Source organism: Rhinolophus hipposideros, assembly GCF_964194185.1.
Source record: "Rhinolophus hipposideros genome assembly, chromosome: 9".
In the NCBI taxonomy this organism is placed as follows: Eukaryota; Metazoa; Chordata; class Mammalia; order Chiroptera; family Rhinolophidae; genus Rhinolophus; species Rhinolophus hipposideros.
The window spans coordinates 40785513-40857601 of NC_138055.1; the positions used below are offsets into that span (position 1 = coordinate 40785513).

Below are 72089 nucleotides of genomic sequence, written 5' to 3' on the forward strand. Positions count from 1 at the left end.
AGTCAATGGTAGCTCACAGTTCCTTGGGGAGAATTCATTTAACAAAAGACTAAAAGAAAGAAAGTGTAAGGGGGAGGATTTAGTAAATAGAAAAACTTAACTTTGTCTCCTCTATCTCCACCTCCAGTTCAGACAACTAAGTATCCGTAGCCTCGGGTACTACATAGTAATTATAGGGAATGTATTTCCACTTCTAGTCCCATCTACAAGATCTTCCCATTAAAGCTCTTGACACAAGGTCCACAGATGAGCTGTACAGATCTGTGGATCCCCACTCCGTCTCTTGTAAATGTAGCTAACATCTGTGCATGTGTACATTTTTCTGTAATGATATCTGGACTTTTTTTTTTTTACTAACGGCTTTTAGAAGAAATGTCTTCAAAAAGTTACTATATTGCTTCAGAATGAAAGATCTTGTCCATTCATTCTCATAAGCCTAAGAATACTTAATTTCCAGTTCATTGTCTTTACATTTAGGAAAATAGTATTTTATTTAAAATACTCTCCCAAAACATGACTACTATTATGACAGGATACCCTAGTTAATGGATCTCTCGTGTGACATCTTTAAAAATATAGAGACGCTCACAATATTTTAAATAAACATTGATTGTGTGCAGGAGTAAAGACGAAGCTAAAGACCCTAATGTAGTACAAAACATAATAGTTAAAAAAGGCCTCACTGAACTTGAGCAACAACCTTTTCTTTCTTTCTTTTTTTTAAAGGAGGGCGCAGGTCACAGTGGCCCATGCAGGGATCGAACCCACAACCTTGGTATTATTAGCACTGCGCTCTAACCAACTGAGCTAACCAGTTACCCCAACAACCATTCTTAAACCTCACATTTCCCCTCAATCATTTAATCATAGTTCTGCTTTTCTGTATACTTTTCAGTTTGTATTCTGGACAGAAAGCCATGAACTAATTTATTTAACTGGAATTCTAATATCCCTAGCCTGCCAAGTACCCATTAGGAGTTGAAAAGTTCTGTTAAATTGGGCATCACATTACATCCTTTATCTTGAGAACACCATATTAACATTTAACACCACGGAGAGCTTCAGGGTTTAACTGCAGAAGCCACACCCAACTCAAAAATATTAACTATAATAATTTAAAGCTCTTATACCATCCTCCTGAGATTATTTAACACCTCAGAGTGAGAGGAGAACTGAAACAACTTTCTGCCTTTGCAAAGGACATGCCTTGTTTGCATTGGAAGAATGGCCCTCTCCCTAACATATTCCAGAATACTGCAATCAAAATGCTAACTTTAAAAAAATATTCCTTAAGTAATTGAGAAATAAAATATTCATAAGTTCTCATTAATGAGAAATATATACAAGCTTAAATAGCAAAGTGTGAGAATACGTGTCTAGAATGGACACTAAATTCTGGCAGTGCCTGCTATACTTCGAAAGACAGGATACGCGCACACACAGAACCCTCAAGTTTTCAGAAGGAGAGCAAAACAATTACAGCACCTAACATTTATTAACCACTTGGATGCCAGGCACTGTTAAGTCTTTTAGATATAGTCTTAGTTGAACTTAACAACTGCTCTATGAGGTTTATCTTTCATCATTCCCATTTTACATTTAGGGAAATGGTCTTTTAAAAAACAAGGAGAGACCTCTGAGAGGTAAAGTAACTTTCCCAAGATCAGTCACTAAGTGGCAAAATCAGGACTCAAACACAGCATTGCCTGACCGTAGACCTAAGCTTTTTGATGACTAAACATTTTGCTATTCAAATTAAATTGTGAATCCACTAGAAAGCATCAGCATTACTTATGGTGGACCAGTGGTATCACCTAGGCATCTCCTATTTTACTTGTATTATTATACATGTGGTAGGTACTTAATAGCTAACTAGGACAGCAAGTATGTGATTGGGCCAATGGAAAACAGATGAAATCTTGATAAATGACATGTATAATAGTAACATTAGGTTGGTGCAAAAGTAACTGTGCTTTAAAAGGTTAAAAATAATTGCAAACACCGCAATTACTTTTGCACCAACCGAATGATAGAGAAAATGTGTAATAGAGAAAAGTAATTCTAAAAGGAGCTGTTACATATAAAAGGCTTTGTATTTTCACATCATAGTATGAACCCATAAATACCCTTATTCAAGAGTTATCGGTAACGAATACTAAAAATTAAATATTTTACTTCTCAACTAAATGTTTAATCAAATAAGAACAATGAAGGTGCATGTAACTTTTTTTATTGAGGCACAACAAGGCATTATAACTTGCCTGAACTTGAGGCAGTCAGTTTAGTAAGCTGAACATTACTACAGTTAAGGATTAAGTGCAAACAATATACATTCACAGCTTGACTAGCGAGGCTACATCACAATTTATAAAGTGCCAGATTAGTGCTAGTTGTCATCAGCTTGGAATTTTTCACCTTGGAGAGGAAAACAAAAAAGTAAGGACCTCCTCCTTCCTCTAGGAATGAAAACATTTTCCTAAACCAATCAGTCACAAGGTCCAGGACTACTTTTCCTTTAATCCCACTAGTTAGAACACCATCCTTCTGTTAATTCTGTACTGACTTTCAATCTTGATAAAGAAGATAGCCTGAAAACGTAGAATATTTCCAGCTACTTCCATAAATGGCTCCCCTGTGCAAACGTAACCATATCTGGTCTCCCTGGAAGAGCTGCAGAATTGCATGATTGCTGGCAGTTTCATGGTCTGGAGCTCCATCATTGGCATAGGCAGACACCAAGACCTCTTCATTCTTCATGAGGTTGACATACAGTGGCACATTTACTGCCAGCTTTAGCATATGAAAAATGAAAACGTAAGTGCCATTCACTGGACAATTAAATCTACCAAGCTGAAGATCAAAAGTTTCTCCCAGGTTGTTCAGAAGAAGATCAAACACGATAGGTTGGTCTAAAGTTCCAGGGGCGAGATTAGAGGTTCTGGCTGCTGAAAAGGCAACTCGCATCTGCTGAGGCAAGGGATAGACATGTACTGGCAGTATGGTGGCGGCTGGATTTGTCACTGGCACATCCACAGGGGTCATGCTACGGGAGTCTCCTTGTCCAGAGTCACCACTGTTAAAAGTTTCGTTGTCTCTTTCTGGGCTGCTCACCTGAGAAGAATCACTCCACCCTGCTGTTTTATTAGCAACAGTGAGTTTCTCATAATGAAGCAGTTAGCTTTGAACACAATATTTAACATTAGTTGGCTACTGAAACACACATAAAGATACATTTTATAGTAAATTCCAAAACAAAAGAAATAAAGTATAGCAATAGTACACTTTTCTAGATTTTTCTGGCAACAGGCTTTGATATCACTATTCTAGAGGCAGAAAGGACCTAAGATGACCTTATCTAGGAGCATCATTTTTTTTTAAGATTAAGAAAATAAGGCCCCCAAAAGATTGGATAACTTACCACTAGTTAAGATTAGTTAGCAGTCTAAATGCCAGGTTTGCACAATTTTTTTACTTTTTTTTCTTTTTCCCATAATTCTCACTCTGTTCCTAACTCCTCCGTGATAAACCTACTCAAAGTATAATATAGAAGGACTCCAGGAAACTGAGATTACATAAAAAAAACAACTTTTAGAACTACTAGGCATTCAAAGACATTTTGTCATGGTACTAAGCCCCATAATGAAGGCTTGTTCTTTATTTCCAAGTTAATGTGGTATCACGAAATGCTAATGCTTTAAGTACTGTACATAAAACACTGCTCAGATATGAGGCAAAGGACACGTGAACATTGGCTACTTTCTTAAAAGGAAAAGATTATTTTCCTGTGACAAAGTTAATCTTCAGTAATTCTCGATTTTCTGTTACAATGAATATTTTAATAGTACCTTCACATTTTTAAAAATATTACAAGTATCCTGCTTTTGTTTCAAGTTTGTTTCTTAATTGTAGCTTATCCCTATCTATCACTATAGTGATATTAGAGTATCTGGATGTGCCCATTATTACAAAACCCATCATCCTGAAACATCACATGAAACTATTTGAAGTCATCATTATGAATACATATATATGGTTAAATTATGCTCTGGTGTCAAGAGAACTGAATCAATTGAATCAATCTCTCTCTCTCTCTCTCTCTCTCTCTCTCTCTCTCTCTCTGATTGAAAACTGATTTCCACAGCCTTTCTAAGTAGTCTAATATCTTCCTCAGGTCTCAGAACTACAAATTAAGCAAACTGAAAACCTCAACAAGATAAATGCTTTGGGGAGAACTTGCAGAAGATGAAGAAAGACCTAGAGGTGTGTATTAGATAAATAACTTCTCAGTTCATTATTCTTACCTCTTGAATTTGCCCGAGGACCACCAGATGTGCCTCCTCGCTTGTAACACTGCTGGAAATTATCCTAAAATAAACACATAATATTTACCTCCATACCAAATATGTAAGACAATAATTAGTTATTACTCAGGATCATTGGCTGGTCAATCTGTAAGACTGAGGTCCTCTTAGCCCTTTATCTGGGCTTCTCCAGCAACCAGAGTCTCAGATGTCTCCAAACACCAAGAAAAACAAATCATACAAGTATCAACAGTAGTGATACTTGCTTCATCTGCTAATTAACCTGATCAATTAGATAGGTTAATACTTGCAAAAACAATCGGCACCTAGAGAACATTATGTAAAAGATACAATGCTAGGTAATGGGAGAAATTCAGAAATACGGCAGGGTCCTCTGTCCCACATCTCAATATAAAAGGAGATAATAAAGCAAGAACACAGACTATTTAAATCTTACTCTATTTATAAATCAAACTGTAAAGACCATTACAAACGATGCTAGGCTTTGTTTTGTCTTGACAAGGGAATTGCTGAGAACTACACTGTATGAATGTCTTATTGCCTGGAAATGTAATCTATTATCGTCAAGAAAAAAAAAATGTTCAAGAGGCGACATGTCAAACTGACTCTCAAGTCCAGTAAAAGTCCGCCTCCATACAACTCATGGAAAGAATAATTGGTGGTGTAATTAGATTAATGCACGTAATAAAAAATTTAAACAGTACAAGAAGGTATGAAAATGAAAATGATAAGTAAGTCTCCTAACCCAACTCCTGGTCCTCTTTCCAACAGCAGCCCTATTATCAGTATCTTACAGTCTTTGGTCAGACATAGTAAAGAAAATCTGTTGAGCTCTTCAAATCAGAAAAAACAAAAAATTAAACTTATAAAGAAAAAAAAAAAAACGGACTTTGTTTTCCTTGACATCTGGAAGTTAAATTGAAGGCAATATAGTCAAGTGAAGATCACTGGCTCCGGAGTTAAGCAACTTGCATTCTAATCTTGGTTCTAGCATTTACTTGCTGAGTGACCTTAGACGAGTTAGTTAACTTGTTTCTGAACCCATTTCTCTTATAGGGTGGAGGAGTAAATGAGTTAATGCAAACGGCGTGATTAATAATGTCCTTAAGACCTTCTAAGTTGTCATTTATCCTCCATGGATTATTAGAAAAGCTTCCAACTAACTCTCCACAGTACTGACAGGTAAAAACTAAGAGCGCCGTATAACAAATTATGACTCTGCTATAGTTTAACCACCAGCTTAACATCCAACTGTACTACTACTATTCAACTATGACAACTCTTCTTACCCTTTGGGAATAAGGTGTTCGGGATACTCTCTAGCTTGGAATTGTAGCTGGCTATAATTTCCATTGGAAATTGAAGGAGGTCCTCTATAAGTATCAAAACCTAGTAAATAAACAACTTACATAAAATTATAAGCAAAATTACACTAAACGTTTAAATAGCCTACTTCCATACCATTTTAAAATTTCAATTGATCCTATAATGCCATCATTAGATTTATGCCTTCTTTAAGCAAACTCTACTAATATTGTTCCCACAATAAAACACACATTTATAAAATATCTCTTACTTCAAATAAGCCAACTGTAGAAATGTACTATTGTTGGAATGCAGGTGGCATTGGGAAACGGTGGTAGAATAAGTAGGTAGTTAAGGTTTCTGTGTAGAGGTACTTTGCTAACACCAAGCAATGACTGGAATACTTGGAACCACTTTTAAAACAAAAGAGGCTATCACTATGATAGTCTCAAAGTTTATGATTTTATCTCCGGTATACTCTGGTACACAAATAACTAGAAAATGGGCATTGTCTAATTATGACACATTTTGAGCAGTCAAGTCAATTAATAAAAGAAATTTTATTCAAATATGAAAACCAAAATTCACCCCTCAGAAAAAAATGCTGCTCCACCTTCCACTTTGGTAATAACAGCATCAATCTGCTTTTCATACAAAAAGTTCCTCTGTTATACAGAATAAGTATGTTAGAAATACAGTATTTTGCAGAAATAAGAAATTCTCTACTACCTTATATATGGAAACTACCAAAAGGAACAAGGTAAAGTAAAACTAGTTTGAGTCAAAAAAAAAAGATAAAATAATTCAGTACAATTCAATTTGATCGAGCATACCTTTGTACCCACCAGGGGACCGGTACATATTGGTTAGCAATCTCCCACCACGAGTACATCCTCTAACGGACCCCCGGCTACTGACAAATGGTTGCGAGGGTCTGGGAAACACATTCATCTGTGCTGGGGAAAAGGCAAGGCTACCATTGCTTACTTGAACCGTTCCATCAGGATAACTTGCTGCTTAAGGAAATAGTTTTAGAGTCCAAGAGTTAAATGGTAATAATGATTCAAGATGCTTTATACTTAAAAAAATCACTGTATATCAAAACCTTTAACATAATTTCTCCTTAAAAATAAAGCAGGTGCTGTATATATGTATGTATATAGAGAGGTTACATATCTTTATTTAAGTAATGTACTTAAATAATAGAACATTACACAGCCTTAAAAAAATAAGGAAATTCTGACACATGCTGCAACATGGAGGAACCTTAGCGACATTATGCTAAGTGAAATAGGCCAGTCACAAAATATTGTATGATTCCACTTATATAAAGTAAGCACCTAAAGTGGTTCAATTCAAAGAGACAGAGCAGAATGGTGATTGCCAGGGTTTGGGAGGGAAGGGGAGTTAGTGTTAAAGGGCATAGGGTTTCACTTGGGGAAGATAAAAAGTTCTAGAGATGGATGATGGTGATGGCTGCACAACAATCTGGATGTACTTAATGCCACAGAACTGTATACTTAAAAACAGTTAAAAATGGTAAATTTTCTGCTATATATATTTTTTGCCACAATTAAAGGAGAAAAAACAGGCTAAGTAGTCCAGATCAAAGAGAAAATAAAATGAATTTCCATTAATACTGTAATTGAGAAGGCACATGACAAAAATATTCTTTAAGTAAATCACCTGCCCTATGTTTTCACAGAACAGGTGAGAAAAGAATGCAGTCACTGTGGCTAGGTCCAGGGATTTATATTTACTACCTGTTGTGATTAACCAAGTACCCAGAGTGCACAAATCATCTGCTCAGGCTTAAGTGTTAGAAGACTCAATAGGAGTCTGAAATATCAACACTAAAAATCTACAAGTGCTTCTTAAATTAGGAAATCACTACAAAGTTGCTTATTTCTTTTATTACTTAGCATAAGAGATCAAAATAGTCTCCCATCTCTAAGCAAACAGTGGAATAAGCATACTAAATTATATCTTCACACTAATCAATGCTTTTGTTGTAAGAGGAAAGAAAAAAGGCCAAATAGCCATCTGCCTGCACTAACGGAGTTAACAGAATGATTTTGAACCCTTCATAAAAGCAGCTAGACAATGCCCAATCTACCTCTATCACTACCTATGGTAATCACAGTAATCGGGTTTAAAAATGAGCCTACATGTTCATATAAATCAACCATCTGGTAAGTTCCACCTCTACAAAGTTAGAATTAATGGTGAACTTAACTAACCAGAGGAAAAGGTATTCAGTGTTTGTCAACACTTGGGTGTGTAAAGAGAAACTGCTTACTACTCAGGAAATAACCTCTAAAGCATCACCACAGAATTGCTTTCCATTCAGTTAGCTGCCATCTAAGTTTTCAAAACAGCATGTGCAAAGATCTTACCAGTCTCTTGAGAAAGAACAGTTTGTTCTATGTGTATAGTTGGCAGTTGGCACTGGGGTGGTGTTTGTGTACTTGCTGTAGTAAAATTTTGATTGTATCCAGGTGAATAAGGGGCTTCTTTTATTTCTTGTTCCTTCCGCGGAGGCAGAGGTGCATTAACATTAAATACCTTAAAAGACAAAGGTGTACTCCATCATTTATGAAGTTTCATAGAAAATGATTAAGGGTGACATTTAGCAAAACTCTGCAACATTCAAACATGTCTATTTGATGGGTAAAGGACTTGACTTAACATTTCTTTAAAGTAGATAAATAACCACATGAAAAGATACTCAGCACCATTAGGTATTAGGGAAATAGAAATCAAAACTACACTGAGATACTGCTTCATCATACCCATTAAGTATTATTTTTAAAAAATTAAAAAGACAGAAACAGAAAACCTAAGTGTTGGCAAAGTTGTGGTCAAATTGGAACCCTCATGTGTTGCTGGTAAGAATGTAAACAGGTACAGTCACTGTAGAAAACAGTATGGTAGCTTCTCAAAAAGTTAAATATAGAGCTACCATATGATCCAGCAATTCCACTTCTAGGCAGATGCTCAAAAACATTGAAAGCAGAGATTCAAGCAGATACCTGTACACCAATGTTCATAGCAGCATTATTCATAACAGCCAAAAGGTGGGAACCCAAGTGTCTATCAACAGATTTATGGATAAACAAAATGTAGTATATAATACATTCAATGGAATATTATTTAGCCATAATAAAAGAAATAAATTCTGATTCATGCTACAATATGTGTGAACTTTGAAATTATTACACTAAGTGAAATAAGCCAGATACAAAAAGCCAAATATTGTGATTCCACTTACCCTGTTTCCCCAAAAATAAGATGTAGCCGGCCAATTAGCTCTAATGCGTCTTTTGAAGAAAAAATTAATATAAAACCCAGCCTTGTATTATATTATGTTATATTACATGTGATCCGCTCTTATATTATAGTAAAATAAGACTGGGTCTTATATTAATTTTTGCTCCAAAAGATACAATAGAGCTGACTGTCGAGCTAGGTCTTATTTTGGGGGAAACACAGTATATGAGGTGCCTAGAATAGGTAAATTCATAGAGACAGAAAGTAGAATATAGGTTACCAGGGGCTTCAAAGAGGGAGGAATGCAGAGTTATGGTATAATGGGTAGTTTCTGTTTGGGATGATGAAAAAGTTTTGGAAAGAGATAGTAGTGATGGTTGTACAACACTGTGGATGTACCTCATGCCACTGAATTATACACTTAAAAATGGAGGAAACAGTATATTTTGTGTTATGCATATTTTACCATAGTAAAGAAAAAAACAAAAAACTTCTGTCTGATTTCTGACAGAATTTAAGTACAAAAGTTAATCTTCCTACTATTATGCTATCATAATAATGTTCACTGAGAATGAAAGCTATATAGAACAGAATACTTTTTCAAAAACTAAAGATGAATGAAAAAAATTGACTATTTACTGAATTTCTACCATGTGGCAGAAATAATTTGTCCAGACTCCAGCCATCATGTATAAAATAGCACTTCTTTTACTCTCTAGCCTCCTGATCCTGCTCTGATTTTCCTCACAACACATAGCACCTGATGTGTTATATACCTATATATTTTTCTTTCTAGTCCCCCACCTCCATGATAAAATGTAAGTTTCTTGAGCACAGAGACTAGTCCCTTTTTTATTGTTACAACCCCAGGGATTTAAGAATAGTGTATAGCTTCATAACTACCTGTTTATTGAATGAATGAATGAATGAATGAATGAATGAATGAATGAATGAACGAACGAACAAATGAATGAAGAGGAACCAATTTGTACTGGAGAGAACTCAAACAGGTGGACAAGTCAGACAGGCATGAATGAAAAAACGTACTGTGACAAGAATGTACAGGCAAGAGGACAAGTCTGGGAGGTTATGTCACAGTTCAGAAGTTATTGAGTGTCAGGCAAAGGACTTTCAATTTCATTCCATAATGGACCACTGTTTGCTTTTAATTAGGAATAGGAAAAAGTTAAAACCAATGTAGCAATAGTGTGCAGGGATGGGCTGACAGGGAAAGAAGCGAAGAAACTAAGCTGTTCTGAGCGGCCAAGCAGGAAGTGATAAGATGAGTGAATTCAGGTATCTGAATTCACCAGCCTATCTCCCCTCATTGTGCCTGCTTTCCTTGTCACTCCACTCACCCCACCCCATCACTGTCACTCAAAAGTACCTGGAGTAGGACGTTAAGCACCATCAGGACGTTATTGGCTGAGACTTTTTTTTCTCCTAAAGAACCATTTATTACTATTTTGTGTTTAGAAAATAAACATACAAACCTAGTTGTCATATTACCTTTAAAAAATTTACACTACAATTTGTAGAGGAATATGTAATCCAAAAGCTAGCATGAGATCCAGATGAAAGCAAATGAAAGTTTCAACAATGAGAGAACAAAAGCAATATACATATTCAACGCAATTCCTATCAAACTACCAACGACGTTTTTCACAGAAATAGAACATATAATCCTAAAATTTATATGGGACCATAAAAGACCCCAGATAGCCTCAGCAATCTTGAGAAATAAGAACAAAGTGGGAGGTATAACGATACCTGATTTCAAACTATACTACAAGGCTACAGTAATCAAAACAGCATGGTACTGGCATAAAAATAGACACATAGATCAATGGAACAGAATAGAGAGTCCAGACGTAAATCCATGCCTATATGCCCATCTAATCTACGACAATGGAAGCAAGAATGTACGATGGGGTAAAGACAGTCTGTTCAATAAGTGGTGTTGGGAAACCTGGACAGACACATGCAAGAAAATGAAGCTGGACCACCTCCTTACACCATATACAAAAACAAATTCAAAATGGCTTAAAGACTTAAATGTAAGATCTGAAACCATAAAATATCTAGAAGAAAATATAGGAAGAAACTTCATGGACATTACCCGGAGTAAGATTTTCACTGATATATCCCCTCGCGCGAGGGAAGTAAGAGAAAAAATAAACATGTGGGATTACATCAAACTAAAAAGTTTTTTCACAGCAAAGGAAACCATCAATAAAACAAAAAGGGATCCTACTGTATGGGAAAAGATATTTGCCAATGATATATCTAATAAGGGATTAATATCACAAATCTATAAAAAACTTACTCAACTCAACTCCAAAAAAACAAACAACCCAATTAAAAAATGGGCAGAGGACTTGAGGAGACATTTTTCTAAAAAGGACATACAGAAGGCAAGAAGACATATGAAGAAATGCTCAACCTCACTAACCATCAGAGAAATGCAAATAAAAACCACAATGAGATACCACCTCACTCCAGTCAAAATGGCTATCATCAATAAATCAACAAACAACAAATGCTGGCGTGGATGTGGAGAAAAGGGAACGCTAGTGCACTGTTGGTGGGATTGCAGATTAGTGCAGCCACTATGGAAAACAGTATGGAGGTATCTCAGGAACCTGAAAATGGAACTACCCTATGATCCAGTAATTCCACTCCTAGGCATCTACCCGGAGAAATCCAAAACTCCAATTCAAAAATCTGTATGCACTCCTATGTTTATTGCAGCCCTTTACACAATAGCCAAGATATGGAAACAACCGAAATGCCCATCGGTAGATGACTGGATTAAGAAGCTGTGGTACATTTATACAATGGAGTATTACGCAGCCATAAAGAAGAAAGAAATCTTATCATTTGCAGCAACATGGATGGATCTAGAGAACATTATGTTAAGTGAAATAAGTCAGAAAGAGAAAGACAAGTACCATATGATCTCACTTATATATGGAATCTAAAGAAAAGACTATGTGAATGAACTAATCAGAAACAGTTTTGGGGACACAAAGAAAAAACCGAGAGTTGTTAGATGGGTGTGTGGGAGGGGGTTGGGGATAAGGGGAAAGGTGAAGGGATTCGGAAGCAGCTGGTAACCACAAGATGGCCTCAGGGTTTTTTTTGAAAATTAATTTGGGGAAGGTATTCAATAATGTTGTAAAGATTTTGTTGGGTATCTGATGGACATGCGTCCTATTTGGGAGACCACCTCAGGGATACTGTGGATACCTGATCATGGCATTGTACACCAGAAGCTAAACATTAATGAATGCCAACTATAATTTTATATATATAATGTGATGGTTCAGTGTGAGGTCGGAGGGATAGTGGATGGGGGGAGGGGGGTTCACAGTGTGAGGGATATAAATGACGAACGTCTAAGTATTACCTTGTCTTGTACACCTGAAACTAATAAATAAATAAAAATAAATAAAAATAAATAAAATAAAATAAAATAAAATAAATAAAAAAATAAAAAAATAAAACAATGAGAGAACACCCAGGTACGTATGTGTCATGTACATCCGGTCAGTAATGCTAGGGAACATCCCCAGTGTGATATTAGCAATGGTTAGTGTCACTAAGCTGTTTCTGACCCACGTGTTTCATTCAATAGGGGTCCTCAGCTTTGCCTGCCACTAATTTTCAGAGAGGATAAAATGCTCTGATAAAATACCCATTCAAAATTCTTGAGGCTTTGGATTTCATAATCTTCCACCACAAACAGTATTTCCACTGGACCAATGTAAATTCTACCAGCCCCAAAATAAGAGTAATACAAAAAGCAAATTATTTTCCCGCATAGTCCCTGATCACAGAGGTAAGAGAAACAATGGTTTTTTACCAAGAATAACGAACTGCAATCATCATTCACGTTCATACTCACTGTCTGCATGGCTTGGAAGGGTGCTGTGTTAATAGCTACTGAATTACTACTTGCTGGAGGTGACTGGAAGCCCTGTTCAGAGCTCTTTGACATGGGTGGGTTTGGAGAAGCGAGTGAAGACGGTTGCTTGCTTGGGGGAACTGTTGCCTGGGGAGGAGAAATGCAGGATCAGCCAGTCACTTACTGTATAACAAGCAGTTAACTTACCCTACACCCCAGACCAGCATAAGTCAGCAGGCTCTGTAGGATGACATTTGGACATGGGAATGCAAAAGAATAGCTTTTGCTTACAATTTAAAATCTCAATTGCTGAGCATGCACAATAGCATGTGCTTTCCACAGCTTGCTGACTAAGTGAAAAAGTCTTACTAATAATCAGTCTAACAGATGAGGGACTGAACTTTTTTATGGGTATCTAGTCCTTTTCAAACCCTGAAATGGTATTTTCCATTAGGTTAAGAATCTAACATTATTCCAAATTTATACAGCAGAATTGGGCTTACGAAAAACCTTGGGTTAGTTGCTTAGTCAGTGTTAATTTTTCCCTATTTTAAAATCTTATTCATGGATTTCTAAGTCAGCTGCCTAAGAAAGAGAACCAAACTTGATCTAATTTGAATAATCTTGATTAAGGGAATAAGCAAGTCCTTGATTTAACAGATTATAACTCCAAAGGTTTAAAAAGATATCAAAATTCAGCCCCAATCAGATTATGAAGCAGACAGCTGTAACTGACTTGGTAACAAATATTGCCCCTTCTTAAAAAAAAAAAGAAAAAAAAAAATATTGCCTCTTCTTAAAATGAGGAACCAAATAATTTCAATTTAGACCAAGTTAGTACCATAAAAACTAATGCTCATCTATATTTTCCCATATTCTATAAGGAATACATATTCTTGTATAAGTTAACCAAAAATAAAACCTAAGAGTTGTTATATTAATCCAAAAAATCATCTTATCTTGCTATACCTACCTCAAGGATTGGCTCAAACTTAGCAAAAACTATCACTTTAGAATTGAAAGCACAAACACAATACTGTAAAATGCTTTTGACAAAGTTAGTCAAAAAGAGAATGTAAATCATTCCCGTTTCAGTGAATGCTAACAGTAACTCTGTAACGTTGTTGAGTCTTCGGTTATATGAATAAAAAGATTTTTCTCCCAGGAATTCATACGGTGAGAAACTTGACCTAATCCTACCTAGAAATTTTCATTTTTTTTGCCATTAGTAATTTGGACATATTTATTGTATCTGATGAAGCAATATACTATTAAGTCTACTTATTGTAGCAAAGTCACAATAAAGTTACATGTATAAGTTCCAGGATCACATCTACAGAAAGCAACACATTAATTAGTAAAGTATCAATATTAAATCATTCAACTGATCATGCCTGTAATTCATAAGATAAACTGGTTCTGCTATTCTTTAAGATGAAAAGAAATTAAGACAAATGGTCTCTTATTACCTCAGGAGTCTCCGAGGTCATAAACTCTGTCTCAGATCCTGAAGAAGGCCGATCGGTAGTAACCAAGCAAGCATTTGAGCTACAAGTAACTGGAGAAGCAGCAGCCTAGACACAGGAAGGTATGAAACATTGTGAAAGGCCACACACACACCAGAGGTGCCAAAAAAAATGTATACAAGTGGACACTTTGGTCAACATTGCTCAAGCAGTGGTTCGCTGTAATCAGGAGTGTCTGGATGCTGATGGGAACCACTTTGAGCACCTCTTGTAACTGCAGAGGTCAGACGTGACTTGTATTCATCCTTTGTTATCGGTTTATACTGAGTTTTACAATTTTAAGTTTTTTCCTTTCTTAAAATGTGTGTACTTTTTTTGGCGCCGCGTGTGTGTGTGTGTGTGTGTGTGTGTGTGTGTGTGTGTGTGTTCAGAATGGTTCTAGGGGTTTTCTTCTACCAGGAGTTTTGGATTGACAGAGAATCATAGCTGAGAAACAAACGTGAGGCAAGTCCTCTCAATCCACACTGAACAAGTAGTGTCTGTGTACTGCACAGTGAGAAATGACTTATGTGTATTATCTCATTCTATTCTCTTACTATTCAATAAAATAATTATTAGCAAATCTGTTTTACAGTTGAGAAAACTGAAGTCTAAGAAGGCTAAAAATGTTTCTTGGGTTCGCACAGGTAGGAGATAGCAGAGATGGGACAGAAATCCACATTTAGCTGACCCTAAAATCTATAACCTTAACTACTTTAACCTTAACTTTGACATTAAAGTGCCTTTAACCAGGTAATGTTTACAGTGGGCCATTAGCAGTCTTTTTCTTTTTGGACTGGAATATCTAATTAGAACGGTCCTGGTCATTTTAAGGAGGAAATCTATTTTACTCAGCACTATCAATTTAAAGTTTAGAGTACCTCCCACCAAAAAACATCCAACCCAGGAGAGAAACAATCCCTGAACTGCAGGACATGGCACTCCAATTGTTGCTATAATTAATGGTGTCTCGGTTCTTGGATTTGAATAAAGCTCGTGGGGGTAATGGCAACATTTTAAGTGTATTATTATCAGTTGTACTACTAACATTCCTTAACTACATATTTACATTGTAAAAAAAAAAAGAAACATTGTGAAAGTCACATTTTGTTCACTTTGTTTCTTGGGCTATGAGCTATCTAATATGTTACTCTTATTGAGCACTCACAAGTAACAAACACTATGCTAAACACGTCACACATATTAACATATTTAATCCTAACAAGAACCCTGTGAGGTAGGTACGACTATCCCCCATTTTACTGACAATCAGGCAGAGGCAACGAAAAGGTAAGTCATTTACCCTAGATCACACAAAAATTCAGTGGCAGAGCTGAGATTCAAACCCAAGCAGTCAGCTATAATATCTTTCCAGGCAGAGTCACCAAAGCTGCACATCTAATCCCATCTTCACTTATCAAGATTCTTGGCCCTGGAAAGCTGGGGCTCGATTTTCAATCTGGCACTCAATAGCAGTTCCCTGGAAGATGAGCTCTGGGCACATTTAACACTGTAAGCACAGCTCTGCTGGGATCACAGTACGTACTATGCTTTCACTCTAAGTGTGCTGAGTATCTTAAAGAGGTAGGTAGAGTAATAAAAAGAAAGCATAAGCTCTATATATCACAATGGCACCAAAACTCTTCACAAAAAAGCTAGTAATACTTATAAAATAAAAACCTGGAGAAAGCACAGTAGGAACTAAAGCTGTGACAACTGTAACCAATAAAAAACAAAGAGTGGGTCAGAATTTTACGGTCACAAGGTCTGAAGTCACAAGGTCTGAAGTATCAGTGAATCCACTCCTTTTATTGAAATGCTTTGATGTGGTTCTTAGCAGCCCAAGTAATAAAATAGGTGAATTGGAAACTAATTAATGGTAATCAACTATCAGACCAGTTATGTTTCAGTGACCATCTAGAAGGGGTCATTATGATATATACCACTTCTTAGGAAGGAGATGGGGACCAAGTTTAAAAAAGGTCTTGTGAAAAAAAATTTTTGATATCCCCTTTAGAACATTTTATATAACTAAATATATAGGTATAATTTAGATCTGACCAAAATATTGAAACTATTATGAGATTGGAGTGTTTCTAAAACTAGGCCTTTCTTCTGGCCTTCTCATTAAAATAATGAGACAATGTCCAAAATAAGTGGGACTGGCTGTTGTGGCGACATAGCTAATTCTCTAGCCACAGAAAGATTCACAGATGCTAAATTAAGGCAACTCAGGTCACTTGGTAGGTAAGCTTTAAAAGACTTGAATTTTAGGTAAAATGTTAAAAAAGATAAAGACACATTCTTTACACTAGTATTTATTTAGAAATTATGGCGGTTCTTGATTCCAAATTATTGCTCTTTAAGTAAACCAGCCAGAGATACTTTTAAGTATTGGGTGAGTAAACATGATGCTAGGGACCAATGGTTCCCAAAAAATGGATGAGCAAATTCACCCAGGGAGCTTATTTAAAAATATAGTTGACTAGGTAACACCCCTAGAAATTCTGATCCAATAGGTCTAAGGGGCTATCTAGGAATATGTATTTTTATTAAAATGACCAAGTGATTCTGATGCAGCCATCCCGCAAGCCTGCCCCTGAGAACCAATAAACTAGATCAGACCAGTGGTTTTTTTTAAAAAAAAATTTAATTTGTCAATTGGAAATCTCACATAGAATCCTAATGGCTAGAACAGATAAAGTGGAACTCTTTAGTTACAACAGTGAGTGGGGTGAGGGACCTTGCTCAACAAATACATTTTGAAAATTGAGCCACACCTCATCAAACTAAATATAAACCTGTAAACAAATAGTATTTACTGAGAACTTTTTGGAAGGGAAGGCAACAACTGTTGAATCACCTGGTCAAAATATTTAACCTACTATCAAAGCAGCTACTGTCAAGAAAATTGCCATTAAGGCTTTCAGAGGGATCCTAAAAAAAAATTTTTTAAAGGTAATAACTAGAATACTAGAGAACCTTGAACTTTTAATGGAAATGCAATGTGGCATTTAGAGAGCTCAATGTTCTGATTCCCTTTATATTTCTAAGTATGTTCTGTGAAAATTAGTTCCTCAGAATGTCAACTATTCTGTGTGTGTGTGTGTGTGTGTGTGTGTGTGTGTGTTGGGGGGGGAGGGAGGGAGCTGGCTAATGATGGATTAAATTAGTCTTTCTTTAGACCCTTTACTATACTCATATACTAAGTGACTTAGGTAGCTCAGTAGCAAAGTAAGATTCCCAGACAAGGTACCTCAGAATTCTTCAGGTTTGCTCTTTCCTTACTAAAGTCAACTAGCCTTCTCTATTATAATAGATGTCTCCGCATAGTCCTTAGAGAATGTTTGGAGCACTGGTTGTACTTAATCTAAAAAAAAAAAAAAAAACTAGGCATTTAGAACATTTTCAATAACTTAAGTATATTAGAATCATGAAGTCTGATCATTCTTGCCAAAGCCAAGAGTTTCTTCCCTGAATAGCAAAGAAGTGCGAATGAAAGATTAATTTGGAGAAGTTACCTGTAACGGCTCTTGAAGAAAATCACTTTGACTGGATAGGTTTTGTTCTGTAGATGCTGCAGAGAGTGAAATCAACAGTAAGCTACTAAAAGAGGAGAAAAGATTATGCCTTTCAACTGGGTGGAAACTAAAGTTTACACTTTACAAAAAAAAAAGCAGCAGCTGCAAGGACTAAGTCTCAAGTCCATCAAGAACTTTCTATTAGAGTTCTAGAAAGAGTCAGAGAGAATTGTAGAAGAATAGGATACCGGTTCCATCTGTAATACCTAACAATGTTTTAAAGTTAAATGGGCAAAAGCAGCATTTCAAGGCTTCCAAAAGAACAGAAATAGGACTTCTAAAAATAACTGGTAATAGTTATCTGGTCGATAAAATCTGAGCAATCATGAATAGTAATTAACTGATACACTTAAATTTCAAGTTTCAGAGTAAATCATAGCTGGGTCCTCTGTCTCCAGTTTTCCTTTTTTTTCCTCCTTGACATTGTGTATTAATGTACTTCTCAATTACATAATTTCAGTTTGGTTTCTTCTTCTTAATGTCTATTGCTTTTGTTAATTACTCTATTCTCCTTATTTCACCCAGGTATTACTGAATAGTCTTTTAGTTGGTGTTATATTGCTTATGCAGCTGGACTATGACTGATTGTATCACTCCCACCTCTGAGATAAACTAGTATAGAGCAAAAAGCCCAAGTTTGAAGTATCAGATTAGATTCAAATCTAGGCTCAGTCATTAATTACTATGCCACTCAGTATACTAAGTATCACTGAGGTAATTTCACTCAGGGACAGGAATCAAAATCCTCAGCACTAGATTTATAGAGTAGAAAGGAGTCGAGCAAGTTCTAGCCAGAATTTACTCCAAGAACATAAAAATTGCAAAAACATTCACCCATTTGGAGACTTTCTTTAAAATGCAAACAAGTCAGTTCAGTACACTAATATAACCTAATAGTAATTTACCCGTATTTAACTCTGATAACATATGGGTACATGTAGAATAAATTAACACATAGACATAGTTTAACCCTTAAGATATCTAGAGTCAAATTATTTGTAAAAGAAACAATTGCTAAATAGATAGCTGTTCGTTCCACATCTTAAGAAGGATTCCGTACCTGCTGGGCTACCTGGAGGGGCTGAAGGCGGCTGTGACGATGGAATTGCACTTGAAGGTTTGTCAAATTCCAGAATAGATTCCTAAAGCCAAGATTTTAAATAATGAATAGAAAAAAGGTTATTCATTTCAAAACTATTACCATTAAATTATTTATGATGTTTTCCACGGCTTATTAGTGATAGAAATCTAGCTAAAAACTATCCCAAGAGGGTAATAACTTAGTCTTTAAAGAAGCAGAAACTAAGAGTTAAAGATAAAAGCTAAAGTAACAGTCATATCTTAAGCTTGTGTCAAGTGTTAAAAACTATAATACTAATAGTAATCCTAAAGTGTAATTTACAGAAGGAAACTCCTGACTTGAGGTCTTAAGCATAAACATTAATCCTAGTGTAGACTGAACCCTAATTTTTATTATACCCAACCAATGAGAGGGTCTAATTACTTTATCTCAACCACTAAACTAGCGCGTGCTATTAAACACTTTCATGATGAGAAGCCATTCTCTTCTCCCATCTGCCTACCTTGGTTCTCCCAGAACTATTTCCAACATTTTGAGTACTTAAGCGACCCACTTGTTGTGATCGTTTTAGTTTTTATTTATCTTCAAATAATCTGTAGGGGTAAGCAATTACCTCATTTTAAATGGAGGGCTGGAGGCTAAATAACTTGCCATAGATTATACAGCTGGTAAATGGTAGAAGTGGGATTCAAACGTGAGCTAATTCTGAAGCTCAGGATCTTTTCACTACACAAAAATATGTTGTCTACTTCATCCCTCAATGATATCACACTATTCTACAATTCTGTAAGAGTCCATGTGACACAATTTAACATTTAACTACTGACTTAACTCAAGTTCACAGTCTTATACAACTGGAATATAAACTCCTTAAAGACGATGAATGTCTTATGATAGTCTGCACACAATGGCACCTACCAGAATGTCGAGCAGAATAGGTTGTCACAATCTGAGTGGAAATGACTGATGATCTGTACCAGTAATAATACTTGAGCACTTTAAGCTTTTTACATGAAAGGACAGCAAAAGGAGACAAGTACCTCTAAAATTCTCTTCCCATTAGTAGACTGAGATAGGGGTAATTTTTAGTACGATAAACAGGACTGGGAACTATTATCTTCATTTTTCAAAAGAAACTAAGTCAGAGTTAAGTAACTTGACTACACTCTCAGAGCTAGGAATTGGCAGATCCAGGATTCATACTCATTCTGAACATCAGAATCTAACCTCTTAACAACTTCATTATAATGCTTCAGATCAGAAGCTAGTAACCCCATAAATATCATTTGCGATTTATTTAATAATGACTCATACTTGCATAAAGTTACAAGTTCCTTGAATCTGGGTCATCAAATCCTGCAGTTTTTCTTTCCTCAACACTGGATCCTTTGGAAGAGTAGAGAAAGAACCTACAGGCTGATGGATAGGCTTAGGCACCTACAAGATAAGCCCACAATGTATTAAGAGTAAAATTCAAATTCGGTAGCCTAACTCAGGACACTTAGCTTATCACTACCTCTTAATGAAGTCAAAACACACCGCAATGCTCATTTATCAGATTTATCTCAGGTCAAGAATTGCCACATAAATGCATTTTTTTCTAAATAATTTAATCAAACTTTAAATACTTTTTCCCCCTTCAGAACAACTTTAATGGAAATCTTTCTAAAATATCCTCTTTTTTTAAGGGAAGACCCAGAATAACAGGACTTCCTTGATAGGAAGTTCTTTCATTATGGACATCAGTTACCATATATCCTCTAGGATAAGAGGCCATTGACTACAAGACACACCAACGATTTATTTTTCTATGGAAAAAAATCACTACTACCACATTAAATATACATCCCATTTTAAAGATGCATCTGATTTCAGAAACATTCAGATGTAAGAATGTATACATATACATCCTAGAATGAAGGAAACACACTATTGTATTTTGTTATAAAGTAAGTGTACTTCGAGTGGCTATTGGTTTTTATAAGTTGGTTAGCACTCATGCTAAATTGCGTCAGATTGCGGCACACAGTGAGTCAGACCTGACTGGTATAGTTACTTCTTACAGCTGTTGACATGCCTCTCCTACTAGTTCTTCTTCTCCACCGTGTAATTCATTCGGAAATCACACAGCTAAGTTTGTCTACAGTGTCATATAAGAGTTAACAGACTCTATGTAAATACATGAAAGGCTCTTTTAGGAGAAAAGTACGAGCTTTAGTGATTAACCTAGTCTTTTGGCTTTGAACTCGATTTTGCCCTTGACTGTACTTACTCATATTCTAGACAGCTGAGATTGCAATACAGAGAGACAAATACTGTATCATATAGAGAAGTGTTCTCTCAGTCACTGAAAGACCTTGCAACTTCAATATAATGCTGTCTGTGCCATAAAAGCAAATTAAATATGAGTTCCGACTTTTCCAACTAAGCACCGCAGATTTTAAATTATTCAGCAAATAGCAGGGTATCAATATTCTGGTATGGTAAAGGCTTGGCATTGCTATACCTAGTGGAATTTTAAATTGGGGTGTTTTTTACAGCTTTATTGAGGTATAAAATTGAGGTTTTTAAAATGTAAGTTTCTCAAAATAGTTGATATGTACAATTACTTTTGTGTGATACCTGGTTAATGAAATAAGGCTATCAATCTTCCACAGGGTCAGGAAGAAGCTAAAATTAATATTAGCACTTAAAAAAAGGAAGAAAGGACAGCAAAAGGAGACAAGTAACTCTAAAATTCTCTTCCCATTAGGTAGACTGAGGTAGGGGTGATTTATTTATAAAATGCAATGCTTTGCTTTCCCCAAGCAAAATGTTTTTCACACTGTTAGAGAACTAAAGGTTTATCAGAAAACCTTCTGCTAAAATGACATGGAAGTGCCAGGAACACTACTATATAGAGATGGAGAATACTGGGTGTATAAAAGGTTCACCTTTCTTAGCAAAGCAGGTGGTAACAAATTTGCATTTAAACAGTAGCAAATGGAGTATAATTCAATAAAAGGCAACACTAACTAACAAGCATTGTATCCAAGCATTATTCATTATAAGCCTTATCTTCCTGAAATAGGTTATCATTAACAGAAGGAGGCCTTACAATTGAACTAAATGTCATACTTCAAAACCTAATTCCAGAATATTTAATGCTTATAGCTTCCATCTCCAGAAAATTCTTATTTTGAAACAGAAATGGAGAACTAATTCAGATCTTCCCCGAGCTACTGGAATATTTGCAACCATGTCTTCTTCAAAGAGTACAGGCTAATCTGAGTGACTACAGATGACTGAAAAAGAAGAGAATACAGAAAAATGTAACTTGTCAGAAAAAGTCACCCACATGCCAGGTGGAAGAAAACAAGTGAAATATAGTATAAGAAGTCTGCTACCCTGTGACATGCATGTACATTTCTCACTTGTTCACACTGTTGTCTTGTCTCAACTACCTACTATTTTGATGTCATATCTGTCATTCAAGTTTTGGCATTAAAACAATATTTTCTTATTGTGGAACTTGCATCTCAGATTAATCTCAAATGACAATTTTCAATTTTCAAGGGAAAACAATATGTTATACATTGAAGAGGTAAGTGAAATACTGTCTACATTAATTTAACATGGTTTTGTTGATTTCTTTTTTTAAAGAAAACTAAAAAGTTATCGTTACCGCAACTCCTTATTTATACCTACACAGGCCGAAGCAGACTGATACAGATCAACTCACATCTTTGGGTTCTGTGTTAAACTTCCTGGGCAGCAGCTGGTCATTTGGCATGAGGCTTGCTGCAGCAACCCCCCAGGACTTTGGAGAAATCTGTGACTGTGGTGTTACAGGATGTTTATGATTCTCAGCATTGTTTTCCCAGGATTTAGAAGCGTCTGGATGTCTTGAATCCTGTTCTTTACACAGGGGAGTGGTCCATGATACAGTGACATCCTCTTCACTCTGCAGAGAAGGGGTCCAAGACTTTGGAGTTGGCTTCTTTGGGTCCTGTTCTTTCTGCCGCTGAACTGGCCACGGCTTTGGTGTCTCCTGCTTCTTCTGTTCCTCTTGACTGTATCCTACTTTGGATTTAGGAGTTTCTTGCTTCCACTGGCTAGGAGTTGGCTTGGGTTTGGAGACGTCCTGCTTCTTGTGTTCTTCCTGCAGAGGGCCCCTGAGTTTTGTAATCTCTTGCTTCCTGTGTTCTAAGGCAACTGAAGGCTTTGCTAGCTCTTGCTGCTTAGCGGGAGACTCCCAGGACTTGAAGGATTCCTGTTTCTTCTCCTCACCATCTGGTTCAGTAAGCATATCCCAACGTTTGGGGAGATTCAGTTTTCTTGCATAATCTGCTTCCCAAGATTGTTCTTTCTCTTGTTTGCTTGAATAATCTACTTCTGTCACGTATCGTCTGTTAAGAAACTAGGCCACAGAAAAAGTGTGCTTGAGTCACAAAACTTGTACAAGACCTTGAAGGGAATACTGATCTCTACTAGTATTCCTATGTCCACTGGTCTGAGCCATCGAGCTAACAACAGACTTCTGTCCTTATACTACTTGAAAGGACTGTCCTACTTTTTTGTCCATTCCTCTTCCCTCAATTAACAGAAACACAAACTTTGATACTTCAAAAGTAGCAATCTATACTTGACTGGCAGAGGCAGAATCATCTTGATAAAAGAGCCTGAATCAAGCAAATGTGACACCGTGATGTGCAGTTCTTAGCAGTCTTAGGTGAGTCAAATATAGATTGCTACACGAAGTATCAACGTTTGTATTTCCGACTACCCACCTGACTCAATTAAACATGGGCTTAAGGTTCAACAGTTCAACTACACAAAGTTAAACTGTTGAACCTTAAGCCCATGTTTCCTGAATTAGCTTTTTCTTTATTGCCACTACATTATATCAACATACTGTGATTTTTGCCTCTTTCATTCTTTTCAGCTTCTATGAATTTCAATGTCACTTCAGAAAGAGAACAAATACCCTCTTCTGTTACTAATGGGAGTAAATTTTGGAGAGAGCAAAATCCAACCCATCTTTAAATTCTAACACAAGGGCCCAAAATAACAATAACATCTAATGTGAGCACTTCTTGTGTGCCAGGCCAGATTCTAAGCGAGTCAGAATTTAACTCCTTTACGCCCCACAATAACCACAGGAGGCAGGCATTATTACCCCCATCTTAGGTGTCAGGATAACAGACACAGCTGGGCTACATATTTTGCCCCAAGTTTCTAAGCTAGTCAGCTGCAGAGCCAGGATTCAAGCTCAAGTGGTCTAGCTCCAGGGCATCGACTCCTAACCACAACACTATACACGAATCTCAAAAAACAAAATCGGCAAATTACCTTTCAGTAACCTTACCTCCTGTGGTTGTATCTCTGGCTGCACAAGTTCCATAAGAGACTCTGGGAAGATAAATGGAATATCGAATAAATACTAGGCAAACTGTAAGTTTGCAGACTGATTACAACTATAATTTACTCTGGCAACATATTTCAGAAGAATAACAGAAAAAGAATGTACAATTATATGCGTAGCAGGAGTCATTCTCACTGTTGCTCGTTGGTCAAAAGCATGTCGCCTGAGACTAGTTGAACCTACTAGCTCTCTTCATATAAGATACTTTTGTGAAGTCAAGTTGCAGTTAAAAACTGATTTCTGATTGAAAATAAGCCTATCTCTTCTTACCCACAAACACAGCTTCTTTCAAAATGGAATTCCAGTATCAGTCCCATGGGGTAAAAATTAATCATGTCAGCTTGAAATACAGCCCTTCCAGGCCTCAGACAAGCCAGTTAAAAGTTGGGAAGAGGTTAAAGGAATGAAGATACTGAAGCACTGGACTTAGTATTAAAAACGAAGAAAAAGTAAACCTGAGATGTGACTTAAACAATTGCGACAGTGTGACTACCAGAGCCCAGCCTGGATTACCTCTTTACAAGTGACATTTCTTAAATAAATCCAGCCTCAACAAACAAAAGTAAAAGTGCCATTTACTCAAGAGTATTTCTTCCCCAAGAAAAGTGGAATTTTGAAGAGTGTATTTCCTTTACTGGAAACATAGTTACTTTAGCAATTTTTTTTCCTGAATCAATATGTTAACCTTATTTACATTCTTGTTCTACTACAGTATTGGATGTTACTGTAAGTTACATTTTAAACGATTTTAAATATAATTATCCTAATAGTTTAACAAAGAGGCTCATTCAAACTCCATAAATGTCTCATTTTAACAGTGTTCAGTACATTGTTACAAGTTACACTCTTGTAATAAAGCATAACCTAATGTATCTATTAAGGTTCACTCTTAATTGAAGGTAAATCATGGTAATAAAGCCTACAGATGTTTTGTAAACATAGGCTTATTCTGCAGCAAGCTAAGATTTCCATGCATGCAGAAACTAACAAATTAAAATATTTCACAATGATTTGACTCATTTTGAGTAAGTGTTAAAAATGTAACCACTATAAATAATTTCAGAGATCACAACAAACCTGACTCTTTGACAGATTCAGTCTTCAATAACTGTTTTTTCTTCTCTGGTTTTATTAGAATTTCTTCCTCCAACGATAATTCTTTTTCCTTAGCATTTTTTGGAACTGGAATACTTTCAAAATAGCCTGAGTTCAGCAATTTAGACAGCAGATCCTTCATATGTTTGTCTAAGAAAGAGTGATTAAGACTTAGTTATCATATAATCTAATAGTTAATGGAAAATTATTTGGAATGGAAATCCTAATATAATTTTATCCTAATTATAGTATGTCTTTATAACATTCTATATTAGAGGGGATTCAAAGAACCAGTCAGTACCATGAAAAGTAAATATGCAGTCCATCTTTTACATCATGCTGAATCAATATAATCTTTCAAGGTCAGAACCCTAAAGTTTATCAAGTCACTTAAATTTCTCTGGGCCCCCATTTCCACTATTTAAAAACAAGACTAAAAATCAAGGACTCTAATATGCTACAAAAGCATATATTATTCCCTGAGCTCAGAGACAAGGCATTATCTCCCATCTGCTCCCAAGACATCAAAACTAGCAATTAATCTATCTTCCCCAAGTAATTAAGGCTTTAGAGAAATCAAAGTTCTCCTAATACATCCATTAGGAAACCCTATGTAGGATAATCTCAAGGATTTTTAAACTGTAAAATCCATGATTAAGACTTTACTCTTCGCCTGAAAGTAATTTAGAAAGAAGAATTGCTAGGTAATAAAAATAAAAAAAGACTTTACTCTTGAGTTATGCTTTATGTCACTCCTAGCACACCACCCTTTGATGATCAAGAAAAATCTTAAAAGAATATTAAAGTCAGTGCTCCATAATCCGGTCTAAAGTCTATTTCATTTTTAATATCCACTAAACATAATTTCCCAATTAAGCAGAGTTCCCATATTTAATTTGGGTCTATTACTCCTTTCGTAGAGGTACTAGAACATAGAGTTTGCCTTTTTAAAGAAAACGAACTTTGAGATATAACTTACAAACAACAAAATTCACCCATTTTAAGTGCACAGCATAGTTGTATTTCTGGTGTTACTTCCACCAGAACAATGATACAGAACATTTTCATCACCTCAAAAAGTTCCCTCATGTCCCTTCATTGTGATTATGTCTTTTCTAGAATTTCATATAAATGGAATCATACATGTGTCATACATATGTCCTCATTTTTTAATCTGGTTTCTTTCACTCAGCATAATTATCCTGAGATTCATCCATGTTGTTGCATGTATGAATATGTCATTCCTTTATTTTAATTGTTGAATAGATTCCACTGTATGGATATACCACATTTTGTTTTTCAGTTATCAGTTGATGCACATCTGGGCCGTATTCAGTTTGGGGCTATTAGGAATAACGCTGGTATGAACATTCATGTATAAACACTTATGTGAACATACCTTTTCCATTCTCTTGGATACTAGAAGTATAATTGCATGGTCATATAGTAAGTGTACACTTAATTTTATAAGAAACTGACAAGCTATTTTCCAAAATATTTGTTATCATTTTGCATTCTAACCAAGAAATAAATTTCTGTGATTTAAACTTGAAAGGACATAGAAATTTTGAGATCGCTACACATACTTAGTTTTTAAAAAGAAGCAATCACTATTACCAAACGTAGCTTTAAGTGAGTTTTCATTATCCTAAGCTAGTACACAAAATTATGCCTGGCCATTTGTACTTGGTTATTTGACCAAAGTCTATTAAGGAAGCCAAAAGAAAGCTTTCTCTCCAGCTCATTTTCCAGATCAATTGACAACAATGCTTCAATAGACTATGTAGCCAAGCCATTTACATTTTCTAAGGCCGATCTGGTAGATAAGCCTTGATATTAGCAATATGTGGATTTAAGATTCTTAACTAGAACAGGTACAACTATGCAGAATAGAGAACTGAACCCCAAAATGGTCAAGCCAGTGTTGAAGCTAGCTTTACCCTGTTTCTCTGAAAATGAGACCTAGCCTGACAATCAGCTCTAATGCATCTTTTGGAGCAAAAATTAATATAAGACGTGATTATATTATATTATAGTAAAATAAGACCGGGTCTTATATTAATTTTTGCTCCAGAAGACACATTAGAGATGATTGTCTGGCTAGTTCCTATTTTCGGGGAAACACAGTAGTCCTTAGCTCTGGTTCCTAAATCATAGTGACTTTCCACTTCAAAGCTCTCCCTAGGTTCCATTTTAATGAGTGCTGTTCTATAACAGCTGCTTTTACTAGAACTAAACAGAGATCATTCTCTCAATGAATGTATGAATAGTATTGTCAGACATGTAAGTTCTAATGGACTAACACAGTTTCGAGCCTCAGGATCATTCTAAAGACATAAAGTTTAGTATTTACTGCATAAGCTCAGAGTACAGAAAACTCACATGTCGTTCCTACAACTGCTTTCTCACTACCTTCCAAAAGGTCCCAAAAGTACAAGGACGACTGTTCCATCTGGTCTTCCACACTGACAAGGAAAAGGAAAAGCAACAGCAGAACAAAGTGGCTTAGAAGCATACATATATATGGAGCAGTACAATTTATACAGTATAACACATCAACAGTTAAGACACTCAATGTTAATTGTCTTTTTATGTTTTGGAAATGAAAAATTGAAATTTTATAAAAGATGACTACCCATTTATGGATTTTAAATGCAAGCATTTTTCCTCAAAAACAGCCATTAAGGAATAGACCAAACAGAGCTTAAAGCTGTAAATGCAGAATCATTCATTATCAAGCATATGTCCTAGAGGAAAGACAGTGGAATGAAAATATTAAGAGCTGCATTCAACTTTAAAGAGAGCAGCTTATTTTTCTAGTTATGCTTCACTTACATTTTACATATTAAAGTAAGCGACATTCCCTGAGTCCGTCCAAGTGAAGTAGGAGAAGGAAGACACCAAATAAGTAATGATAATGAAGTAGGTTATCACGAATAGGAATGAATAAATATATATCAATAGGTAGGTAATTAATAGTTTTATGAGGTTTCTTCCTGACACAAGGCTGATTTCTAATAGTTGAAATGTCAGTCTGCTTTAGCATGGCTAACAGACAAAACACTAACAACCTATATCTAAACACAGCAAAAGCATAGAGATCTGTTCGGTAGCTGATTTAGTCCATCAAAACAAAAACAGCAAGTAGATAACTTTGGGGTGGGGGGGGATTGAGTAGCCTCAATTTGCTGGTTTTTTATATTAGACTTATTTCTCGGTATTTATTCAAAGCACAAGAAGAACACCAAATAGTTCTCCCTTTGAAATTTTGATGAAACTGGCCAAGTTAAATTTTACTTACTTCCACCGAAGTAAAGCAGTAGCTAAAAAGGCAAAGACTCAGGTAATACAATATCCTGAGATAATTACAAAAGAAATTTAACAACATACATAATTAGTATTATGATTTATACTTGTATAAGGTTAAAACTTGATGATCAGACATTATTTTTTAAAATCAGCATTACAACACAGAAGTATGTTAATGAGGTTATGCAAATTCACTTTCCTCCTAGATAGGCTACCAACCCGTCAGAATCTAGGCTGGCCAACATTTCCCATGCTGAATCAAACTAATGTTCTTTTTTTGTTTGTTTGTTTGTTTTTTTTGTTGAGAGCCCACTGGCCCATGTGGGAATCGAACCGGCAGCCTTCGGAGTTAGGAGCACGGAGCTCTAACCGCCTGCGCCACCGGGCCGGCCCCAAACTAATGTTTTTTTAATTACTAAATATACATACATATATATACCGAGGGTGGCAAAAAAAAAATGTGTACAAGTGGACACTTTGGTCAACGTTGCTCAAGCAGTAGTTCGCCATAAACAGAAGTGCCTGGACGCTGATGGTAACCACTTTGAGCACCTCTTGTAATTGCAGAAGTCAAACGTGACTTGTATCATGTTTTGTTATCAGTGTATATTGAATATTAGAACTTTAATACAGTTTTCCATTCTTTTTTTTTTTCTTTCAGTTTTCCATTCTTAAAATGTGTAGATGTATATATTTTGGCAGCCTCTGATGTATGTATATATGTACATATACACGCACACACACGCTGAATCAAACTAATGTTTTCTTAATTACTAAATATATACACACATACATGTATACATACATATATACACACATACATGTATACACACATACATGTGTGTATATACATATATACATATACACACATATACATATATATACATATATACACACATGTATGTGTGTATATACCTATATATAACTAAAAAAGCTAAAGTGTTGTGCGTTCTATTTCAGGAAAATATTTTCATTAGCTTACCTCAGGCTTTCATTTCTTTCAGGGCAGGTCAGTTTTGAAAATTTAATGAGGTAGTCAAGTTCTTTTAAAGGCAAATACACTGCACCATTCAAGCCCTCTTTCAAGTCTTTCTGTACATGTTCCTGTGTCAAGTTCTGTAATACATACTGAACTTGAAGGATAGTGCGAAGTTTTTTCTTCTCAGCCTCAAGTTTTATCATGTTCTCCCTTCTCTGGGCCTTCTTCTGAGCTTTAAGTAGCTGTTAAAACAAATGCTAATTAGGGATGACAACTCTCCACCACCCCAATTAGCAATTCGTAGTCTAAAAAAGTCTAATGCCAAAGCGTTGAGATGATAAATCTCATAGACATAACACTGACTGTGAAACTGACAAATTCATTTAACCCTGCTTCCCTTTTCAGCTGATGAAGTCACTGAATAATAAACTTGGCCAAAGGAGCCCAAATATCTGACCCCCAACTCCAGGCTGTATCTAATACCTCTTATATCACCATGATGAAGAGGCAAAGTGCCTAGCTATCCCTGATGGCCATGTTAACCCCAAGGTTTTCCTTTTCTATATTATGTATATCCAGCCTTTTTAGAACAAGCCGTTGTAATATTTCAGTAAGAAAATGCTTCAGTTTCATTTTGGTTTTTTATTTTTAATTTCATGTTCCAAGGCAAGAACATTTAAACTCAAATGGTCAGTTTTCAACGAACCAAAGAGTGGTTAAAGCCTAAGGAATTGAACACCAAACAAAAATAAAATGTCTTACAAATGTAGTGCCCCAAAACAACCATAGCAAACATCTTTGTTTTAAAAGTAAAATTAAGAGATATTTTCATAATTGTCTGTCAGTCTGGTTAGAGCTGTATCTTCCAATGTTTAGCTGACAAAACATTTATGGAAAATTAGTGAAACATAAGTGTTTCCTCAAATAAATGTGTGTGTATACTGAGCAGCCTTGAGTTTAGTCTAAAGCTCAGAACTCTAATACCTTAAAGTTTGACATAATACATGGGTCCCAGAGGTGGCTTCCCATTTAAAAAAAAAAAAAAAAAAAAAAAAAACAATAAAAATTACCATTTATTTCCACTAAGAAACCTAAAAGGTCTTTCTTTCTATAGTTGTTATTCTGATTGTAATGTTTCCATCTTAGGGGATATCTTCCAAGGTATGAAGATTAATGAAAAAAAAATCTAAAAGAAGATTTTTTTCCTATAGATGGGTTAAATTACTTTGATATAGCGCCAGTATTTAAAATTCTACAAAAGAGATGTGTATATTCGTAGAACCTAATACATGAAGATTGGGGGGGGGGGGTGAGCGGAATTCAGGAAAAAGATTCATTATGGCATTATTAATTCCTTTCTAGCAGGTATGAAAGCAACTTAATAAATTTGACTTGTGCTATTACCAGCAACAAGAGACAATGGGTGAAGATAAAAATTTTGAGAATGAGGAATGGACTGGTGAATGGTGAAGGGTTATGTGAGAAAAGATATTTTCCTTAGGATGGCAATGGCTCAGAAAATCTTTTCCAAGACCTCAATATGGACTTACACCAATAACACTTACTAAAACTACAGGATTCTTAGTTTCTGCTTGAAAGGAGGAAAGAGTAAAGAGGTGGTGAAAGGAGGAAAGAGTAAAGAGGAGGTAGTTATCCAATACCATGGGACACTCTTGGGCAGTTTCATGATATTATATGGAAAGACAATTGATGCTAAGGGCATCTTCAGGACTATATCCCATGATTACCTCAGATCTCTCTTTAGCGACCTCCCAAAGTTGGATTAGGTGTTCTTGTGGGCTCATAGCACCCTGAACTTCCCCTAGCAAAGTATCTATTACATTAAATGGTTATCTTTTTATTTATCCACACCTCCCCCTTCGGCTTCAAATCCATGATGACAGGGACTATAGCTCCGCTGTTCACCAGTGTGTGCTGTTTGCCCAGCACAGAGCCTGCCACATGACAGGACCTCAAACAGTTGTTGAACCAATCAAGTATCAAGTAAGAAAGCATGTGGAAACTGAGAAGTCAGGTTAGTTTCTTTTCTTCTTCCAGTTGAGGGCTGGTTTGGAAAGAAGAAGTTATGACATATAGACTACTATCAACCAATAGTATTAAAGAATAAAATTTATTTTCTGAACCATGATGTAGAATGATAAATCTCCACCAGGGACAGCACTCATATCATGAAAATGAGAGATGTGGCTGAGCCGAACAGGAAAGCTTCTAACTTTAGTTTGAAAGGAAAGAAGAAAATGTTTCACAATTTGCAAAACTGGCTATCATAGAAGAAGAGAGACTTTTGGGGTCTTGACTCATTAAGGCACCCTCCAAAATACTTTAGCACCTTGCCTAAAGTGAAACTAAATCCACAGTACAAATAAGAAAAAATAATCTCATAGATAACAACAAAATTTGGTGGGATTATGAGCTACCTCTGGATTATAACAGTAGAAGACCATGTAAATAGATGCCATGTCTATGGTATAAAGAACACAGTTTTTAGGAGTGAAAGTATCAATAGTAAGGGCCGTACCTTAATTCTACTACTTATTGGCCATGTGACTTTAAAAAAGTTCATTTTGTTCTGAGACTCAGATTCCTTCTCTGAAAAAAATGGAGCTATTTATATCTAATCCTTAGATCACTGTAAAAATCAAGTAGACTTTCATAGGTGCCTGGCACATGAAAAGTGTTTTTTGGGTGTTTTCTTTTTTTAAAGAAAAAACATCATACATTGAAAAAATAAACACGTGAATGGAAAACTAAAATTTGATAGGGTAACTGAGTAAAAAATATTAATGGAAAATTTTTTAAGTGTTGTAAAAGTACACTTACAATCATCCAAACAGAGAAAAGATATGAAAAATCTTTTTATAGTGAAATGGACCAAAACTAAATAAACTTAACATATTGGGGTGGGCAGTGTTGTGGAAAATCAATTATACAAGAAAAAAATTGACTTAAAAGTATTATCTAAAATAGCCTAGAAATATTTAATAACTGTGGAATTAACAGAAAGTATGAAAATTAAATGATATATGACTGAACATGAGTTAAAATATGCTATAGTTGACAAAAAAGAGCTTATACCATCTCAGATTTACATTAACAGAAGGTAGTAGCTCTATACCAGGCTATTTTAGATTTACACACTACCTTTAAGAGTTAATTAAGGTAGACATCCAGAAGAGAGTATCTCAGGACTGTAATTACAAGGATTTAGATGGTAGATATCTTCAGCCTAGAAATGATGCTTTGGCTTGCTGGGAGGGTAGGTAAGGAGATGATGCCAGAGAAGAGAATTTCAGTTCACCATACAAGAAGAAAATATCCAAAACATAGAAGAGACTATCTTGTGAGACATGCTCCCCATGCCAGAAATGAATTTATAAAAAAATTTCCTTAGTTGTTAGAACATGACCTTTAAAGGGCCTTCTAACTAAGATTCTGGAACAGTGAAGGATACTTCATTAATGAATGCTTAAGATTTCATATTGGGCAGTGGATGGCTCTGTTGGTTGGAGCGCAAGCTCTCAACAACAAGGTTGCAGGTTGCTGGTTCAATTCCTGCATGGGATGGTGGGCTGTGCCTCCTGCAACTACGAGTGAAAATGGCAACTGGACTTGGAGCTGAGCTGCGCCCTTCACAACTAGATTAAAGGACAATGACTTGGAGCTGATGGGCCCTAGAGAAAAACACATTCCCCAATATTCCCCAATAAAAAAACAATTAAAAAAAAAAAGACTTCATATTAATTATTGATTAAATTTATCAGAGATAAAAGTTTGAATTGCCAACATAGACAACCTAACAAGCAGTGAGGTCAGACTAACTCTAACATGAATCATAAATTATTTATTTATTTATTTATTTTTAGTTTCAGGTGTACAAAAACAATGTAATAACTGCCATGGTCTCAAGAAGATTCTATCAATCTGTTTCCTAATATGTTAAACAACGACAAACTTACACACCTGCAGTATGTAAATTTACAGGCCTATATCCCAAAATATCTTTAATAAATGCATCTATAAAAATAGTTTTTATTCCCTTCTCAGTGATTTCTATAATTCCATACTGAAATAATACACATTAGATAACTAATACTTTATTCACAATGTCTCATATTCAGATACCATTTGTGTTCTCTTGAGGCTCCAGAAATCAGAAAAAAACTAGTTGTGGAGTAGCTATTGTCAACCCCCATCCACAATAAAATATTAGCAGGAATTAGAGGGATGGTAACCAAACACCAAGATTAGACCCTGACAATTTCTTCAAGATCAGTGGTTAAACTGGTTTCAGGAAAAAAACAAAGAAAACATACTCACATCTTGGCTCAGTCCTGAAAAGGTTTTCTGAAGCTCCTTGGCAAATTCTAAGTTATGTAGCACTTCTTCATATTTCTCTACTGCTTCCTACCCAAAAGGAGAAGAAAACATCAATTCTATGAACTTCTAAGTAGAAATATGTCAAAATAGCGCTCCTTAAAAAACAGATGAGATTTAAGTCTTTATGAGCTAACCGTTTACTTATACATACTCAATAAAGTAGGAAGAGTATTTAGTACAAGTTATATAAAGTTGAATTTACAAATTCAATTTTTATACTAGCAATCTGGCCAATAACAACAACAACAACAACAGGGCTGAGTCCCTATCTATAAAGTGTAAAGTCAAAGAGGCTTGTGGGTTTTAAGAGCACTGAGCCAATAGGATTTTTGTCAATATTCATTTCCTACTCAAATATATTACACAAGCAGCAACATGAGGATCACAGAGATGAAGAAGCAACTTCGAGACATTTATACTATGATAGGAAAGACTTGTAAACAATTACCCATAACAGACAAAATTAATTAAAATTTTAACAGAAATATTATAAATTTAAAGGGACAAATTTTTTTTTAAGATTTCACAGATGAACAAAGTTGATGATTAGAGAAGGATTAGGTTTTTTATGGGACTTAAACTAATTCAAATCCATATGGAAGAACAAAGGGCTAACATGAAACAGAACAAAGTGGGGAACGTATCCAATCCGATAAAGATGTATTATAAAACCTCCATAATTAGAATACTATAGGTCTCCGTTTCTAGATATCTGCCCAAAGGAAATGAAAATATTATGTCCACATAAAGACTTGTATGAAAATTTTTATAGCAGCATTATTCATTATAGCCCAAAATAAAAACAATCCAAATATCCAGCAACCAATAAATGGATAAACAAAATGTGGTATATCCATACAAAGAAATAGTAGTCAGCAATAAAAAGAAATGAAATTACTGAGACATGCTATTACATGAACGAACCTCAAAAACATAATGCCAAGTCAAAGAAGCCAGATGCGAGAAGACCATTTTATATGAAATATCCACAAAAGACAAATTTGTAGAGATAGAAAGCAAGCAAGGGCACAAAAGGTAACTGGGAGAGGTTATGGAAATGTTCTAAAACTAGATTGTCACGATAGTTGCACAAGTCTACAAATTTACTACAATTCATTGAATTCTACACTTATAGTGGGTTCATTTTCTTATATGTATATGCTACCTCTATAAAGCTGTTTTTAAAAACAGACTGATGATACTAAGTCTTTACAAAGGTATAGAGCAATAGGAACTCCTATATACTAACAGCATTAGCCAAAATTGGTACAATAATTTTGGAAAACAGATTGGCATTTTTACCTATGTTCACTATGATAAGTGTATAACCTGAAAAAAATCTTGCACCTGTGTCTCAACAACACCTATAAGATTGCTCAAAGTAGAATTCCAAAAAAATAATAGCAAGCAACTCAAACATCCATTTACAGACTACTAAGTAGAGAAAAGCAAATGAAATGTAGCTACTTGCATCAACATAAAAATCCTAAATGTGAGTAAAAACAAGGCAAACTACAGAATATATAGTATGATACATTTACTGTAAGGTACAAAAGAGCAACTCTAACAGATTTAAGAGCAACAAACAAGTGTTATTAAAATAAAAGCAAGGGAATGAGGGGCGGAAAGTTCACCATCAAGTTATAGGAAAGAGAAAGTAGTGGGAAGGAGCTTCAACGGCGTTGGTAATGTACTACTTGAGTGGTGGGTTCTGATGCTGGCTTTATTATGCATTATAACTTATATGCAACATTTTGTTTCGAACATATATTTCATAATAAAAAGGTAGAGAGGTCTTCCAACTACAGAACCAAGAATGCGCAGGTAACATAGCCATAGTACAGTAAGTCTTCACTTATCATCCTCAATAGGTTCTTGGAAACTGCAACTTTAAGTGAAACAACATATAATGAAATTAACTTTCCCAAAGGCTAATTGATATAAACAAGTTCCTACAGCATATTTCTGATCACAAAAACATAACCAAACTTCTAAATAAAGACCCCAAACACTTCTAACATTAAATACTGAAGTAAATGTGAGCTATACATACATTTAAGAAAGATCAATAAAAACAAGTAAGAGAATGATGTTGCAACCTGCTTATCCCAGTTCAGGGTCCAGGAAGCTGGAGCGTATCCTGGAAGCTCAGGGTGCCAGGCAGGAAGCAACCCTGGCCAGATGCCCTTCCATTGCAGGGCAGACTCACATCCACACCCACACTCAGACTGGGACCGTGGAGATAGGCCAGTTCACCTCACGTGCACATTTCTGGGATGTGAGAGGAAACTGAATACCAGAAAAAAACCCACACAGACATGGAGAGAACATGCAAACTCCAGACAGTGGCCATGGCCAGGAATTAATTTTTTTTCTCATCAACGTTATAATGAAACAACACTGAATGAAACGCTGTTATTCGAAGACCAGTTCTCGGAGGGATGTAAAACTTCTGTGTAGACCACACTTCTTCTGTATGCTCCAGATCTGGATCTTAGATACTTACTCGACATCACCACTTAATGTTTCACAGACACATTAAAATCCAAAAGTGAGCTCTGTATCCCACCCTCACAAAACTTTCTTCACCCCCAGTGTTTCCAAGCCCAATAAAGGGTTTTGCCATCTATCCAACTGTTCAAGCCAGAAACCTGGAAACCTCTCTTGGTTCTTCCCTCTAATCCTACATCCAGTTACCAAGCTACGTTGATTTTACCTCTCCAATACCCCTACTTTACTCAAACCCCTCTACCACTCCCTAAGTACCAGCTCCCATAATCTCTGACCTAGACTACAACCACCTCTTATCTAGTCTCCTTACATCCATACTTACCATCTCCAAACATTCATACAAAAATGTAATTTTTTTTTTAAACTACAAATCTGTCAGAGTTTAGCAACATGGGCACCAAATCCTCATTCTTTAACAATAAGAACTTCAGTGGAACAGAAAGCATCAAGTGCCCCTTGCCTTTTGCTCAAGCGCTCACTTGAAATCTCGGTTCTCCATTTCAAATCCAGGTAAGAACCAAAATATATATTAAAGTTACAAATGGAACTCTAAAAAACATCATTAAGACAGTCTCCTTACTATTTAAAAGGAGAAATCTAGATTTATGTTTGCAGTCTTAGTGAAATCTTATTACTACTCTATAGCTTTGCCTTGATAGATTACTTAACAGTTGCTACTAAAAGAGGTTACAATAACCACGCAGATCATAGAAAGCTTTATTTACAATATTACAAATATCTATTGGGTTAGAGTAATTACAAACTGAAATTACAAAATTTCTAGCCAAAAATTTGAAAATTCAATATCAAACCTATAGAATACACTTAAAGCAATGCCTGAAGGAAAATTCACCTTAAATACATATCAGTGGAAGAAAAAAGAAATGAATTGAGCACTCAGTTCAAAGTTAGAAAATGAAGCAAATAGATCAAAGAAAAGCAGAAAAGGAAAAAAAATAAAATATATCCAAAAGCTGGCTTAAATTTTAAAAAAACAAAAACCGTTAGCTAACTTAAGAGCAAACTCAGGAAATACACCACACAAAATTAGAAATAAACAAAACGTAACACAGAAACAGACGTTTATAAAAAAATTACTTTGCCCCAATATGGGCAAATACATTTTTAAAACGGGACGAAATAAGTGAATTTCAAGGAAAAGTTTTGAAAAGTTGACTCCAAGAAAATAAAAAGAAATCTAAACATATAAATATCCAAAGGGAAAAAAGAGAGAATATTTTCAAAGAACTCCCACTCCCCCCACCAAAAAACAAACAGGCCAAGACAGTTTCACAGTACAATTCAACCATGCATTATGGAAACACTGGAACACTGACACAATATTTAAAAAGGAAGGGGTGGATGACTAGGCAGAGCTCAGAGGAGTCTTAGGGCAGTGAAAATACTTTGTATGTTACTATAATGGTAGATACATGTCATCATACATTTGTCCAAAGCCATAGAATGAACAACACCAAGAATGAACCCTAATGTAAGCTATGGACTTTGGGTGATGAGGTGATAATGTAGGTTCGATTATAATAAATGCACCACTGTGGTAAGGAATGTTGGTGATGAAGGCAGCCATGCACATATGGAGTCAGGGGATATATAAGAACTCTCTATACTTTCTGCTCAGTTTTGCTGTGAATCTATAACTGCCCAAAACTAAAGTCTATTTTAAAAAAAAGAATAAAAAGGAAGAAGCAAAAGTAAAAGCCCCAATAGTATCTACATTAAGCTAAATTTTATAGAAAATGGAAAGAGAGAAGGCAGGGAGAAGAATATTTGTTTATATAGGCTTAAAGAAACTGGACAGATATATAAGAATCTATTAGCAATCAATTATTCTGCAAGATAAGAACTGAACAGAGGAAGGACAAGGTGAAAAAATACTGCATCTTTTGTAATATTTCTTAATTTCTGAACTATGTAAATTATTATCAATTTTGAAAACTAAGCTTAGAGCTCCTTAATTAAATACTACACTACTGATGGCAGTTTTCTGAGAGGTCAGATTATAGATTTTTCTTCTGATTTATCTGCCTTTTCTAAATTTCTGCCTTAAATATATCCTGCTTGTATGAGGAAATGTTATTTCTCACCAGTACCACAAACTATACACTTAATCACATTTAAAAACCCAATATTCAATCATTTTATATTTAGCAAATCCATATGTATTAATCTGTATGTTTACTATATGCTATACACTATTCTAGGCACTAGGAAAACAGCATTGAACAAATGTTCTAACAGAACTTCCATTGTAAGGGAAGGAGAGACAAACAGCGTAAAACTTTACAGTTTGTCAGAGAAGTCTTATATAAAGAAAATTAAAGCAAGGAAAAGAACTAAGGAGTGTAAACGGGGAAATGGAGATATCGTGTTGTCAGGACAAGCCTTACTGAGATGACCTCAAATTAAAAGCTGAAGGAAAGTGGGAATCGAGCTATTTAGACATCTGGGGGAAAGCATCCCAAGCAGTAGAAACAACATGTGCACAAGCCCTGAAGTAGGCGTGTGCATGGGATGTTTGAAAAACAACAAGAAGGCCAGTGTAACTGGCTTGAAGCTAACAAGGGAGAGAAGGATAGGAAATGCAATAAAGATTTAAAAGGAAGTGGGGAGCATATTTGGTAGGGCTTTCCTAGGCCATCATAAGGACATTCTGCCACCCCGATGGGAACCCGTGGGGACTTTCGAGCAGACGAATGACCATCTGACTTGCACTTGAACAGGATTCCTGAGGCTACTATATTGAGAATTGACTTGGAGAGAAAGAACAGCACAGCCTGGGTGGGAGCTCTTACAGTAAAGCACATGAAAGATAATGGGGCTTGGACCAGGATGACAGAAGTGAAATTTATGAAAAATAATCAGGTTCTAGATTTATTTTGAAAGTTGAACTTATCAAACTTGCTGATGGACTAGATGGAAGGTATGAAGAGCAAGATGAGAAATTCTCCAGGGTTTTCAGCAATTCTATCCTCTAGCCCATCAACCAATTAACTAACGTAACAAAATTAAAGCGGGTACAGGTTTGGGGGGGAGGGGCAGGATGACATCAGATGTCAAATAGGCAACTGGACATAGGAATCTAGAGTTTAGAGTACTAATCTATTGATAATATAAATTTGGCAGTTATCAGCATATTTCTCAAAAGAGAAATCAAAGTTAATACCATGGGTATGAAAATGGTAATGAAATATTGAGATTAAAGTCTGGAGCTCTGAAATATAGCACGTCCTTGGCATTTCTTAGAGAGCGACCTGAGCTACCACCAACCTATCCACCCCCACACCACACTTTCCAAAAATCAACAATACTGCTGTAACAGAACACTTCTTTCAAGGATATTTACAGAAAGAAAAGTTTTATCACTTTAAAAGTTGAACATATGATGACTACTTGAGAACAAAGCCATGTTGAAATGCTGAATATTCAGCTAAGTTCTCTCACCAGCTTTGTGAGCACATCATCTCAGAGCTCACACAATTCAAATCTGCACCTCAGCAAAATTATAATTTACTACATTACAAAAATTCTGGGCCAGTAAAGAAGAGTCCATATGGCAAGGCAAAAATCCTTCAATACCAGTATCTATGATACACAACCAAAAATCTTAGTTGAAAAAGATAAAAGACAATAGATGTACAATCTAGATCAAATAACTTTTAGATTAATTTTGTCTCTTCTTAGCCAGGAAATGTGATCAGGTCAAAATGGCAAACATAAATGAAACATTAGTTTTTTTAATTTCCATATTGCTAATACTCTCCTCCACCAAATCAGATACAATTTGCAATTACCAGGTATACCATGGACAAGTTAAACAATGTTTTTAAAAGTTTTAAAGTCTAATATTTATAGTTAGGTTCGAAGAAAAAAAAAAAAAAGGCCAGATGTCACTTATCTTTTTTGGCTTATCAAATCTTTGATCTCACCAAATCCACCTAGAGTTTTATTAAGAAAACCAGCAAGTCTGACCAAAGGATCACAAATCACTTACCAATTGGTCTGGATTAAGTTGTTCTCCATTTTTCAGGCGATCCTTGTAATCTTCCAGTTTGAGCTACAAAAGAGAAACGTGTATCTGGTATCTAGCCTGATATAAAATTCTGAAACAAATACTAGACTTTGTTTCTTATGAAAACACAGTTCTTGAAGTAAGCTATCAATCTTCAAAAATACATTTTTACTACAAGGCAGGGAGCAATTGCAAGTGAGTTCCATTCAGGGAAAAAAAAACATTACATACAATTACATTAGTCTGGAATTATAAAAGTTAAGCAGTAATAAAACCCTTCTCTCTTAATAGTCTCCATGTATATTTAGACAATTAAGACTTAACTAGTCAATCATAAGCTCCTAACCCAGTGGTGCTCAATCAGGGGCAATTTTGTCCCCCAGGGATATCTGGCAACATTTGGAGCTACTTCGGGTTATCACAGCTTGGGGGATGGGAAGGAGATGAGAATGCTATTAGCATCTTGTGTGTAGAGACGAGGGTGTTGCTAAACATCCCACAATGCACAGGCCACACAACAAAGCAGTAACTGGCACAAAATGTCAATAGTGCCGAGGCTGAGAAATCCTGCTCTAATGCCATGCTCAAACTATCAATTACCTGTTGAATTATGTGGCATTTGTCCTATAGGAAACTTCCTAATGGAAGTACGGAAATGTAAATAATTTCTTTTCTAGCATTATAGTAGCCTCAACTGGAAGCTATTTTTCATATTACATTTGATATTTAAGAAAATACATGACAAATAAATTGCATTTATTGTCCCCATAAAAATGACGTGACCCACCATGGTATTCTCAAAGCAATGTTTAGGCTCCTCCCATTTGGCTTGATAGCTTTAAAATGCATTCCCAGAAGCTTGAAACAAAAGTACTGGTATTGTCAGACAGGTATTCAAAGAGGTAGTATTAAATTAAGCTAGAGAATATAAATATACATATACCAGTGGTGCCAAAAAAATGTATACACACGACTTGCATTCATCTTTTGTTATCGGTATATATTAAGTATTACAATTTCAATACAGTTTTTTCTTTCTTAAAATGTGTACACATTTGTTTGGCCCCCTGTGTATCTGTAGTTCCTCGTGCTGGGGGAAGATATTAATGATCCGCCATCAACAAATCCTGCTTTGACTAGTTTCCCATAGTGGCAGGGAATTTGTGCTGACCCGGGCAGCTCACCTTATCACACTTGTGATCAACTACATGTATTCAAAACACAACTGGTGAGAGCGAGGGCTACAGAGAAGCTACTAGTTACTGGCCCTTCTTCTACCTTCACTGCCTTCTTACTGTGTAGTTTTTAAATTAAAAAAAAAAAAAGGAAAAGAAACAGTCAATCAAACTCTTAAAAGTCTCTTTACGCTCCTCCATTAAAAGCAACTGTCCTAAGGTTTAACTCGGTCGTGTCAAAAAAGTAAGAGTTCCTAGATGCAGAGTAGTTAATCACCTGCCTTATTATCACAAGCAAAGAGAATCACGACACAACAAAGCAACGTGCAGTACTGTTTCACAGGCTACATGACTCAGGAAATGAGAGGAATGATGTGGATATTTACAACAGCATTTACTGTCACGTTAAGCTGATTATACCCTGAGTCTCTTGCAAGGCTCTCTACAATGCTTTCACCTACTAATCTTAAATGATCACCTAGCAATACAAAAATTAGTGCTGAAACATGTTCTGGCTTTACCATCGTTAAAGCTTCCAATGACGGCAGCAGCTAGACTGCAAAATCAACTGCTACAGAAAGCCACAAGCAAAATAAGTTTTAAAAAAAACAACAGGCAATCTATGAAAAGAAACATTAATACAACACTCAAGGAATTAATCTGGTCTAAAGTGGCTAGCTCTTCAAGTATTTCAATAGTAACATGCATAATTTTACCAAGAAGAATATTTTTATTCAGTTATGCTGACAAATCAAACACAGAAAGTTTAATATAGCCAATATTTAGCTTGCTTATATGTTTTCAGCCAGCTAAATCTCAAGGTTAGTTAAATCTTTAAGAAGTAATACCTATGAGCAGATTGAAAGCCAAGACATCAGTTACTTAACCCTCATTTAAGATGGTGCATATATATACCCAGATTTTTTTTTTTAAAGATTTTTTTTTTAAAAGTTACCTTCTTTTTCTCGATGTTTCTAATTTTGTGTTTAAGGCATATGAGTCCATTGTCAATATAGGTCTCATATGCTTGGGAAGGAGAAGCAGCGGAACTGAGAGTGGACTGCAAGGGGCTCACAGCCCACTGGCTTTCCCCATGCTGACTGTGGTTCACTTGGGGCTTGGCTGACTTCATATTGCCCTCTCTTCCCTCCTCTGAACGGCCTGAAGGTGACTGGTAACCAGAAGGAGATGAAGAGAGTTGCACCATTGAAACAGATGAGGCTGAAGGAGGGAAAAAATAAAAAGTTACGTAAATTAGGACTAGAGGGACAGTCGGGCTTTACCTTCCCTGAAAAATCTAGATCCATTCCCTCAAAATTCTCTTCCACAGAAGTGAGCTCAAAATCCGATGGTGCTTTAGATACCGCGCTTCATCTCACTACTTTTAAGGCAATTCGTGCCAAGCACTAGCGCCTTTGCGCAGGCAAAATCTACAAGATGGGGAATGTTTCCAGAAACTCAATTTTCCACATACGGACGAAGAACTGCTAATCAAGCAATGGCTTCTGAGCGCCTCTCTTCTCGGGACAGTAATCCGCATGCTGAAAAATTTCTGTGGTCAAGAAATGACACACAAAAAATAAGCTCTCCCTATTGGGACCTCAAGGCAGCCATTGGATCCTCCTTACCGTGTCCCTCACCGCCAGCCCTAACCCAATCATTAACGGCATTTAAAAGAAAATCCCGAACACACGATTGTTTTAGAGTTCTCATTCACTAACTGAAGAGTAGCTTCTCGAACAAGAATGCTAACTTCCCTCGGATTGCTCTGGGGCCTACAAACGAAGTCCATCACTACTGGACATTTGTAGCGAGGTACTCTCTCAAGCTGCGAGCGCCCCAAGTTGCTTTTTTTGTTTTGATTTGTTTACACTAACCCATAACCACCCCCACCCAGCCGGTTTAAGGGATCATCCTGGCGAGCCAGACACAGCCCTGGTCAGTGACCCTTGCACCTCCTTCACCCCCGCGCGACGGAGGCATCCATCCCACTCCCCTTAACAGCACCCCCAAAGCGAGGGCATCACGGGTCCCACGCACGCCAGCGCGGACCCCAAATCCCCGCAGGGACCCGCGCGACAGGCGCCTCCACGGAGCCGTCACTCGGCATCCCGAGGGCACCGACCCCCGCCCTTCCCACAGCCCTCCGAGGCCACGGCACCTGCCGGGGCCACTTCTGCAGGTGCCTCTGGGGAGGCCCACCTGGAGGAACACGCACGAGCTGCCCGCCTCGCGAGCACGGCTCCGAGGATGCCGAGACGCCCTTTCACCCCCCCCACGGCGTCGGTCGCCCAGCCTCTCCCACCCTCGCCGAGCCAGCCGCCCCCCCACGCCGCCGCAGCCCGGCTTCACCTCCGAGGCGCTGCGGCTGCCGCCGCCCGGGCTCGCCTCCGACAGCCGGCGGGAGCCAGGAGAGGGCCGAGGGTGCACTGGCGCCACCCCGCACTTGCTTCTCCTCCTCGTCCCTCACCCCCCCGGGTCCTCGCCGGCGGCGTCTGCGGCGCCCCGTGCTCCGCGGACTCAGCTGCTGTCGCCCAGGCCGGGCTGGCAGCCGCGCGTGGCTTATGTAGGCGCGCCCTGCGCCGTCCCCCTCGCCCGTCCGCGCGCAGCTTTGTGCCACTGGACACCGCCTCCTTCCGGTGCCCGGCCGGGCTGCCGCGGGGCTCGGCCCAGGGGGCGCTGTTCCAGGCCCAGCTGCCGCGGGAAAGCGGTCGCGAGAGGGCGCGTTCTCCCCGCGATTGCGCGGACGGCTGGGCACCAGGTGGAGCCCGTGTGGCGCCGAGAGCCGGGTCCTCGTAGACCACCCCCCAGGCCCTGAGGAACGTTGCTGATTGCAAAGTGTAATCATAATTGCAGGTGCGACCTTGAACAGGTGATGGCGGTCACGCGAAAAGGGCCGCGCGCCCTCTGTGGAATCGCCAGTTAAATCGAGTTTGAGCCTCTCTATGGTGGTTTCGGTGGGCATCCTTGAAATGCAGGTCTGCCTTTACACCCTGTACCCCCTGTCCCCCCCGTTATTCCATCCTTCACAGTAGGATGCGGAAAATCCACGTTTCCCCAGAAAGGACTCAGCCTATGAGAGCAGACTGCCCCAACAGTTCCATCTAAACGGAAGGGTGACTCCGCAAACTTAGATAAGATTGTGTTTATTTAGACCGTTTCATTTGTAGCTTTGAAACAGACGGATCCGTTGGCACGCAGAGAAGAAGCTGAGAAAAATCTTGGTGAGGTTGCATAGAAGGCTGAAAATACGTAAATGTTTCCGAAGAAGGGGATTCTCAGACCAAATGAATCGAGTTCAAAAAACAAAACAAAAACAAAACACAGCAATACCCCAGACCCCTGTGTCCAGCCATTACATCAGGTAGAATTGTTTTAGGGCCTGTCCCTAAGACTGGTAAAAAATTAGACTAGCAAGAGAAGAATAAACTCAAATATAATCAAGGAAACAAAAGTCCAGTTTAAAAAGTGTTAGCCGAGCCCACGCAAAAACTACCATGATTTTTATCATCTCTTGATACCGTATTTTTCAGTTATTATCTGTGTTCTTTTCATTCCCTGGTGACATAATGTACCTTAATGTTGCACTTTTGCTTTGATTCTCTGAATCCCACATGTATTCTTGAAGGTCAGATAAATATTAGATTGTCCATTTGTTTTATTGCTTATAACTAGAGAAAGAACAGAAGTGGGTGAATGAGGGGAGGAAGACTATACCTTTATCCTTGAGGGAACAAAAACCGCAGACATAGGTTTAAAAAAATGTAAAGAACACACGTTTACATCAATGAGTAGGCACAAAGTTACAGTACAGGTTGCGGCACAGGTTATGCCTGTTGTAACCTGAGCTAATAATGAATCTAAGAATGGTATTTGTCACATTAGCCGTGAAATGTTTGCCTTCTAAGTGACAAAGAAAAAACACTATCCCTTAGGTTCTATGGATCTGGCCATAGATGAATGCTAACTATTCCACTAAATAGAATAATTCTGAATAAATCTATAGATTTATTTCCCATCATGGATTCAGAAAATGAATCATGAAAAAAATGCAAAAGCAAAAATAATTATATATCAAGTCCAGTAAGGTACAGTCTGTATAAGCAAAACATTTGTGGGAGATTGTACCTAAGTAGATAATGTTGCCCTTATATCTTACCAAAAAGGTGGTTCAGAAAAAAATCTTTCCTACTAGAGAAGATCTTTAAAGCCAATGATCTGGCTTATTTTGAAAACACATGCTCCCCCCCCAATTTAAATGTGTCAGAGGTTTTGTTTATTTCCTCTCCCCACTCCCTATTTTCTACAACACCTTGATTTATCTTGTCAACTGTGAAGCAGTATTTGGGGAAAGCCACTTCCCAGTTTAGCAAGGAATTACTATATTTAAAATATGATAAAAAGTGTTTTTCCAAATCAATGTGGTAAGAATACATTCATTCATTCAACATATATTTGTTGTTACATGTCATTCATATCTCAATAAAGCTGAGGGCAAAAAAACACAAATATTTATTGGGCACCTGCTATGTGTTGAGTGATAGGGATATAATGGTGAGACAAATATGGCCCGTGTCCCATGGAGCTGAGTGGGAATTCAATAAGAGTTGCAGGAATAAATAGCAAAAACAAACAATTCAATAAAAAGAAAAATAAAAAAACTAGAGATGTAAAATGGATTGTTTGATTTCTGTAACCACAGCCAAACTTTACATCCCTTGAAAATCTGAATGTATAAATAGTATAGTCTGGCAAACTTATGGTTTCTGCAGGGATGGTTATGCTGTCATCACTTAAAGATAATGCAGCTTCATGTTGTTAAAACTGGAAAGATTAATTCACCAAAGAATGTTGAAGCTGGCAGCATGAGTGGAGCTATGAGAAATTATCTTAGATATTTTGTTATAGGTGATAGAAATCTGCTTCTCAGTGGCTCTACAAGGCTTTTGGAGTGTTGCCATACAAAAAAGAGAGGAGACCAAGAAAACTTCAAGAAGGCTGTGAACAATAGATTCCCAGGGAACATATAACATAATAAAGTTGTTTTAAAATATTGCACTGCACTTTTACATGCTTTTAGATTCATAGGGTCTCTTCATTTATTTGAGGAGAAAAATTTCTAAAAGTAAAGGACTGACCAATATAGACTTCAGGTCGAAAAAACAAAAAGTTGCCGTTAACAGTTTGAAGAGTTTTTGAGAGAATTCCTGTAGTTTCTAAGATTAATATTTTTGTGAGCTTAGATTTTTCATAAAATTATGGTACTATATTCCTAATGAGTTTGTTTATACTGTTTTTCTGGTATTGGAGTTAACTCATTAATAGTGTTTCTCCATCAAATGTCTTTGAAATAAAAGTTCTTAGGAGAGAAATGATCAATGTAGAGCTTGTGATGCGTGTGTGGTTATAATTTCAAGCCCATAAAAATATGATTTCTCTCCAACTTTGAAATATGGTGAAGTATCAACAGCACAGACTTTTGAGCCACACATACCTGGTATTAGATTCTTCTGCCCTTTACTAGTTGCGTGATCTTGGGCAATTTACCTAAATACTCTGGGTTTCAGTTCCTCCAGAGATCACAATACCTACTTAACAGTGGTAAGGATTTCATTTCGTTGATGAAAAAGCATCTCTCTGGATGATGGGCTGTGAAAACATCTCCTCCACTGAGGTATCTTCATTTGCTTCGTTTCCCACAATGTGGAGCCCAGCATGTCTCCTCGTAGCCTGAGAACTAGAGAATTTTAGGGCCCTGAAACCCCTCCCCTAATTGTAAAGTTAAGGTAAGTAAAGCTTCTGGACATTTAGTTTTCCTAGGACCTAAAGAATCTAGGTCTTCTGCCCACTAGTGCAGTGGACATTCCAAGTTGCTTCCACTCTTTTTTCCTTGCTGCTCCCATAGAGAATAAAGTGTAGGAATAGACAATGACACTGGCAGGACTGAACCCAAAAAAAATAGCAATTCAGTGTTACTGTATCTTCAAAGAAACTCATTCACTGAGACATCTTAAACTAATCATATCTTTTGACTCATTAGTGCTTATTTTAGGAATCTCCTCTATGCAAATAATCAGAGATGAAAATAATAACTTATTTATAAAAATGCTAATCACAGCATTTTTTTTAAGTGATGAAAAATTGTAAACAACAACCTAGGCATTCAGCAATAGAGAAATAGCTAAATAAGGTGACTCTAACCCATTATAATTCAGCCAGTAAAAGTAATCTTTTTTAAGAATATTCAATGGCATGACATTTCATGTGAAAAAATGGCAGGATAATAGCATGATATAAAACATTATTTAATACAATTGAGATTTTTATAAAATATTTACTTTTAAAAATGCACAGAAAAGGCTAGAAGATATCCTCAATTTTTTCTAGTACATGTTTATTTTAGATATCAAAGGAGACTAAAAATTTACCCCAAAATATAAAAACTACTCTCTCCTGAGATCACCACTATTAATTTTTTGCTTACTTCCTTCCAGACTTATTTTCAAGCAAATACCGATATAATTCTTTTTTTAATGGGAATGCACTAAACATATTTGGTAATTCTGCTGTTTTTATTTAAAATGTAATGATCTTCCTAGTAAGGTGAAATTTTAACCTTGAGTTAGATTTGGGAGGTAGAATTTCATATGATTTTAATTACCTTCTTTTTACTTTCCCGTGAACAAGTCAGAAATTAGAAAAATAATAAATAATGCTTAAGTAATAGCTCATTATTTAACAGAAATGTTAATTGTCCAAGTGGGAGCCACAACAATAATATATAATAGTAAATATTTGAATAAATAGTAACCTGCATAATTCCTCCTCACATAAAAGGACAAGAATCCTAAATGAAACATTAAAAAGCTACTCTAAAGGAAAGCCTAAGTAGTATGTTATTTTGTCATTTGAGAAAATACTTCTTATCCACTATTATCTTGTTATCCCAGAATTTCTCACATAAACTATTCACTCATTTTTAATAAGCAATACATCTTAGAGTTCTGTTTCTTAGATGTGACAAGAGCACAACAAAAAAAGAAAAAATAGTTAAATTGGACTTCATCAAAATGAAAAACTTTTTCTGCTTCAAAGGACACCATCAAGAAAATTAAAACAGTCCACAGAATTAGAGAAAATATTTGCAAGTCACATATTTAATAAGGTACTTGTATAATCAATAACGATAGTATAGTATAATATATACAATATGTTATACATTTTTATATGTTATAAAAATATAGGGCCGGCCCGGTGGCGCAGGTGGTTAGAGCTCCATGTTCCTAACTCTGAAGGCTGCCGGTTCGATTCCCACATGGGCCAGTGGGCTCTCAACAAAAAAAAAAAAAAAAATATAAAGAACTCTCACAACTAAATAATAAAAGACAAACCAATTTAAAAATGGATATAGAATCTAATTAGGCATTTCTCCAAAGAAGATATACAAATAGCCAGTAAGCACATGAAAAAATACTCAACATCACCAGTCATTAGGGAAATACAAATCAAAACACAGTGAGATTCCACTTCACACCTAACTAGGATGACTGTAACCAAAAAAAAAACAGATAATAACAAATATTGGTGAAGATGTAGAGAAATTGGTTAGAACTTGCATAGACTGCTGGTGAGAATGCAAAATGTTGTAGCCACTTTGGAAAATAGTCTGGCAGTTGCTCAAACAGTTAAATATACAGTTTCCATGTGACCCAGCAAAAGTACCATGTTTCCCCAAATATAAAACCGGGTCTTATGTTAAGGTTTGCTCCAAAAGACACATTAGGGCTTATGTTCAGGGACTGTCATCCTGAAAAATCATGCTAGGGCTTATTTTTCCAGTTAGTTGGGGGAAACACGGTATATTCCCCTGGGTATACACTTGAGAGAAATGAAAGCATATCTCTACTCAAAAATTTGAACACAATGTTTAATAGCAGCATTATTCAAATAACCGAACGTAGGAGCAATCCAAATGTCCATCAACTGATGAGTGGGTAAATAAAATGTTGTATACCCATACGAATGAATACGATTCAACTATAAAAAAAGGAATGAAATACTGATACATGCATGGATGAACCTTGAAAACAGTATTCTACATGAAAAAAGCCAGACCCAGAAGGCCATACACTGTATTATTCCATGTCTATAAAATGTCCAGAATAGGCAAATCTAGAGAGACAGAAAGTAGATTAGTGGTTACCTAGGGCTGGGGGGGAGTATAAAGGGGAAACAGAGAATAACTGCTAATGTGCAGAGGGTTTCTTTATTGGTTAATGAAAATGTTCTAAAGCTGATAGTGGTGATGGTTGCACAATTCTGTGAATATACTAAAAACCACTGAATTGTACACTTTAAACAGATAAATTGTATGGTGTTGTGGGTTGATTTGTGTCCGCCAAAAAGATATGCTGGAGTCCTAACCCCCAGTACCTGTGAATGTAGCCATATTTGGAAATAGGGCCTTTGCAGATATAATCAAATTGCTGAAGTAGATCCAGTGGCTGGTGTCATAATATAAGAGGCTGGTGTCATAATATAAGAGAGAGATCTGAAGACAGCGGAGAAACAGGAAAGAAAGCCATGTGAAGACAGAGACGGAAATTGAAACCATGGAGCTACAAGCCAAAGAACACCAAGGATTCTAGTGACAGTCACTAGAAATTAGGAAGAGGACAGGAAGGATTCTTCCTCAGAGCCTTTGGAGGGACCACAGTCCTTCTGACACCTTGATTTCAGACTTCTAGACTCCGGAACTGTGAGAGAATAAATTTCTGTTGTTTTAAGCCACCCAGGTTGTGGTAATTTGTTATGGCAGTCCTGAGAAATTAACACATGTGGTATGTGAATTATATCCTAACAAAGCCATTTTGTTTGCGTTTTATTTTTGATTTTTTTGAGGGCTCTGGGTTTAGTTTTGTCATAAGTAGAAATTCATATACTCTCATGGCAGAGAACATGAGAAGTCTAGAAGACAAAAGAAGGCCTTACCCATGCAGATTTCTCTTTGGGGAATGTGAACTTATGTTTTATGCATAGGTAACTGTCTTAGCTGCCAGGCAGTATACTTCAGTGGTTCCTGGGTCTTTTATTTTTTCTCATCTCAGGAACCCTTCTTCTCCCACCTGTGTTTAATTCTGTAACTGGGCCACAAACAAAGCAATCTTGTTCTCTCCATTTTCTTACGTCACTTATATTCTCACTTGTTACAGATTCTCAGATTTCCTGGGAATAGACTGGACTAGAAGACAGTCTAAGAGACTTTGCATTCTCCTGCACACAAAAATTTCCCCCAAGTAATGTTTATTATCCAAAATTAGACACTGTCTCATTTGTACCCATGGGATTTTAATTTATGGAGGTGACTGAGTGACATCAAGGAGAGGTCAGTGCCACTGAAGGCATATTTTTATTACTTCCGTTTCCTAAGAAGAGGGAACCTGACACCTCACAGGGCCACATGGGGAGCATCAGCGTTTGGTAAGGAAGCAGACACAGGATCTAAGGGAAGGCATGCTAGGCCAGAGCCTTAACTGCGGTGTCTGCAGGACAGGCAAGGCAGGACCGAGTCAACAGTTTACAATTGGCTCGTTTGAATAATTTCAGTGGGCTTGGGGCTATGGGGATAGTCTCTAGTTGCTGTGGGATGATTTAGGGGAGTGGCAATATTGGCTTGGTGTGTGCTAGTTAGATAAGAAGGTGTGTGACTTCCAGACAAGCTGACACATAGGACACAGGTAAATGTTTAGACGTGATTAACGAATGACATATAGATATACAGAATCTAAGAAAACACAGAACAGATACCCTGTTCTTTTTTACCTTCAGATTGAGTCCTTTGTCTACTCAAGTACATTGGCTGGGAGGTTAATGGCTAAATAATACTCCCTGATTGTTTGGAGCCTTAGCCTGGGAACTAAATTATTGTTCCTTCTTTATACGGTCACCCTCTCTCCCTTTAGGCTCCCTGAAACCCTGCATCCCTCCTAACTGCCAGTCTGTCCTAACAGGTCTGATCATGTCACTCGTCTATTATCAATGAAAAACCAAAACAAAATTTTAGTAGTTCCCTACAGCCCTCAAGATAAAACATCCTATATAAACTATTTAAATTTTATTTTTCAATAGCTGATGCAAACAGCCACTCTACAGAAGGAAAAGTGTCCTTTCACTCTTATCCTCAGTTTCTTTCCTCCAAGCAACCAGTGGTAACTCTTTCTTGTGTATCTTTCCATTGATTTTTATGCACATACAACAAATATACACATATATTCTCCTACCACCACCATGTTTTTTAGCCAAATTTTCACATACAAACACTGCTACACTTTGCTTTTTTCTCCTAACAGTATATCTGCAATCACCCCATATAATTATACAAAGGGCTTCCTCATTCTTTCAATCCTCATTCTTTCCTCAATTCTTTCATAGTATTGCATTGTTTAAATGTATCATAGTATCAATTTATTTGAACAATCCTCTAGTGAAGAATACTAAGGATATTTCCAATCTTTTGCCATTGTGAACAATGTTGCAATGGAAAGTCTTATTTAGCTATCATTTTGCAATTATAGCTGGAGGAAAAATCCCTAGAAGAATTACTGAATTCACTGTGATTTTTGATAAGTGTTTCCAAATCACCCTGGATAGAAGCAGTAACATTTAGACCCCATCAGCAGCATATGATTAGGCCAGTTTATCCTCACCCTCATCAACATGTGTAGCCATTCCCACCTGGGCCCAGCTCACATTCCACAGGCCTGTCAATGTGTTCCTGTGACTTCCAACTGTTAGTGTCTGCCTCCTTGTGCCTGAGAATGAACCTTCCCCACGCCCAATGGCAAAAAATATTCTGTAAGATTGTGGGGGAGGTCAAAAGCACAGAAAATTATCACTACCACCAGCAGCACCACCAGCAGCACCACCAGTACCCACACACACACACACACACACACACACACACACACACACACACACACACACAGCAGCCCTCACCCATGACTCTTCAGCGCCTTCATCCCACAGGTGGCATAATTCTAAGATTTGTATGTTGCATTATGTCCCAGAGTTTTTACAAGGTAGCTGGCTTAATAATGTACCTTTCATTGGTTGCCTTCCTTTTCTATGTCACTGCCCTACTTCTCTTTCCAGTGTCCCCTCCCAGCTTCTCAATTTTTTTGTTTGTTTGCTTGGAATTAAAATCAGGCAAAAGTGGGGTGAGCAAGTCGTATCTCCCCAAAGATAATTGAGCTACTTCTTGTTATTTGATCTGAATGTTCCTGCATCTGTTTTACACTCAACACAATGTTGATATTTTTGTCTATTGGAAACTCATCTCTTTCAAACCATGCTGCTTTAATTAAAGTTTTAAAGCAGATGTCTGTGCCATAATAAAGTTATTTTTTAAATAAGAATTAATCTCAAGAAAAATCCTGACAGAAAGTATATTCTCTTCCTGTAGGTTGACAATGAAATGATTCTTGGGGCATGAAGAAGGAAGGGAAATAAAACGTTACCTTTAATAGAAAATAAAAAGAGGAAGACTTTTAAAACCTTCCTAATAGTTTTTTCAAAGTGCTTTAACAACTAACAAGTTAAACAACATGGCGGGGGAGACAAAACACACTTCACTTAAATGTTTCTCCACAGATATGAAATTTTTTTCCTAGGAAAGAGATTTACTTTCATACACAAGTAGGTAAGAGCACTAGCTCAGTGTAAGTCAGGTTCTTAGAACTTTAGTTTTATTACCTCTAAAATGGATAATTCAGAGGACTGTTTGATGATTAAATGAGCTAATAGATATTAAGTACTTAGCTCATTGTCTGGCCTATAATAAAGACTCAATAATTGGTAGTTGTTCCTACGAAAACAGTCTCCACTCTAATGCCATCATCTACTCTAGAAGACTCATAAGGAGTCAGAAGAACACATCCCCTGAGAGTTCTTAACCATGAGGACAGCCTGGGGAAAGGAAGCAGGGCATTAGATATAATGTTCCAAAGACAGAAACCCCCTATCTCAGGAGAGTGCCAATGAAGAAGATAGCACAGTCTCCCTTCCCATACTTTGCGTTGCTCAGGCTGTCCAGATTTCTACTACAAATGCATAGAACGGGGTATAAATGTGAGATGCAACAAATAGGAATAGATAGTGCCTCTTGCCAATACCGGAGTAGGCATATTCTCCTCTCTGAGCCTACTGCTTTTGCTACCCCTGCCTACCAATAGCAACACTAATGTTACCAAGTCCAAAAATATCTTTTAGAGTTGCAGCACTACTGCTTCTCCTTCAAAGCAGCTGTGCTATTTGGGGGTGAGAGGTAGAGGATAGGAAATTATAGTAAAGAGAGTATGTACTTTATATAGTATTGTATCTATAATGGCATAATAATATAGTAGATAGAGAACTAGACTAAGAACCAGGCATGCAGAGTTCTAATTCTGGCTCTTTCAATGACAGAGTTTATGAACTTGGGCGAACTACCTAGTTTGTCTATGAACAGCCACATAATAAATCATCAGCAAGTGCTGTCAACTCTACATCCAAGGTATATTTCAATTCTATCCACTTCTTTCTATATATTCTACCACTTAAGCCAGGCCACTATTATCTCCTGTCTAGGATATAGCAACAGTCTTCTCTGGATTTCTTGCTTCTGTGCTGGCCCCATTATAATTCATCCAAGACACTGAAATAGGAATATTTAAGAATTTTAAATCTGTTGAAGACTCCTAATGGTTCTCCACCCCATTTAGAAAAACATCCATACTACTTATGATGGCTCTGATGATATTAAACCACCGCCCAACCCCTCTTACCTTATTTTGGCTAGCGGACTCTAAGGTGGCCCCACCTCCTGGTATTCATGCCTTGTGTCATCCTCTCCCCTGAAGTGGGTGGGACCAGGACATGTTTTTAACCAATAGAATACAGCTAAGGTTATGGGATGTTACTTCCCTGATAACATTATACAAGATTATTACCCGTCCTGCTAGAAGACTCTCTCCTTGCAGGCTTTGAGGAAGTAAGCAAGGCACTGAGGGCAGCTTCCAGCTGACAACCAGCAAGAAATGGAGGCCGTCCATCCAACAGACAGAAAGGAACTGAATTCTGCCAACAACTTCATGAGCTTGGAGGTAGATCCTCAGAGGAGGCTCAGAGGAGAACCCAGCCCTGGCCAATGCCTTGATTGCACCTTTGTAGAGGACCCAGCAAGGCTGTGCCTGGATTCCTGATGGACAGCATCTGTGTCACTTCAAACTGTTAAATTTGTGGTAACATTGTTAACACAGCAATACTTAATTCTTATCTTCCTCCACACTCCTCATCTTCTACGGTCTACCTACACTGGGCGTTCTTACTGCTGTCCTCGTATGTCAAGGTTATTCCCTCCTCGGGGCCCTGACACTTGCCATGCCCTTTGCCTACAAGGCTCTTAACCCAACTCTTCACTTTGCTGACTTTTTCTTATCATTCAGGTCTTAGCTCCAATGTTCATTCTTACCTACCTAAGTAGCCACCCTCACATTAGTACATTCTACTGTTTTAATTTTCTGCACAGAGCTTTTTACTACCCGTAAAAATGTGTTTGTTCAGTTTCCTCACACTAGAATGGGAGCTGTTTAAGATCAAGGACCTTGTCTATCTTATTTCCCATTGTATGCCTAGAACCTAAAACAGTGCTTGTTACTACAGTAACACTCAGTCAATACTTGTGAATTATCATTAAATGAGCATTAGGTAACATTTACGCTCCACCCAGTGCTAAAATGATCTCAGGTCCACAAAGGGACATATGCAAAGGTGTTCACTGTAACAATAGTTGTGGCGCAGAGAGTGGGAGGCAACGTGGGTGTCCATCACTGGAAGAGTAGATTAGTCAAATGTGGTCAATGCACATGTGGGGAGCAATTAGAAGCAACAGATGAGATGTACATATTGAAACGTGGCTGGACTGAAAGCATAGGACCCAAGACTAAGATATATAAGGTGCTCATGTTTTGTAGATAAAAATACATGAACACACAAAAATACATACTTTGTACGGACAATACAAACAGATAAAACCACATTAAATAAATTGGAATACTTCCCTAAGGAAGGGAAAGAGATATGAGTGGGAAATGAGGTTAACAGGGCATAAATAAAACAAGAGCAAGAACTTGCACAGACTCATGCTGATAATGTGCTAGGAATTGGGCTGTATGATTAATTCAGTCTGCATCCGAGAGCCAAAATTAAGGCCAAACAAAACTGAGTGGTTCAGCGATCATAGGAAACGTCACAGAGTGTCACCAGCCTAAAGCCTAAAGCAGCGTTGGATTAAATACTCAAAGGTGACCTGCACTAGAAATCTCACTGTCATTCTTGACTCCTACCTTTTTCTCTCTCTCCTTATGGAACCAGCATCTGAGCGCTTCCGAGTTTTCTCTCAAATTTTTTCTCAAATGCGTCTCTACTTCTCTTGGGTCTTCATCATGATTAGACTTAAGTTCAGTTTTCTTGACCCTGCTGCTTCACAGGTGGTGCCATGCTCCTCCGTTAGGAAGTACCTAATGTCTCATTACCTCTCTATGTGTGATGTTAGAGCTAGCAGTGATCAACGCTAGAGTCTTTATGTCAAGGTCTCTGTAGTCATTTTGATTATGTGAGGCTAATTTTCTAGTATGGTCCTCAGGAAAAGTTCATAAGGACAATAGTTTCTGTGTTTTAAGTATTCATAATGGTTTGTCCATAGCCTTTGTACTCACAAGTCAACGTGACAGAATGTAAATTTTTCGCTCCCATTTTCTTCACTTGACACATGATGAACTTTCAGAGCTCTGGGTTTCAGCGTATACATTTCTCCACCTGGAATGAGCTTCCCACTTGTCACCTGTCAAGCTCCCTTCAGCCATCTGGGCCCAGTGGTGGCGTTCTACTACCATGAGGCCTTTCCTATGTGCTCCTGACAGAATTAAGTTCTACTTTCAATTATGTTTTGATACAACTTGGTACAATCCTCTGCATCACTTAACACTATACATAGCTTCAACTTATTAAGTACTTACTACGTGCCAGGCACAGCTGAGCCACAGAGTTGACTAATTATATGTAATGTACTATAATTTTATTATATTTCTCTTCTTGTGCACCTGTGTTTGCTCTGGAAATTAAGAATGCCTAAGATTTTTGTTTGTCTAGTTTTCTAGGCAAACAAAAGAAATATATGAGTTTTACTTTTTCTTTGGTGACTTCATTTCATTTTCAATCATGGCATCACTCTGTTGTCTCAGTACGTGTCAGCACTTCAGGTGCTATAAGATTTCATTTTCCCAGAGATATTTCTCTCAGACCTTTCTAACCTGCCCCAACCTGAACTGCTGGCTCCGGTGACGCTGCCTGAGGTTTACCATCACCATCATCTGGGGAATTCCTTTGCCTCTTTTCATGTGTGTGTGATGGATTTCCTATTTTCTGGATCTTAGGTTATCCCTTTTCTTGGGTTTCTTTTCTATAATTTTTTGGAAAAAGGAACATGAAAGGTGAACTACTAGAGATTAAAACTTCCTCTGTCCCCAACTGTAATTATGATAGAGTTCCTACTCTACTTCCAGGTTGATAGTATTTTTTTGTCTCAGAATTTTGATAGCAAATATATGGTGATGGAAGGAGAACCGACTCTGGGTGGTGAACATAGAGTTCACCTGCACCGCTCATAGCCATTTCTCGCAAAATTGAGGAAATCAAGGAGGACTTCCTGCTCACAGCCAGGTGAAAGGACGCCAACTCTGTCAAGATCAAGAAAAATAATAAAATGTGAAGTTGGAAGTTCTGTGCACTTTTATGCCTTGGTCATCACAGACAAAGAGAAGGAAGAGGAACTGAAGCAGTCCCTGCCCCGAGATTTGGCAGTGGAGGAGCTGAAATGAATCAGTCATGCTGATTTGAACTGTATTGCAATTGTTTAAATTCATAAAAAACAAAACAACAACAACACAAAACAGCAGACAATAGGCTACATGAACTTTCCATTATCCTAGTTTCCTTAAAAATAATTACTACTTGTTTAGTTATGAAAGTATTTTTGAATTATATAACATGCTTTTCCATGTTGTTTATATGGACTGATTTTTTCCTTTCTAAGAAGGCAATAAATTAAAAAGCAGCAGTGATTCAAATAAGGTTGTTGACACGCTAAAACTAAGCAACAAACTGATGTCTACTCTGCTATAATATGGTAAAATGCAAGTGAAAAACGAATGGAGAAGTAACTATGTGCTCATTTCATGTATTAAATAATTTAATACTCATGACAATCCTGTGAGTTAGTTCTTGTTATTCCCATTTGATAGAAAAGGAAATTAGGACAGAGAAGTTAGATACCATCCTTAAAGTCATACAACTACTATGTGACACCTACTAATTTTTTTAATTTCTATCTATTGATTTTCTATTTATATCATGATTTTTCTTTTCAAGAGATCTTTTTTATCCTGTTCACACGGCTTTTTAAAAACATCTCCTTCTTTTCTTATGAATACAGTAGCTTCTTTTATCACTCGGACCACAATGTGTAGGTCTTATTTTTTCTGATTCCTCTATTATCTCAGTTTCCTCCAAATTCTTTCCTGTTTGTTTTTATCGCTACTTTTTCATGCTAGAGATTTCCCTCAAATGCCTGGGGATTCCTACCATTCATTTATATTTAAGAATGAGGCACTAAAACATAGTAAGAAACTCCGAGTGGGGAAATGGGACATACTGAGTTGCAGGCTTCATTGCAGAACGATTAGGCAGGGGCCCATGCGTATTTCCTAGGGAATACTCCCCACACGTGTCAGCATCTCTAGGTCTTTTTTCCTGGGGTGGTCATTTTCCCCACAGAGAAATTCTGCCTCCAGTTTCTTATATTACATCCTTACAGGTGGCAACCTGGCTGCCAGCATTCTGGTAGTCAAGAGGCTTTAGGATCTTTGCAAGATATTCGATTTCCACTTAATCTCGCTGCTTTCGGCAGAGCTATGCTTAAACTTGGAGTCCCTCAATTCAACACCCTTCCATTTTTTTCTTGAGTGAGTTGCTTTGTTGCCTGTGGTATGGAAAGACATATAAGGACCTAACTGCTTCATTTACAGAATTTCAACCCACCTTTTCGATGTCAGCCTTACCCCTCACCCCATTACCACAATTCCTGAGATTTTTCCAGAGCGCTAAAGCAGGGTGTTACTTCTTGGCTTCCCTCTTTGTGGGCAGTATGGTTTCAGGTTTCTCTGGTCTGGTAGGTCAATTAGCAATTGCCCCTCTGCTATTTGGCTTCCAAAATTTGATTGACATCTCTCAACTTCTGTTGTCTCCCCTCATGTTCTCTTCTTCCTCATAAATGTGTGCTCTTTTTAGTCCCTTAAGTATCATCTTAGTGAAGATTCTGGAAGGAGAAGAGTTAAATGCAAGTATCCAATCTTCTAGGTTTAGCAAGAAGCCTGTGCTTTTGGCCTCTGTTAGGCTGCCTCTGTGTATAAGCTAAGCATCTCTCCTCCACATAGATTCTGATTTTCTTGAAGTTCCCACACTCCTAAGAAAATAAAATGAAATTTAAAAGTTCCCACACTCCTAGAAAAAGATGAAATGTTCTGTAGTTTTGACAAGTAACCACCAGACCCAGTTCTAAACTGGTTTAATGGATGAATGACAGCTTGCCTCAGTTTAATGAATCAATGGCAGCTTGCCTAAGTGAACACACTTCTGAAAGTCAGCCAGAAATGGCCCCAGGCTTTCAAAAGCAGCCAACCCACACCATTCTCATCTAAACAACCAAGTTTCCACAGCTGGCACCAACCCACTACTGCCTCTGAAAGACCACCACTCCCTCAACTCCACACTTCCCAAACCCTATATAAAATCACCCCCTTGCTTTGCTGGAAAAGACTGTGCTTCAGTATTAAATTCGGCTTTTTGTTTCAACAGTGAGTAGTAGTCTTTTCCTTTGACAGACCTCAGCAACTACCACCTGTCTGACATGGGGGAGACTCAGCGGGCAGATAAGGGAAGGTGGCAGGGCAACTGTGTCTGACAGAAAAGGGACTGAAATATTAGCCCTGTGGCAAGGTACAAAGCAGGTCTATGAATGTATAGGTACCTAAGACATGAGGGATAGAAGCATTGACCTCCAGAAGCAAGCGTGTGTCCCTACCACCTTTGATTCAATATGGTTAACTGTATGTAACCTAAACAAGGATGAGGACGTGCCAATAACTGGGTTTTGTTCCTATTGTTTTGTTTTACTGTATTGTATTTTCAACTATGTTTTTTTATCCTAGATTAAAGAAGGAAGGGGGAATCTTCCCTCAACAGAGATCACATTTACAGTAGCAGGACTGATTGTAACAGATATACAGAAAAATACTCGATATGGAACTGAATTTATTGCAGGGTTAAAGGTTGTCCAAGTAACAGGGAGAATATGTGATCTTCCGAACTTCACTCTTTTCTGAGCTTCAGCATTTCCTTGCATCTAGGATCCCTGACAAGGTGCAGCAGAAGTTTCTTCCAGGGATGAGAAACAGAACTGCAGGCTTAGAGGCAGAAGAGAAGAGGCAACATGTTGTCCCATCTGCAAAAGAAATGTGAAAAGCACAGGGGGCCAGCCCTATTCTCCGTGTTGCCGCTAAGACAGCGCTCCAGCCATGGATTCTGCTAAGGCAGCCCTTCGGACCTGCTTTTCCTGGACTTTCTAGACCTCCCTTCCTGCTCCCCCTTTTTTGGAGCCACAGGTTCTTGCTCCTCCGGGGTGGCGGCCCTTCCCAAGGGATACACCAGGAACCTGGGCCCCATGCTTCCATGCCTCCCCACCCTGAAAGCCATGCACCCCACTCCACGCTCCTGGCCTCACCCGCAACCTCCACACAGGGCCGTCCCTTCTGCTCCAGGAGAGTAGCCTACACCTCACTGCTCACTCTTGTAACAGTCACAGGTTGCAGAGGACTTGGTCATTGTAGGGACTGCTGAGATGACCTCTAGGAGAGGAAGTCTGGCACGCTTCTGTTGGAAGGAGCTGTGCCCACTATTGTATCCCTCCTGAGACCTCTTAGGCCCCAGATCATGGGTGTTGGTTTGCCTACAAAGGTAAGCATGCTATGCTTCTCAGAAGATGCTCCTGTCACCTGAGGCAGCCATAAGGAAGTTTGGAGGAGAGAATACAGGGTAATTGTAGAAAAACGGGATACCCTCTTCCTGTCATTTTAACAGGTTTTCAGAAGAGGAAGGGAAGGACCTAAGCCACTGTCCAAACCGGTGGGGTCAATAAGCGTCTATATGGGGATGATTCCCAAAGCCTACTAAGCACAGATCTCTCACCTGACTTCAGACCCATAAGCCTAAATGCCTATTAAACAGCTACCACAGGACCCCCAAAACTCAACACCTGTGAACTTGACTTCTGCAGACACTCAACACTGTTTTTCTAATTTTATATCTCAAAGAGAAGAAGCCTGACAGTCATTCTTGACTTTCTCTTGTCAGCTGCCCCCTCTGGCACACACACGGTACATCCCCAAAATCTGTCTCTTTCATATAATTCAGTTCATCACCTCTCACCTAGTTTATGGCAACACTCTTGAATTGGTCTTCATACCTCATTCTTGCCCCATCCCTCATTTAAAATGTTACAATGGCTCCCCACTGCTTTTACCATATGGCCCCAAATTCATGAAAAAATGCATAAGGCCCTTCAGGGGGCAGCCCTCTGTAGCCTTGCTGCTCCTATTCTCCCACTAGAAGGAAGCCTTCCAGCCATGCTGAACGACAATTCCCTGGACTGGCCAAGCTCTCCCTTATCTGGGCACCTTTGCACACATTGGACCCCTGGTCTGAAGGCTTTCTCCTACTCCCTTTTTATCTGGTTCAATCACATTCAAGCTTAAGTCTAAGCTGAGGCATCACTCATTCATTCCACAATGGCTCCTTGGCTTCCAAGAAGGGTTCCAGAGCACCCTGACTTCACCCTGCTCTTATCTCAAACTACTGCATGAAAATGTCCCTTTTCCCTGTCTGTCTACCTCACCAAACTGAGCTCGTTGAAAGTAAACACCATGTTGGGCCAGCCCGGTGGCTCAGGTGGTTAGAACTCCATGCTCCTAACTCCAAAGGCTGCCAGTTCGATTCCCACATGGGCCAGTGGGCTCTCAACCACAAGGTTACCAGTTCAACTCCTCGAGTCCCGCAAGGGATGGTGGGCAGCGCCCCCGGCAACTAAAGATTGAACACGGCACCTTGAGCTGAGCTGCCGCTGAGCTCCGGGATGGCTCAGTTGGTTGGAGCGCATCCTCTCAACCACAAGGTTGCCAGTTCGATTCCCACAAGGGATGGTGGGCAGCACCCCCTGCAATTAGCAACAGCAACTGGACCTGGAGCTGAGCTGCACCCTCCACAACTAAGATTGAAAGGACAACAACTTGACTTGGAAAACAGGCCTGGAAGTACACACTGTTCCCCAATAAAGTCCTGTGCCCCTTCCCCAATAAAATCTTAAAAAAAAAAAAAAAAAGAAAGAAAGAAAGTAAAGACCATGTCTGGGTCAACATTTATTCCCCGGTGTTGGCTCAGTGCCTGAGTCATTCTAGACGCTCAATATATACTGCCTCATTAATTGAATCCAGTGAAACTATGAATTTTGTTGATGAGGAATCTGAGGTCAAGGGCCTGAGTGGTGAAAGTCATTCAGCAAGTTGACTGAGTCAGAAATAAAGCCCAATACTTTGGCCCCAGCAGCCAGCACTCCTGAAACACTAGCGGAGCAACCTGACTTTAGCTGCATGAGTGTGCCAAACCACTGCTCAGAAACTACCTGTTAGAAAGCAAAGTGTTTGGCTCAGCTTCATATATATATATATATATATATATATATATATATATATATATATATATATATACACTAGATAACGCCTGTTAATTGTGTTCATTTAATTCTCAAAAAATTATGTATTTTTAGCAAATATGATCTGTCAGTCTCTAAGAGTATGTTCAAAATCTCATTCTATAATTATAAATTTGTCTATTTCTCCTTATAGTTCCACCTTCTTTTAATCTATGTATATTGAAGACCTGTGATTGGTTCCACATAATATCATAACTATTATATCTTCTTGGATAAACATTCCTTGTTATGACATGTTTTTCTTTATCTCTTAATGTTTTTCACCTGTAATAGTATTTCATTTGCCTGATACATTTTTAAATATCTCTTTTTCTAACCTTTGTGGGTCATTTGACAATAGCACTAATCTTTTTATTCTTAGGCTTAGCTTCAATTATTTATAATAGGCAATAAGAAAAGTTTTAGGGCACCAAAATTTCAGGACACCAAGAGACAGAGACCAAACAAAGATATTTCTGTTTTATCCTTTATTCTCTATCTTAAATGAGATTCCTCAAAAAGTTATAGAAAGGATTACCATATAACCTGGCAATTTAATTCCTACACAAGAGAAATGAAAACATATGTCTACATAGTAATTTGCATACAAATGTTTATGGCAGCATTACTTATAACGGCCAAAAGGCAGAAGCAACCCAAACGACCATCAATGGATACATGCATAAACAAACTGTGGTATATACATTTAATGGAATATAATTTAGTCATAAAAAGTGAGGGAATACTGATGATACATGCTACAACTTGGGTGAAACTTGAAAATATACTGAGAAAGAAACAGACAACAAATGTCACATACTGAATGACTGAATCCTTTTATATGATATGTCCAGATTAGACAAATCCACAGAGACAGAAAGCACACTAGTGGTTGCCGGGAGATGAGGGGTGGGGGCAGTGATTACTTAATCAGGAGTGGTTTTCTGAGGTGATGAAAAAGTATTGAAACTAGAGAGAGGTGGTAGTTACAGGACATTGTGAATACACTAAATGCCACTGAATTTTATACTTTTATGATTAATTCTGTTAATCATTATAATATGAAATTATTATTTCACCTCAATCATTGAGGTGAAATTCCTCAATAAAAAAATAAATACATAAAACAATGCTATATATTGCCTTCTGCTTGTGAAATCAATTACTTTTTGCAAACTGGTAAGCAGTTCTGAGCTCATTTACTTATCCTAGCAATGAAACGGGGGTTTGTCTGCAATTTACAACCAAACTTGTGGCATGATCAAGGGTCTGCTTCAAAGAGGGAGTGTTCTAACTCTTTTTATAACCTCTCTTGGGGCAAACATTATGGGCTGTGGTAACATTCAATTGTAATTCTAGTACTTGAGTTCACAGAGGCTCTTCTTGAACAGCAACATTAAATAACAAAAAAGAACAATTTCTGGAAAAAGACTTCTGTGAGATATTTGGCAACATGTACTTTGTTGTGATCTCATTTTCTAGTATGCATGCTTTATTTTCTGGAAGAATGAACCACACATATCTTACTGATTTTTCCAGGTTCAGTCATCTTCCTTTTTCCCCAGATGACTTTAGACACAGTGACTTCCGTTCTGTCCCCAGCGTTGCTCTTTTCTGGTACAGACACCCCCAAAGAAACACTGCCTAGACCTTTGAGGAGTGGAAGTTGGAAATATTTGCAAGGTGGTTTAGTTAGCTTTTGTTGTATACCAAACCACCCCAAAACTCAGTGGCTTAAAATAATATCCAGTTTTCAGCTCATAATTTTGTGGGTCAGCAATTTGGACTCAGTGGGCAGTTCTTCTATGGCCCTATTCATGCATTTGTAGTAAGCTGCTGGAAATGCAGCCAGTTAGCTGGTCTGCTGGGGTTTGGCTGGTCCTAAGTGGCCTCACTTGCATGTCTACTAGGCAGCTAGCTGTCAGCTAGGGCACCTGGGTTCCTCTCCAAATGGTTTCTCATCTTCCAGCAGGTTAGCCCAGGCTTGTTCACATGGTAGCAGTGTTCAGAACTCACATAGCATCACTTTCATCCCATCCTTTTCATCAAAGAGGGTCATAAGGCCAGCCCAGATTCAAGAGGTGGGAAATAGATACCACATCTTGGTATGAGATGTATTGTGACCATTTTTGCTATCTATTACAACTGAAGTCACTATTCCTGCTCTAGTCACCCAGCAGCCCCATACTGGTTGTCCCTGGGCCCCCTCCTGGCTTTGCCAGCCTCCAGGCATGAGGCCCACTTGGTTACTGATCCTTTGTGATCATACACGTCCTTACATCAGTCATGTCATGGGTTACTAGTTCCCTCTCCCGTCTGATTCAACGTGCATTCAGTCCCAGAAAATCCTCCCAGCTTCTGATCCACTGAGAATGTCTTTATTTATGAGCATGGTTGTGTTCACCTACAGCTAGTGTAACCACATGGTTTTTCATCTAATTTGGGACTTCTAAGCATGAAATGAGGCACGAAATTACTATGTTAGTACAACAAGCATAAACTGAGATGCCCTTATTTAAAGACCCGGGGGTTAAAAGCACAGCCTCCTGGATCCACCTTACTTAGATTTGAATACCAACTCTGATGATTATTTACATTAAACTCTTAGTAACAGTTTCCTCATCTATCAGATGAAGATTATAATAGTACTTACTTAACAGGGTTTTTTGTAAAGTTTAATTATTATATAAAATATTTATTATTACATAATGTATTTCTAACTTCTGCAGTGGATGGAGGGATTGCCTTCCTCATTTAGTGCTATGTTATATGCACGTATGATAAAATTATTTCAAAATCTTTGTATCTATCAGTTTTAATGGCTATAATTTCATCGATAAGATTCTGTAATTTCCCTAAAAAGTCTTCTATTATTAAATATTTAGATCATTTTCAGTTTTCCCCTAATATAAATGATAAAACAACAAACTTCATTGTGGATAAATTTTTTATAATATGTTATTTTCTTATATCAGTTCTAGAAGTAAAAATGTATATTAAAGAGTATGAGTACGGCAAGGATCTAGGCATATATTACCAAATGGCTTCCCCAAAGAATTACATTAACACTTGCATGAGCAATATCAGGAAGTAGTAACTTTACTACAACCTCACTAGCATTGAGATTATCAGTAAAAAAAATAAAATTTGCAAATTTATTGTACTCATTCTAAACATAGTTCTAACAAACTTGTTTTATGGTTTCCCAGCCCTTTCAAATCAAAAGAAAAAAGTTAGAAGCAAGGTGAAGATATTGAAAAAGATACTTGGACATGTTTGCTAATAGCTTGAGGGTGAGAAAAAAAGAAAACTACAGTTATCCTAGACATCCGGGATTATTTAATGGACAAACATGTCTTCAATCTTCAGTAGACCATGATATCATTATTTGTTGTAAGACATAACAGTTAATGTTTATTATAATAACACTAGATTATCAAGAAAAATCCAAAAGGTACTATACAAAATTTGTGTTTGGGTGATTTCCATCAAAAAATAAAAAGAAAACTTTTATGCTGAAAGGAGACATCTATTGCTTGGCTATATTTTATTTTTTGGCCTTGGGTTTCTGTGAAGAGTCATATGGCTTTGCTAAAGGTGGAGTGAGAGAAAATGGGGAGAAAGTGACCTTCATACTGAGGAATAAAAACGGAGGATAAAGGACCAGGGACCAGGACAGGGGGGCTATTTTGAATTCTAGAACTTGTGCCACTTCCTATATCAGTTATTATTTGTTATCCCTTTCCTGTTTTCCTGGAAAACAAAGAGCCTCTCTCTATATTTCGGCTTCCCAGGCAGCAAGAAAGTGGGAAGTTAAGGAAACTTACTTCCTCTCTACCCTTCTGCAGGTATTCTAAGGGTGAAGAGAAGGGTAGAGTGGCTGGCTACTTACCGAAGAAGAAAAAGTCAGTCCTATCCCTTAGCTCTGCAGCGAAGAAAGAAGAACTTGGCATTCTCTAAATATATCAAGCATCGGCCGGCCGGGTGGTGCAGGCGGTTAGAGCTCCATGCTCCTAACTCCGAAGGCTGCCGGTTCGATTCCCACATGGGCCAGTGGGCTCTCAACAACCAAAAATATATATATATATCAAGCATCAAAATCATCTGGAGAACTTGTTAAAAGACAGATTGTTATCACTAGAGTCTCTGATGTAGTGGGGCTACTTGGGACCTGAGAATTTGCATTTCTAACAAGTTCCCAAGTTATGCTGATGATGCAGGCCAGGGGCCAGATTTGAACAACCACTGCACAAATGGTTCCCAGTCCCAACTAATCATCAGAATCACCTGGGAAGGTAAGCAAACAAACAAAACCAAAAATATAAAACACAAAGACACAGATCCTGGGAGTCTCATGCCAGAAACTACCAGCGAGAATCTTCACAAGAGGGACCACTGGAATCTGTTTATGCCATAAAGCTCCCCAAGAGATCTTGTTGATGAGCACTTGTGGCCAGTCCACAGCCCAGTGACACCCAGACACCCATCGTCAGTGTTTAATAAAGCCTTAACTGATAGACTGGTTTAGACCCAGAGAGCAATTTCATCAGCTAAAAGTGAATCTTTTGGTGTGCTAATTTTATTTGACTGGTGAGAAAGATATTCTTTGAAAAATATCTGTATTGGCCTCTCAACCACATAGAAATGAGCACTTTTATAAAGGAAGTTCTCACAATTCGAATAACCAAATAATAAAAAAGCTCTGGCACCGCCATGTAAATCAGGAGAATATTTCCATGGCAACAGCATGACAACACATTTTTTTTAATGGCCAAATGGAGCTACTGTGAAATCCTCTCAGATTTATCCCTTAGAAATAGTTCTTTTTTATCAGAAGAGCTTAGCAGTATGATCAAATTGGCAGCTCATATGCTCATCAAAATTGTAGTGGGTTAGCTTTTCCTGGATAGCACTATTCTTTTTTGATATTTGCCATAGGCTGGTTTTCACAACATATACTATATATATATATATATATATATATATATATATGATGTATATACACACACACACATTGTATATATATATTCGATAATAGTCCAAATATTCAGCAGAACTTGAAAGCAGTATAATTATTATTCCCATTGTTTTTAAGTCTTATATTAAAAAAGCAGGGTTGTCATATCAATGATCTTCCTCAACCACAAATTAGAGATTGTATAATGTTGGTCTCAGCCGTGTAATTTCATATTTTCATTATTTCTGTGATGACCTATCTTAAGTTCTGGGTCAAACTTTTTGAACTTCTAAATCCTGTCCAACCTATTTAGCTGAAGTAGATCATCAAGATTTGGCTTGTTACAGATTGACACAAATGTAGAAAAATTCGCTAGTGAGCTTACCTCTGAATTATGGTTCATTTCGAGAAGTTGGTTACTTTATAATTTGTAGACTGAGTATTGAACTTCCTTCTGAAATTAGATAATAGTGAGCTATTAATGACCCAAATGGAAAAACATACCCCCTTGTCATTAATAATACACAAAACAGAATTTTACCATTCTACATGTGATGACAAAGAACAAAACAGCAATGCGAAAATTAACTTAATTGGAAATATTGTAAAATTATTTTCAACATCATGTTAAATTAAGGAGTTGCTTTGACTGCTAAGTAGTTAATAGAGAAAGCCAAAGTGGTAAGCCCAGTCAGAATTTGTGCAAGTGCTTTACAAATTGCTTATTTTCTAGTACTGTCACAACATTTATTATAATAGTGGTACATTTAATAGAAAGACAGGTCAAGTTGAAATAGATGACAGTTAAGTGGATGATTTCAGGGAAAATTACTTGTTCAAAAATGTCTCAAAGTGAGACATCTTTTGTATCAACAGAGCTAAAAATACATTCCCCAGGATGTAGTAGTTTCTCCAGCACATAGTTGTCAGTCTGTATTTGTTGAAGAGAGGGAGGGATGGAGAAAGAAATGAATACCAGTAGAAAAGCTTTAAATCAATTTCCTCTTGTCTCCTTGGCACTGGGATTCTGGGTGCTTGACAGAAACAAACTGGAAATCAGATGTGATAGCTATCATAGGATTAGTTAATTCATCTTCCAGTTTCTTTTGCCAGCCCAAATCCTCTCCCAAAAAGTCTGGACTCCAGCTCTTACTTCATACTTCTACCTCTGGCAGTGCAGCCAACTACTAGTTAACACAGATGCTGAAATCAGACAGTCTAGGTTCAAATCTCTGTACCCCACTGATTTTAGCTGTGTGACTTCAGGCAAGTTATCTTACTTCCTGGCCCCTCCTCTGTGAAACGGAGACAATAGCATATCTTCAGGTGTGTTGTAAGGACTAAATTAATTAAAATGTGTACAGCATTCAGAATAGTGCCTACATGTGTGTAGTACACAGCTTCTGAGAGAGGTCCATGATTCCCCACTCTTGCTATCAGTTCTGGTGGTAATTCCTCCCCCCTTGAGCGTGGGCTGGGCTTGAGGACTTGCTTCTAGAAAAAAGGAGAATATGGCCAAAGTGATGCAATAGTCCTTCTGTGATTAGGTTACAAAAGATTGACTTCCGTCTTGCCAGCCCTCTCTGCTGGCACTCTCTCTGACGAAGTCAGCTCTCCTGTCGTGAGAGGCACCGTGGAGAGACCCATGTGGCAAGGAACTGAGGGAAGCCGCTGGCTAAGGGTTCATGAGGAAATAAAGCCTCAGTCCCATAACCTGCAAGAAAATAAATTTTGCCAACAACCACCAGAGTGCGCTGGAGAGAAGGAGGCTTCACGTATGAGCCCTGAGACCCCCAGAGCCACGTGAGAACCCCAGAGCTAGAGAACCCAGCAAAACCACAACCAGGTCTGGAGCTACAGACGCTGTGTGAAAATAATTATTTTAAGCCACAGTGTTTGGGAATAATGTGTTATGCAGCAATAGATAACTAATGCAAAACTCAAGCACTCTATAAAGGTGAGCTAACAATAGACATCTCAAATTTCATCTCTCCTCCCCCAGGACTCACATCTCAGTAAATGGGATGATGGTCCATGCAAGCTGATCAAATAAAAAACCTACCCCCAAAAAATCATCCTTAATTCTTCTCTTTTTATCAACTCCTCCTCCTCTAAATACTCTAGTTTTATGAATAGCTGAGTAAGAGCATTTCACGAATAGAAAGTTAAAGGGTCTTAAGACAAAAATAAGCTTGTACTGTTTTAAAACAAGAGAGCAGGGAGATGAGAAAACCTATGTGGCCAGAACTACCAGCAAGGGAGAGAATGATATAATATAGAATTAGAGAGGCAAGTAAGTGGCCAGATCACTTAGGGAACTGAAGGCCGTAAGGGGCCTGGGTAGAGGGTTCAGACAGAGCAATGACATGGTCTCACCATTTTGGTCCTGGTCCTAGAAGAACCCTTTGGCAGCTGTGTGGAATAACGGTTATGAGAAGACAAGAGTGAAGCAGAAAGCCAAATTAAGGAAATAATCTAGTGTTCTAGGTGAGGGATGATAACGTAGATGGTTATGAAAGCACTGATGATGAAGAGAAGTGTATGGACAAGAATATATTTTGCAGGGAGGCCAATAGAATCTACTGAATAATTGGATGAAGAAAACAGGTACTGAGGGGGTTAGCTTAAGCCACTAGGAAAGACTGGGGAGGAAAATGTCTAAGGTTAGAAATCAAGATTTCTCTTTTGAACAGGTAAGCCTGAGATGAAATTAGACATGTAGGTAGAAATGTCAAGTGGGCAGATGGATATACCCATCTGGAGTTCTGGGGAGATGTTTTCTCTGGAGGTTGGGGGGAAAATAATATACATCAATTGTATAAAGATGATACTTAGTATTGTAGGAGAGGAAACAATCCTTTTCATTCTTCCCTTCTAAATTCTCAGCTGGGTGCTTTGTGACAAAATGCAGATTAACAGAAGTTTATTAACATATTAACACGTATATCTCATATATACATGAGAGAGACAAATGGAAAGAGTAATTCAAAGACGTAGCTAGAACTCTGACTTTTTGGGCTTCTTCAACAAAGAACAAAAAATCTGTAGAGAAATGACAGGACAAAGAAAAGCAGTTTTAGGTTTCCAAGAGTGTCAAACTATGGAAAAGTGAAAATATGGGAGGAAACTAATGGAGTAAGGTTTGTTTGCAGATTCCTCAGATGCTGTCTCTGAACTAAGTCTAGAATCATCTCCAGTAAAGGAAAATTTATATCCTACCTTTAGGCTGCAATGAGGAGGATAGAGAGTTTTTCCTGCATTTGCCAATTCTTAATTGCCTTTAGTTCAAAATAATTCTTATGTCAAAGAGGCATATTTTGGGGTGACACATTCTGGTTTCCTTTGGCATCCAAGAACTGCAAGCTATTATCTAGGGAGAAAGTATACATGGGGAAGAGTGCCCATCCCTGAGCTCTGGGCTACCCCAAAATATAGTGGTCTAGCAGAAGGGGAGGGGCCAGGAAAGAAAGCTGAGAAGTCAGATGAATGACACCCACCCAGGGAACTGAACTTGAATAAATCCCCATGGGGTGGGGGCAGTGGAGAGCCCTAGAGCTGACTGGATTAAGTTTCATACCTGGGCCAAAGGAGGGCCTGGAGTCAGGAATTTTCCTGTCACAGAAAAAAATGTTTAATTATACTTCTTGTATACCTGAGTTTGGTAAATAAGATTCACACTCACAAGCGATAAAATAATTACATACAGTTATATATTTACATAATTAACTGTTTTTTATATGTTTATATAAATATTACAAAATAATTTGTGCTCTGAAGGCAAAGAAAAGACTAGGAAAGAGAATGAGAAGGGAGTTGACTATAGGGAATGCCCCACTGAGAAGCCTTAACAAAGAGAAGACAATTCAAAAGAGTGAGTTCTACGGTGTTTCCCCGAAAATAAGACCAGGTCTTAAATATTAAGTTTTGCTCCAAAAGACGCATTGGGGCTTATGTTCAGGGGATGTCATATTAAAAATCATGCTAGGGCTTATTTTCTGGTTAGGCCTTATTTTCGGGGAAACACAGTAGTGATCCTAAAGGAAGGAAAAATGTCTTGCTTCAGGGTGAGAAAACACAGAAAAGAAAGCTACTAAAAGGCTTAAGAGCCCAATTCAAAGCTTGAGAAACAGGTTTGTGAGAAGGACCAAAACCTCCCTGAGGAGATTTAGAGGGAAATTGGGTCTTCGGAGGAAAGAAGGTGAATTAATCATTGTTTGAAAAGGTTAAGAAAAAATTAAGGATGTAGGTAGACCGCAGCTTTCTCAACTGGAATTCCTCATCTGAACCTCAGAACAGAATACGACTGTGCCAAGATTCTCATGAGAATGGTAAATCGAGAATCCAGGGTGGGTGGCTCTGTGCTA

The 72089-nt window shown here is 37.6% G+C and overlaps 1 protein-coding gene across 1 annotated transcript; it reads right to left on the reverse strand.

The window, feature by feature from the left end:
• Positions 1–2215: 2215 nt before the first annotated feature.
• On the reverse strand, positions 2216–44507 carry CAPRIN2 (caprin family member 2). Its single transcript, XM_081061031.1, is given in 20 exon segments — positions 2216–3134; positions 4302–4365; positions 5612–5631; positions 5634–5711; positions 6461–6643; positions 8024–8192; positions 12805–12951; positions 14274–14378; positions 17831–17886; positions 18951–19032; positions 20286–20408; positions 22693–23370; positions 24319–24362; positions 25453–25620; positions 27853–27935; positions 29762–30000; positions 34097–34183; positions 40680–40742; positions 42828–43093; positions 44225–44507. Coding segments are annotated over 19 exon segments (3210 nt in total). The 5' UTR covers positions 43080–43093; positions 44225–44507; the 3' UTR covers positions 2216–2565.
• Positions 44508–72089: the final 27582 nt, after the last annotated feature.